The sequence below is a fragment of the Oreochromis aureus genome, linkage group 6 (genome assembly GCF_013358895.1).
Source record: "Oreochromis aureus strain Israel breed Guangdong linkage group 6, ZZ_aureus, whole genome shotgun sequence".
Taxonomy (NCBI): Eukaryota; Metazoa; Chordata; class Actinopteri; order Cichliformes; family Cichlidae; genus Oreochromis; species Oreochromis aureus.
The window spans coordinates 33,637,564-33,709,652 of record NC_052947.1 but is presented as its reverse complement, the minus strand read 5'-3'; the positions used below and the strand labels follow the sequence as shown (position 1 = coordinate 33,709,652).

The 72,089-nt window shown below is 39.2% G+C and overlaps 3 protein-coding genes across 4 annotated transcripts in view; 1 reads left to right on the top strand and 2 right to left on the bottom strand.

Moving 5' to 3' along the window:
• Window positions 1-15,130, top strand: part of nt5c2b (5'-nucleotidase, cytosolic IIb) — a 23,294-nt gene extending 8,164 nt beyond the window's left edge. Inside the window, exons 4-18 of the mRNA XM_031753661.2 lie at window positions 4,156-4,273; window positions 4,537-4,632; window positions 4,753-4,844; window positions 5,637-5,694; window positions 6,300-6,393; window positions 7,941-7,994; window positions 8,144-8,227; window positions 8,431-8,472; window positions 8,580-8,687; window positions 9,334-9,400; window positions 9,509-9,679; window positions 9,980-10,031; window positions 10,354-10,414; window positions 10,710-10,886; window positions 11,160-15,130. Of these exons, the coding sequence (XP_031609521.1) occupies window positions 4,156-4,273; window positions 4,537-4,632; window positions 4,753-4,844; window positions 5,637-5,694; window positions 6,300-6,393; window positions 7,941-7,994; window positions 8,144-8,227; window positions 8,431-8,472; window positions 8,580-8,687; window positions 9,334-9,400; window positions 9,509-9,679; window positions 9,980-10,031; window positions 10,354-10,414; window positions 10,710-10,886; window positions 11,160-11,393 (1,508 nt within the window). The 3' untranslated portion in view covers window positions 11,394-15,130. The remainder of the gene's footprint in view (window positions 1-4,155; window positions 4,274-4,536; window positions 4,633-4,752; window positions 4,845-5,636; window positions 5,695-6,299; window positions 6,394-7,940; window positions 7,995-8,143; window positions 8,228-8,430; window positions 8,473-8,579; window positions 8,688-9,333; window positions 9,401-9,508; window positions 9,680-9,979; window positions 10,032-10,353; window positions 10,415-10,709; window positions 10,887-11,159) is intronic.
• Window positions 15,131-19,611: 4,481 nt separating this feature from the next.
• cnnm2b (cyclin and CBS domain divalent metal cation transport mediator 2b) lies at window positions 19,612-64,181 on the bottom strand. 2 transcript variants are annotated; one of them, XM_039613015.1, is made up of 8 exons: window positions 62,526-64,181; window positions 36,536-36,679; window positions 33,867-34,004; window positions 31,011-31,180; window positions 28,684-28,777; window positions 26,903-26,965; window positions 24,206-24,384; window positions 19,612-22,761 (listed from the first exon to the last, which is right to left on the bottom strand). In XM_039613015.1, exons 1-8 carry the CDS (start codon window positions 64,009-64,011, stop codon window positions 22,480-22,482), a joined length of 2,556 nt encoding a protein of 851 aa, XP_039468949.1. In that variant the 5' UTR covers window positions 64,012-64,181; the 3' UTR covers window positions 19,612-22,479. The 2 variants fall into 2 exon arrangements, with proteins under 2 accessions (XP_039468949.1, XP_039468950.1); XM_039613016.1 differs by lacking the exon at window positions 26,903-26,965.
• A 712-nt stretch (window positions 64,182-64,893) lies between these two features.
• On the bottom strand, window positions 64,894-71,594 carry as3mt (arsenite methyltransferase). Its single transcript, XM_031753648.2, has 11 exons — window positions 71,442-71,594; window positions 71,064-71,112; window positions 69,247-69,374; window positions 69,017-69,167; window positions 68,622-68,758; window positions 68,462-68,531; window positions 68,268-68,349; window positions 68,059-68,190; window positions 67,252-67,391; window positions 67,043-67,165; window positions 64,894-66,193 (listed from the first exon to the last, which is right to left on the bottom strand). Exons 1-11 carry the CDS (start codon window positions 71,456-71,458, stop codon window positions 66,086-66,088), a joined length of 1,137 nt encoding a protein of 378 aa, XP_031609508.1. The 5' UTR covers window positions 71,459-71,594; the 3' UTR covers window positions 64,894-66,085.
• Between the last annotated feature and the right edge of the window lie 495 nt (window positions 71,595-72,089).

The window sequence follows — 72,089 nt, the reverse complement described above, 5'->3', positions numbered from 1 at the left end:
ACTTTGTTCTGTGACTCAGCTCCAGTTTTCGGTCTCTACACATCTAAAAATAAATCTTCCCTGACTTTGATAAACAGGTCACGTTTGTTTGTTGAGTTCAGCAATGACGGCTCCCCCGAGAACAAGAGTCACTTGTAGTTCTTCTGTGACTCTGGACCCCTATCACCATTCGTGGTATAAGAGATTTTACAGATGCTCAGCTGTTGACATGACTCTCTATGGGAGCTCATAACCAAGTGTTAATGTTTGCTGGAAGCGTGGCTATCGTGTATCTTTGGATAGTGTTCAGATTTTGATCACAGAAGTGCCTCCTCAGATTGGCTGTTGCTTAATCACATGTAACGCTATGTGATTCAGATGGTTCAGATGTGCGGCACGCCTTAAATATGTACATTTCAAATATTACTTGTTTTTTACAAGCAATGTTTATGAAAAAAAGACAAGGAAGAAAGATTATAAAAATAGAGATTTAAAGCAGAAACATCATTTATTTTTTTAAATCACTATGTAAAAACTCAGCAATTGAATTGAATGTATGCAAAACCTAATTTAATGATTTTGCTTATCTTCAGAGATTGTGTGAGGCTTTGGGTGAATTTTAAACACAGTCCCTGTCAACTGTAATCCGTTATCTCATTGTAGTTTAGCATATATCACACTGTGCCAAGACTACTATTGTGTGTATTCAGTATATATTGCAGTTCTGCATAGTGAATTTAAGCTGGAGATAACTGTCATGTTATAAAAAAGTTTTACAAAGTTACCTTTTTCTTTACTTTAGTAAGCGATTGTGACTGAAGCAGGAAATGCGCTCCATGTCCTGATTCATGAAGATAATTGTCTTTGTTTTTCTGGATTAATCCTTGTGCTTACAGTGACATACTAAGATAGCCTTAAAAAGCTCAAAATATCACATCTTATGTATCAAATAAAAAAGGTAAAGTTTGGAAAGGAAATATTGCTAGGAATGAGAAGGAAAAAAACTATTAACGTGCCTTTTAAAGTTCTTGTGACCTTTAAAGATAACCATTTTAGATAACTTTAAATAGTATTTAAAAAAGAAGCAACAATCTAATCCATTCATAAAGGCTGCTGTCTGATCAAATTTCACTGTGCCAGCAACAGGGGAATTCCAGTTTAATTCAGATATTGAGAAATTACGATTGGTTCTTAGAGACCTCACCATCAACTGTTGCCAGCTGTGCTCCTGTCTGTGCTCAGACTATAAATGAAATGCAGTGTAAAAGAACTAATTAACCAACAATTAAAGTATTTTGTGTTCATATGACTGTCTATAGCTCTTGGAGTAAAGATGGTCAAAGAAAATGGGATTTTAGGGCTTGTTTTTAATATCAGCATAAGTATTTCAGATTGTTATAGACAATCTCATGATGCATTGTCGTCATGCATCAGTGTAATGACGCACAGCGACTTCTCAACAAGCCAAAATGAGATATTTTGTGCCATTTTGCTCAACACGAGGATAAGCAGAGGTGAAAAGTTTGTTCTATTCTAAAGCTTTAGTGCAAACAAATTGCAAATGTCATACATTTTGTAAGACTTTGTGAACTGAATTAGCATTGGTTGAGACAACATTGCTTCATCTGTTCTTCTGCTCCGAAAGGGAACACGTAACACCCTGCAGAAAGTTGCTCAAACACAGTTTTAGGCCCAGATTGCAGTGAGATAAACGAGCAGGTTTGTCCTAGTTTTCTCACAGACTTTTGGCTGGAATGTGGGCCCCTGAGGCAATGTTTAAGCTCTCTAATTTTTCCCACAATATGCTTCATAGTGTTGTAAATTTGTCACAAAGGCCTACATTTCCACTTTATTCTCTGCACATATTAAGACACAAGTTAAATTATTGCTGTGCGACATGGTTCAGATAGAGTCTCCTTGTATGACACACTATATCTGATTTGGAGATAAGGGTCTATCAGCAGAAGGGCTTGCTGTTGGTTGTTTATCTTGTATGTAAGAGGTCTACGTTACATGTAGGCCTGTGGTGGCCTGGCCTATAAACTCTGGAGACATACGTTGCTGCTCAGCAATTGGAGCAGTGGGAGTATAATTATCTGGCATCAGTCCCATTGGGGATAAAAAGGGAAACAGATCTCTGAAGTTCCCACCACAGGGGGAGAGAGTCAAGGACACAGCAAACAACAATAACCCAACTTCCTGTTTACAAAAAATGCAGTAAACGTGAGCATCTCAGATGTCTCATTTACTAAAATATGCGGCTTTATGTTGCATTACGTAGTCTTGTGTGTGGCTTTCATGAAATACAGTTCTATGATACTCTATTACAACAGTTCACAGTTCGAAGATTTGATGTAAAGGGCTTTTAACATAAAATACCTAACCATGGTTCATTCCAAACTTAACTCTGGCTCGTGCACTTTTATTAAACAGTAACATTATGGAAAAAATTACATTTTAAGCCCATCTCTGGGGGAACTTTAGTGGCTTTTGACCTAATATTAATTTTGTGTAGTAGGGAGTTTTAGCTGTCCCATAGGTTTTAAAATTGTCTAGAATAATTATTATATATCAAAACATTTTACTGATTCTGTTTTCCAGCCTGACAAACTCTTTAAGAGATTTGATTTGTTCTGTTTTATGTGTGGGATGCACTAATTTCCAAAAGACAACATGTAAAGAGAGACTCCCAGTGACCTCAAGCGGAGAGGGTGACAGAGGGGAAACAGGTTTTAAAATAAGCTTCTTTGGAGCAACTCAGAGCTTCATGAGGAATATTACAAGTAAGCAAAGAGGAGGGGGAAAGGCAGTTATATTGGTGTATGCTGCTGCTCTGGGCAGAGGGCCCAAACCCTGTTTACTGGGAGAACACAGCAGGGGGTGAACTACAAGAGGTTACGTGATTATAATGCAGAAACTGCCTCATGCAGTTACATCATATGATTGTTGGGTTTTTTTTTGTTTTCTTTGTATTATTGTAGGGTCTTTACCTCACAATATAAAGCGCCTTGAGACAAGTATTGTCGTGATTTGGCACTGTATAAATAAAATTGAATTGAATTCATGCTTACAGAGTAAAGGTGTCAACAAAAGAATAGAGCTTTACTGAACCCAGGCTTTTCCTGTACTTCTCTGTATACTTATTATCTCTCTGTATAACCCAGGACTTGTGTATGCACACACTTTTTCCAGAGTAGGACACAGATGTTTTCCTGCTTGACCTACAGTGCTGTTCCCTCCAACTAACTCTTCTCTAAGTATCATCAGCCAATATTTCTTACCCTTGAGGGGCCTTCCACCACCCCACTGGGGGTATAGAAAGCAAGCAATAACACCAGTGCATTCTCTGTTTCATATTTATAACATCTGACATATTCTTTCCCCCTGTCAAAAAGCATTTTAATCCTCTGCCAGTCTTTTTTTAGCCTTGCATCACTGTATGTTTTAATTTCCAGAGCCCACTCCTGTCTCACTTTTCGTTTAGCCTGGGGTAAATATCTACCACTGGCAGTGACGGGTTAGGGGGTCGTCAGCCTCAATTGGCCTCATTAAAACCACTGCTGAACATCAAGTGATTTTTCATTCGCCCGCCTGATCCTCTTTCTTTGTAGATTTGCGTGCAGAACATCCTGGTCCATGTTGGTAGCCAGGACTGAGAAGGGCATTGGGTGTGAGGGGATGTTCCAGTAGAGTGAAAACATGTTGTTGACAAAATACAGAGACAAGATTATCTCAAATGGATAAGGTGGCCTTTGAAAACTCAAACTTATTTGTTGTGTAACTTGAGTGAGTGCAACAAAATGCATATCACCTCATTAACCATTGTTTGCTGTCGAATCACCCCACAGGCCAGGCTTCTGGGGTTTTTAAATACAACATTGTTTGTATAAATTTGAGTCAAGTTTTCAGATAGATACCATTTCGTTACAGGATCACTATCAATATTAAAGCAGTTATCCTACAAAAGGTAATAAATACAAATTCAAACAAACACGGGGGGAAAGTTTTTAAACATCTGATTTAAAATATGTTATATTGATAACCATGCATTGTATGCATTTATATAATATTAACTACTTTCATGTAACATTTCACAGTATTTAAAGTGTCTATAGGACACTTTTATGGGCAGCTGGCATTATTTACTAAACTATTGTGTATGTGTTTCCTTTGTAGTGTATAAGTCACCTGAATATGAATCATTAGGCTTCGAGCTGACAGTGGAACGGCTAGTGTCCATCGGTTATCCTCAAGAGCTCCTGAGCTTCGTCTATGACCCATCATTTCCCACCAGGTGAGACCAATCCCATCTCTCTGCACAGACATCATGATGCTGATCGTGGCCATCAGATTATCCACCAATTGCTGTTTATCTATCTGAGCCAAGTAATAGTATGAAAAACCCCATCACCTGTGCAAAGTTCAGTGTCACTGTATTTATTTTGTAGTAAAAAGATAACAAGTGATAGGAATTTAAGTGCCAAGTGATATGATTGTTAGAAAGGCTGTTTTACTCGTGTATTGCAAAATCATGCATTCTTTTGCTCCTTTTTTCAGAGGCCTTGTGTTTGATACCATGTATGGAAACTTGTTGAAGGTTGATGCTTATGGTAATATCCTGGTCTGTGTCCATGGATTCAATTTCCTGCGAGGGTAAGTATTTTCAACATTCCCCCTCAAAAATGCACAGATCTCTGCATACAAGCAAGCATCATAAATATAAACATTTGATAAAACATTTTATTCTCTTTTATGCTTTTTTGCTGTTTCCAGCCCAGAGATCCGTGAACGGTACCCCAACAAGTTTATCCAGAGAGATGATACAGAGCGTTTCTATATCCTCAACACCCTCTTCAATCTGCCAGGTGGGTTCAAGTTCAAGCTTATTGTGGCCATTTCAACAAAACAACTGAAAGGAATTGTCATGGTGTGCTCACATATACAACAAGACACATCCCACAACACACAGCACCGTACAACGTGATACAAAATACAAGTGCATGTAACAGATCAGCCCATAGTAGCTCAGTGTATCTACTTTTAAAGTGATTTTTAGTGCAACAGGATATAGTCCAGATTGCAGAAGGGAACAGTCCATAGTGCAAGTAGTACAGTTAATATTGCAAATGCATGATACATACATACACATTTCAGTGCCCAATGCATTCCGATTCTATGAGCACAACCTGATGTAGGTAAAGTGAATTAATAAGAGCTTCAATGCATCTTCAAGAACCTAATAGCTTGGAGTTAAGTATTATCCCTAAATATGTTCAGCTAGTAATGGTCCTGTATATTTTGCCCAATGGGAAAAGAATGGAAAGGTCGTATTAAGGGGGGACTGGTCAGGGATGATGGTTCTGGCCTTGCTGGTGATTCTGGAGGCTTAGTGAGAAGCTATATAAAATGGATCATACCTTACAGACTGACTCTCTATTTTCTTAGCTGCTAAATAAAGTCAAGTCTCTGGTGGGCTTTACAATAAGACCAGTGTTTAAGTCCTATGATAAAAATTGGAGTATTGTGGTGGTGGTGGGAAGAACTTTCCCATACAGAAGAATGGGATGAATGTGTACAACAGAATCTAAATCTGGAAGGCGGAGGCGGCAAATAATTTCACTGAGGTTCTTGACATTATCTTCCTGTTTTCTTCACAGAGACCTACCTTTTTGCTTGCCTTGTGGATTTCTTCACCAACTGTGATAGATATGACAGGTAAGAAAACTTTTCTCTGCTTTATCTGGCCTGCAACAAGTTTCTGGGCGCCGCATGATGAGACCATGACAGTTGCAAGCCACAAAGGGTCAAGAGCAAGCCCTAACGCATGGGAGGGTTCAGGTGTCTCAACTGCTAATCTCGTCTAATTCTATTGTTAATCCAGTGGGAGTTCAGTCAAATAACCCTTCGTTTCTATTACAATTACTATATCTATTAATCTGTTTTACCAATTGTGAAAAAGTATGGATTCTTATCAAATCCAGATAGGAATAAAAACAATTACTAACTATTTGCAGAGAATGAAATCCTGATATAACAACAAGATAATCCTCTGAATGTTAAAGTAAGGAGATTTAATGGCCTGTAATTTTTTTTTGAGAATGTAATCTGGAATGGTTGCATGTCCTTTGTCCTCTGAAACCTGGTTGTTGGTCTTTTAGGGGGAGAATGTTTTCCTGTTTGGCTGGGGACCCCTCCAACAAGGGAAGGCTATCCCATTTAAAAGCAAACAAAAAACAAATGTCATGTTTTTGAAAACCTTCTATAAAGCTATGGCCTGTCCGACGGCTGTGTATGTGTGTGTCTTTGCTCCCCTCCCCCAGCTGTGAAACTGGCTTCAAAGATGGCGACCTCTTCATGTCCTTTAAAAGCATGTTCCAGGATGTCCGGGATGCTGTTGACTGGGTCCATTTCAAGGTAAAACACATGCAACCACTAAGATTTAATCTGATTTGTTGGAGCTAAAACTAGATCATGTGATGGAGTAGAGTGCATAAATTATATCTTGAGGACAAGTTATTATTTGCAAAGAATAATTGAATTGAAATAAACATACTCAATAAGAGGCATGTTACATCATTCACATAACATCACAACCTCTCATACATTTGACGTCTCTGTGATACCCCCTTCTCTGTCTTGGTGGCAGTCCTACCTTACCTTCCTGACATGGAAGAGTTCTTCGTATACACAGATAACCTGGGCTTTTGAGTCCGTAATACCTGGCATGTGTTAGTGCTGTATCTCTTAATCGCAAGTCATAAAGTACTAATAAGTTTGCTGTGAATGTATGTAATTTGTGGGTTTCTTTTTGTCACTTAAGAAAGTGACTAGTAAGAACTTAAGCCTCATTTTGTTATGATCTCCCTAAAAGAAAAGACAAAGAATGAAACACACACACACACACACACACACACACACACACACACACACACACACACACACAAACAACCATTTAATTTTAATTTGTTCTGGCCAAATATAACATAATGTAACAACAGAAGGCAGCCTCCAACAAGCCAAGTAACATTTTCCTCATACGATGTATGAATCGAGTCTCTTGACAGAATCCAGATAAGTTTGTAATATTTTCTGGGATAATGTCTCCCAGTTTTTATTTGATATGTATTTGTGAAGACGACATATACTGGAAATTTTGAGACTGTCTTAATAATAATGCCATTCATCACATCATTCATATGCAGGCATATATTTTCTGTACACATATGTTTCAGTCTGCACTAACATACTAACACAAGCTCACAGTTAAAATTCTGTCAACTATGTCTTATATTCAGTTAAAAAGTACTTAAACCTGTTTCAAAAATAAAGTGCAGTTAGACTAGAATTCAGTCCATGCATATTCGTCCTAGACAGTAAACCAATTTTTAAACCTTTGCGAAAAGAGAAGTTGTTACAGAAGAATTAGAAATACTCTTGAAACACTACCACTGATTATGCCACAACTAAACAACGCAAGGTCCCAAAGGTTCTGCAGCAGTCGTCACCAATTACTGCTTCTAAACTGCTATTAACCGTACGGCTGTGCTTTAACATGTTACTTCACTAGAATGTCTGATCTTTATTGTGTATAGTGATCTTTTCTTTAGAGTTTGACACTAGAAAGCTGTTTTAATTTCTTGTGCTAAAGTTGAACATCACTCTGCGCGTCCTCTGAAAAGGGAGTGAGTTCAAGATGTGTAAGCACTTTTCGGTGAGCTCTTAAAGCTAATGATTAAACTTTTGAAATGTTGCATTATTGCATAATGATAATGGATAGAAAGATTATACCAATGTTAATGCAATTTTAAACAAAGGAGTTAATTTTTACATGTCATTTTAAGAATTTTTATCAGCGTTTTTGAAGCTTTTTAATGAAAAAAAACCCAGATGGAAATCCAACATTATTCACTGATATGTGTAGTTATTGATGATTTTGCTAACCCCTTTGTCTCACATTGCAGGGTACGCTGAAGGAGAAGACTGTGGAGAACTTGGAGAAGTATGTAGTGAAAGATGTAAGTAGTTTGTATTCACTGTGAGTGCACTGCTGCAGAGAAAACACACACAGTGTCTCACACTCTTGTAGTCTGTGAAGAGGCTGGTTTGTAAAGATGCTTAGAGCTTCATTCTTTCTCTTTCTTTTCTTCTTCTCTGTTCCCACCAGGGAAAGCTGCCTCTTCTTCTCAGCCGAATGAATGAAGTATCCAAGGTTTTCTTGGCAACCAACAGTGACTACAAATACACTGATGTAAGTGTGTGTGTGTGCAGTTATGGTGGAAACTTACTGATTAGGGAAAACAGTAATGCAATAACAGTGAAAGACTTAGATGCCAGTAAGTTAATGCCGAGATCCTTTTATTAGTTTTCTACCAGTTTGTCGGTAACACGTGTATTAGCTTATGAACAAAGTATGTGTCAAATCAGACTTAGAGACTTTGTGTTGTGTTACAGAAAATCATGACCTATTTGTTCGACTTCCCTCATGGCCCAAAGGTAAAACATATTTTTCTAGAGCAGAGTGTTTTCAATTATTGTCAAACATAAATGTACATCATGGTTTTGTCTTTGTACTCATGTTTGCGTGTTTCCATCCACCCCAGCCTGGCACCCCCCACCGGCCCTGGCAGTCCTACTTTGATCTGATCCTGGTGGATGCCAGGAAACCGCTGTTCTTCGCAGAGGGTACAGTGCTCAGACAAGTGGACACAGTAAGCAAAATCAGAACAGAGAGTTCTGGCCAGAGAAGATATTATAAGTGAACCCTAGCTGGCATGTGTTATGTTGTGGCTTACAGTCTGTCCCTTATTTGCTGTTCAGTCAGGGCTGTTCAGGATTTCTTAGAGCAGAGTGTTCGTTTTGTTTTCCAAAAACACACCAGTTGTTTCAAACTGAGGGGCAGCTTGCTGAAAACAGTATAGAGTGCATGAGTGAGTTTTTTGTTAGAAAGTCGTTCTAGCGTAGTTTGCATTTTGGTTTTAGTCACTGGCTCAACCTGGGATCCATTCTAGGGTCAAATTAGATGAAATCTGTATGTAATTTTTTTGTTACATATATATTAATGGGCAACCAAAGATTACTCATTGAGTTTTTTGAGTTTAAAAAGCATAAAATGATGTAAATTTAAGCATAAATTTATGCCAGAAAAAGCAGAGGCAAAGGCCCTCGAAACATGTCATCAGTGCATAGATTATTGTTTTCAGGAAGATGGAACAAATACAGAATGATTAAAAAATTGCTTGACATGTATAAATTGTAACTAATTTATACCCTTTGTCTTGTAAAATGCACTCACTCATTTCACTTATGTTATTCAGACCCACTTTTTTAGGGACTTATTGATTTTCTTCATTTCAGACAACAGGACGTCTAAAGATAGGAACCTACACAGGACCACTGCAACATGGGATAGTCTACTCTGGAGGTAAGGTTTTATTTGTCCTACATCATTTATTCTTTAAGATAGACTTTATTCACCTGTCATTCTTGGACTTCAGGAATGCATACATAGTAACATGCTACTGTCGTTCAGGCTCTTCAGACATTGTGTGTGACTTGCTGGGAGCCAAGGGAAAGGACATAGTATACATCGGGGACCATATTTTTGGAGATATCCTCAAATCCAAGAAACGTCAAGGCTGGAGAACATTCCTGGTTATACCTGAGCTGGCCCAGGAGCTTCACGTGTGGACCGACAAGAGCTGTAAGTCTAGAAAGAACTTGACTTATAATAACACATAGTCTGCAGACATGTGGGAGGGCTAGTTTGGCTGCATGTTTTTTCAGTCTCAGAAGGGACTTGATCTTTAACAGCAATCTGGAATGTAAAATGTTGTGTAAAAGCTACATCTATAAGTGCAAAACAAAAACCTGTTACTAAATGATCTCACTCTCAAAGGATACATTCTCAAAATATCAAACATTTGTACAGAGATACAGCAACTGTACATGTACTCTAATGTGCTGAAGAGACAGAGATTCACGCTCTCCCTCTGTTTTCCAGCATTATTCGAGGAACTCCAGGGCCTGGATGTTTTCTTGGCAGAACTCTACAAGTAAGAACTGTGACCTTTAGCTTCGTTTCCCCCCCCACCCCACCCCCAGATTCCCATTCTGCTGCTCTTTGCTCTCGGCTGTAACAGTGTCTGTTTGCATACATGTGTGGATACTGCATATTTAAAAGAAACCCACAGGGCCAATAGGGTAAAGTCTAAAGTGTCAAAGTGTGCACCTGATAACCAGGTTCACTGACGTTATTTATAGCCTGGCGCAATTCCCTGTTACGCCACCTCTTTGACTCATCACCTTTCAGGAGGCTGATATCAGTATCCACACCCCCACCCAGTCCTCATCGTTTTTCTCCTCCTTCCTTCTCAGGCATCTGGATAGCAGCAGTAATGAAAGGCCGGATATCAGCACTATCCAGAGGAGAATCAAGGTACACCCTTAATGACCTCTGCTGCTATGACAACAGATGTGCTGCTTACATGGTTTTAATGCTGTTTGTTTCACAGAGACTAATCATTAAACCGCCTCATCAAAGAGCCCTTTCAGTCGGTGTTTATCTCTCATGGGCTGTTGGAAAAAGATGCAGATTCAGCTGTTTCACTGAACAAATACGACATCCCAAATAATTTATTAACCATACTTTCCAGGGTTAATGAATCAGTGTCCCTCTTTTTTGATGTGATTTTGAAGGCTTACCAGTTTTTCTTTTTCTTCTTGTTTTGTAGAAAGTGACACATGACATGGACATGTGCTATGGCATGATGGGTAGCCTGTTCCGCAGTGGCTCCAGACAGACTCTGTTTGCCTCACAAGTGATGCGTTACGCCGATCTGTATGCAGCCTCCTTCATTAACCTGCTGTATTACCCCTTCAGCTACCTCTTCAGAGCGTCACACATACTAGTGAGTATCTGAATGTAAAGTGGGGGAATTGAATGAAACCACACACCCTTGAGATTCAGACACATTGCCACACTTCACTGATGCACATACTAAAATATTGTCTCTTAAAAGTTACTGATTTGTCATTGTTCGTAAAACAATTTAAAGGTTAACTGTGTTCTTGTTGTGTGAAAAATTAGTATACAGCTTGGTGAATTAGTCAAGAGTTTTTTAAAAGCAAATGACCAGTCATAGTCTGTCGCTTATCAATTTTTCTTATTTCTCCTCTTCCAGATGCCCCATGAGTCAACAGTTGAACACACCCACGTGGACATCGACACAGAGTCCCCGTTGGCTACCCGCAACCGCACCCACTGCAGTGACTGCAAAGAGCTAGAGTGCAAGCGCAACCAGCTGACCCGCTCATTCAGCGAGATCAAGCCACCCAACCTGTTCCCTCAGACTCCCCAGGAGATCACTCACTGTCACGATGAGGATGATGATGAGGAGGAGGAAGAAGAAGAGTAATATAATAGGACCTTTAGAGGGGAGCCATGTTCCCGTTCCTGCCTTCTTATCTTTCCTAGTAGAGTAAAGTAGTGATTGCTTTCAAAGGGAGGCAGAGAGGGGAAAACATCTCCAGTGTGCATATGTGTGATCACACACGCTCACACACGTACACATTCTTGAAATTTCTGAGGATAAGTGTAAAGGACCAGTAGCAAAAGCGATCATATGACTGTCAGAAGACTGTGCATGCTCGGTCCTCTAAACAAAACCTGTATGAGCTTAGTTAAAGAAGAAAACACACACAAACTTCTTGATTTGTAAATTCATTTGATTTCTGTATAATTCTCCCAGCAGACAGACAGAGAGCGCACACACTCAAACAGACATCACACACCACGTTTCTTTATCTTTTTATAAGCTGAGTTTCAAGTCCTGCTGGTGGATCACTTAGTTTTGGTCATGTTTACGGTTTAATCCACCAGGTTTGGACTTTCTACTGTAGTTTGAAGTGTAACACAGACTGACAGAATATGCACATTGCTGTCACGGGCAAAACACTTTTCAGCATAAGTGCCGAAAAATCAGTGCAGACATTAAACATTTTTATATGCAACATGGGAACAACATTCAAATTTTTTTATCCATTTTGTTTTATTTGCTTGTCTTTATAGAGCTGTAACTTGTATGTAAGGGTATTTCTGTGTGTGTTTCTGTCACGGTAGACTCACTCAGACTTTAGCATCCTGAGTGACGGTAAGCAAAGAAGGTGTTGGACAAAACTGAAGCACAAGCTGGTGTCAAACCACTCGATACCCAGATAAATATCTTCTTTGACTTGTTTGGAGTTTGGTTAGGCCGTACACAAGTGAGACTATTGAATTGATGCTTTGTTACCAAGCAACAAAGAGGGCAGAGTATCTATATTTTATCCTTAGTCTCTATGACTACCCCGAAACACAGAACTGTTTCTATAAATACCTTTAAGGTGAATGAGATGAGCTAATCGTTCAACACCATGAGCGGCTGTTATGCAGTATTTGTCAGCTTGATTGTTTCGGAAGTATAACTTGAGTATTTCATTTATCAGATTTTTTTTAATTTTTTAATTTATTTTTTTGGTAAGGGGGGCGTACAGTACAAGGTCTTCAAGTTTGTTATTTTGCGAAGTGTGTAAAAAAGGAAAGAGCATGAAAGTGGATTCGGCATGTAATGAAAGTAGTGTTTTCGACAAAAAACGTAATTAAAAAGGTCTAACGAGTTTTAGCTGACTTTTATCCACAGGTCCAGTATTATCATGCCATTCATGGGAGGATGAAATATGAACTGTGTTTACAGTATTTTGCTAGCGGGCTTCTTAACACTACGATGTGTTGTAGATTGTGTTCACAGGTCAGAAATGAGTGAAGTGCTCCAACATTAAATGCTTGATTTTGCATTTGCTCTGATCGTTGCAACAAAATACAAGCTTGTTAAACTTAAAGCTCCTGAAAACTTATTCTAAAACACCTTACACGCTTCGTCTTATACAACATGTGTTCTATTACGCTACAGTCGGAGTAGGAAAAGCAACATAAAATGATGTGGCATGACCAAAATGATTGTGACTGTGTGCAGTTAACTTCCAAATTGTTGCCTTTGAAATGATTTCTTCAAAAATGGGAATTATGTCTGCGACCAGTCACAGTCAGTTGCCCTCTTCAAAGTGTGTTTTGTGTGTGTTTGCGATAAAATAGCAAAAGGAGTGAGTCTGCTATCAGTTTACAACAGCAGAATGGGGTCCGTCTGTTTGTGATGTTATGGTGATTTGCAAAATCACAAATCTGTTGCAAATTTGTTTTCTGTTTGCATACACAGAAATTCATATTAACTACTTGCATCCAGCGTCCAGTCAGAGCCTCATAGAAATTCAGAAATTCTTCCACAAATGGTGGCATAGTTGCTGCAGGATAGCGATTGAAATGCAAAATGACATAAGCACTCTGCAACCTTGCTTGTTATATGGGAATATAAACAGAATACAACCAGCTGGTAACCAGCTGAGTCGCGTCTTGGATGCGCTCAGATTGATTGCAACATGTTGACTCTAGTTATTTGAAAACCTTCAGTCCACGTTGGACCACAAACGTTTGGAGACAGGTTGCATTTACGCAGTCACTGTGTGATTGCTATGAAGCCGTTAAAGACTTCATAGCTTGAATAACTGAAACAACTTGTGTTATGTGGACTTTTCTGCTTAGGTTTATTTTTCTTTAAAAAAAATCCTAAATGGAAAAACAGAATTTTTGAATCGATATCAAAAGTTTTATTTTATTTAATTTTTTAAAACTTGGTTAAGGTGGTTTAGTAGAGGTTATGATAAAATGCATTTAAAATGCACACGCAAACTTAACTAATGACCAAACTACCCACCAGCTGCCATTGGAATTTATTATAAATGCATGTTTGTCTAAACTAATTGGTTTAAAAAGTTAATGACGCCCCTGCTAGTTAAATGTCTCGTTTTTAAAAAGAATTTTGAAAGAAAAAAATCTTGCGTTAAATTATTAAAACTGTTCAGATTTTGTTCATACTGGGCTCTGCTGATCATCGAGAAAAGGTGATGGAAAAGTTTTCAGGATCATTAATGCAGATGTCAGTGGCATCAGTGTTCGTACACACAAGGTAGAGTGCTACCTCATATTATTTTTTTCAAACACAGCAACTTTTTTTTCCCCTTTTCCCACCATCCACTAAAAGCAACGTTAAACTGCCTCACATTTTTAAAGTCTCGACCTCTTCTGTTGGTCTTCAGTGTGTTGGATCGGCCTGTTGATTTAGGCCGCAAAAAGGGAAGGAACATGCCGTTTAGTTTTTGGAATGTTCTTTGGTTTGGCTTGATGTGGAGTGAGTAGTGGTGAATGTGCTTAATGCGTTGGATAAAACCATGTTGAACATATATGAACATATTACAGCTGTTTAGGCTTTGGTTTTTTTGGGGGGTTTTTTTTACAAGTGAAATATTTATATTTTATGTTCTGATGTTTGTTTCTTGAACATAGAATAACTGGATATGCTACATGATGCAGCTGCATTGCCAACGGGGAAGAGGTGACTGTCTTTGCATCATTTCATGTGAAAATAACAACAATATCCACTCTGCTGTGGCCGTTACGGTAGCATCAGTTTGACTTCTATGTGAGGCTGCTGTCGGTGTAGTTTATACAGAGAGGATAGAAAAAAAAAAAAAACTGTAAGCCTGCAAAAAAAAAAAAAAAAAAAAAAAATCTTAAAATGAAGGGAAATGTGACTAGCATGTTAAGTATGATAACTAATTTGTTACTTGTCATCAGCATCATGGGATTTTTACTTTTCTAAGCTAGTGTTTTCCAATGGTCTCTATTTACAGAACTGTAAATAGACCTTGCCATTTCCTTTTCATATGATTTTCTTTTAAAAATATAACTTTTTTTTTTTTTCATTTTTATACAGTATCTCATAAACCTGTCACTACGACTTGGAACTAACTAAAGACTGGTGAATAGGTTACAGTGCTTTAGAAGATTTTTATCTTGTGTTGTGATGCCCAGAATGCATCTGTATTAACAGGTGCAAGAACGCCACTGTTCATTTTCTAACCTTTAGTAAACTTTTGTTTTTATGCATATCAATTTATGTTCTTCTGAACAGTGTTTTGTGTGTTTCCACAAATTATCCTTTAGACTGTACATTGAAGTAAATTACATAAAAATGTAGAATAAAGATAGTTTGTAATATTTTGCTGTTGCTTCTTGGGTTTTCTTCTCTCGATATTGTGTTAAGGGACCTGAAAGCAGGTGATACATGTATTGTTGTATCTGTAGTCCAGAGCTAAAACTGAAATTAAAGATATTTAATATACTCCTAATATATTAAATGTTATTATTCACATAAGGTTTCACTTTTCTAACACTTAAGTGGCAAAAATACATCTGATCAGTGACTAAGGGAAATTCAAGGCTCAGTTCAAAGGTTTTGCACATCAGGATATAATAAAAAAATAATTTTATCCATAGCAGGTTTAAAAATATAACAACATTGTTATCCATTTAACAAGAATATAGCTAAAATGGAGAAGCTGTGTATGACAAATTGAACCCTTATTTGTTTAGTTTTGCAAAGCTTCTGGAACAATTTCCTTTGGACAAACGACCAAAGTGGAGATGTTTGGCTGTAATGCACCACATCACATTTAGTGAAGGCGTATCAGCACAACCTCATACCAACACACGGTAGTGGAGAGGTGATGATTTGGGCTTGCTTAGCAGGCACAGGACCTGATTACCCTGCATTTGTGTGTATGCCAAAGAGTCAAATGTTAAACTCCAACAGCTAAAGTAGAGCTGGAATTGGGTCATGAAACAGGACAATCAGACCAAGCACATCAGTTAATACAATACAAACGAATGGCTGAAAAAGAAAAGAGTCAGGGTGACAGTTCAGAGGCTCAGACCTCCAACAACGCTGTAAAGAAGAGTGGCTACACGATGATCGAGAGATCAATAAAGTCATAAAGCATTCAAGTAATGCTGGCCAAGCTGTTTCTACAAACTACTGGATCAAGGTGTGTACTCTTCACACCCTTGTGTGTAATTTTTCACACCCCATTCCTCCTGCTGGAACAGGACATAATCCTGACTCAGCATTAAAGTCCTGAGTTTTAATCATTTAAGGTGCAATATTATTCTTTTAATGTCTTCCAGCCTCCCCATAGTATAAAGCAAAGCATGGATAGCAATGGATGCTAAATCCTAACATGGGAAAGTTTGCAAGTGAATATAGTTAGATAAGATGTGATCCATGGAGATCAGCTGATGTCATTGTCAGCCCACATCAGGTGATGGCTCAGCTGAAAACTTGCTATATCCAGTTGGATATTTTTTATAGTGTGCTTCATTTAAGTTGTTTTAACCAGCCTACAGCGCCATGTCCGCAAGCCGCTTTGCAACACACCTTTGTTTTCCTGTGTCTTGCCATTGATACGCAGCCTCTCCTGTGCTGTGGGTCTTGCATTCCTTAAATACGTGAAGAAGATCGGGAAGGTCAGAAATCAGAGCCACTGCAGATAGAAACATATTTCTTTTCATTATAGTTGTTCTGAATGAATTAAAAAAAAAAAATCTGGATCTCTGAGACTGATTCAAATGCTTAACAGCTGGTAAATGGTAATCAAAGCTGTTGCTCATTAAGTAATGGCTTTGTTAATGACCAACAGCTTAAGAACAATTAGCATCTGAGTGTTTTAAATGAAGTGTTTTCTACTGATATTAGCCCGACCCATGTTTAAAGTGGTTGTTAGATGAAGATTGTCCTATTTTTAATTGCTGCTCTGGTGTATCAGTAAAAAGTGTGTCAAGTAGAGGAAGTCCTGACTCAAAAGCAAACATTTGATGCAGCTTCATATGTAGCACACAGAGTCACCAGCTGCCTTGTCTGTTAATCATTCACTTTTTTATTAAACCACTGGCTGGAGAAGGCAACGAGAGTGTCACGTTCAGGCAGAAGAAGAATTATGGACAGCACATGGTTTGAACAGCAGCATAGAGGTGGACAGAAGTCCAGTTTGACACAGGCCTGGAAGACATTCACATGATCGAGGAATGATGACCTCTGTTCAGCCAAGGTTGGAGCGTGCAAGAGAAAAAAAATGACTGTATGTTTGTTCTGTGTCACAGAATATTAAAATAACCACCCCCATTACAGCTGATCCCCCCACGCCCCCAGTGTTTCCTGCAGACTTTTTTTTTAAAAATTAATTCTCATGCTTCTTCCATCAGGCTCTGAGATGCACAGGCAGAATTTGAACATCACAACCTTTCAGTGTGAATCTCTGGAGTGATTGTCCCTGCAGACTGCAGTGGGCCTGCTGCATAGGAGCACTTTCAAGTAAACGATAAACAACAGCGAGCACAGCTGCAAACAATGCAGATGTTCTCTGTGTCTGAGCAGATGGAAGGGCTCTTTGTCCATGTGTGCAGCTTGCAGAGACCATTAGGGCACTCATACATATACGTACCTTGAAATATATTAGGAAACAGCTACCACCAGTGGCTATAGTCTGCAACTGAATGTTTAAAAGATGACTGCAAACATTAGATATGATGTTAAAGATCAGGCCTGGAAGCAGCCTTAAAATAATTGTACAGTTTACAATCTACACTCCTGCAGGTATGAAGTAAACAGATTAATGCAGCTTTAGGGACAATTTCCAGTTTTTATGAAGAAAGAGAAAAAGGGACACTATTAAGGGGGAAAAAGATGCAACTTTAAGGGGAAAACAAAAAATGCCTTTTCTGTTTTTTGTAGGACGGTTAGATGAAAACATGTTCCACTGTCATGTCTGATTTTAGAAGCTAAAGTCATGAAACTTTAGCTCAGTTATCACAAAAAACTAACTTGACTTGTCTTTTGTGTGGTTTAAAAAATATAAAGGATGAAAAATGTGTTTAAAAAAATTAGTAAAAAATATGAAAATGTAAAAAGTCATTTTATAGACAGCCATAGTTTTCACTGCCTCAACCTGTACTAGAAAATACTATCAACAGCCTAAAAAAGGTTTGTCTTTCTTTTAAAGAATAGTTGATCATAAAAAAGGTCTGAATTTTAAGGAAACAAATCTGTCAAAAACCTTTATAATACAAAGATGGATATAAATTGTAGTGGTAGATTTTATGTGCTACCGAAGTAGTTTTTCTCATTTTCGAGAAGTGCCTTTAAATATTAAGACAGATATTACCTAAAAACCTTCCCAGTTGGTTTATGAGTTTGGTCAGTGGTTCTCTATATAACATGGTTGCTGAAAATGCATTTTTAAAAAGAGAATTGGTAATTATTTTATCAAATATACACAAATTTGCAAAAATGTCTTCTAGAAAAAATATCTTAATTTATGCTTTGGGCAAATTCTTTTCACTTTTCTAATAGAAGATATGATATGTGTAAAAAAAAAAAAGAAGAAGAAGAAGAAGAAATGTGCACATTGACCATTGCATTAAAAAACAAAAACAACACAAACTTTACGGTACTGTGCAAGTCTTAAGTCACTCCAAATTTCTTTATATTTTTAGTAAAGAAGGCTTTCTAGCATTTATCTTTACCACAGTTTGACAGACATATTGCACACCCACATAGTGATTCCCAAAGATCTTCTAGCTGAAAATGTTTGCATATCTCTGCATGGTGAATCTGAGGAAACTGGACAAGCGAAAGACAAAAAAATGGCAGCAATGAACAGGGTGTGAAAGTCAAGTCTTTAAGAAATAGGAAAAAACCTGGTTTATACAGGAGAGGTGCACCTGAGCATTTACTGTTCCCTGAAGCCTCATCAGAAATGGTCAGTGCAAAGGTGCCTGTCGAGAAACTTAAGGAAGGGGAAACAGGGAGAAGGCTGAGGTATGCCAATTCACACAAGAACTGGACTGAAACTCAGGTCTGATGCAGTGGTGAATCCAAAATTTGACATTTTTGGTTGAAATTGTGGTAAATATGTAGAGAGGCGTTTAAGAGAGAGGTACAACAGTGACTGTCTACAGCCATCTGTGAAACACAGTGGAGGCTCTGTCATGGTTTGGGGCTGCATTTCAGACAGTGGGAATCTTTTCAAAGTTGATGGAATTATAAATGCAGACATAAGTGTCTGACTGACAACAGCTTAATTTTTCCAGCAACAGCAAAGATTACAAACACACTGTGAATGCAGTACAAGCATATCTGGATAGACTGATAAGTTTCCTTGAAGACGTTTCACCTCTCATCCAAGAAGCGGATGAGCTTCTTCAGAACTGAAGAAGCTTTTAGGATGAGAGGTGAAATGTCTTCAAGGAAACTTGAAACTTAGACTACGATGACCTGGATGACTGAGAACCTTCACAGACATAGACTGATAAGAAGACTATAAATCATAGATTGGCCTTCCCAGAGTCTGGACCTCAACATTACTGAAGCAGTGTGGGAACAAAAGGCAGCCAACATCCCAAGAAGAGCTTTGAATGTCCTTCAAAAACCTGGAGAACCACTTTTGAGGATCACTTAAAGAAAGGAGGAGAAAGCTGCCTAAGACAGTTCAAACTGTATTGGCAAAAAAAGGTGGTCGTACTACATATTGACTTTCAAGCTTGTTAGAATTGCACAAACTCCATTTTTGCTTCATGTATTTCCATGTATGTTTGCACATTTCAATAAATCACATTTTCCAAGCAAAATACAAAGAAATGAGGGGTGGTTCAAGACTTTTGCACAGAAATATATTTCGCCTGTCTTGTTTTTTATGAGCATTTTTACACAATAGTGACAAAAGAAAACATGAGAGTGAGCTAACTACATTTAGGCTGCAAAATATCGAGTTTTCTCTAAACTGGGAAATAAACAGATATGGCTATAGTTTAATTATAGTTTAGTCTAAATTCTATTAAAAACTGCATTTTTACTTTTAGATTCAGACCTGCATTAAGTAAAATACTATTTCTCTTCATTATACGGGAAGCCCAGTAAAATAAAGGTGCGTTTCTCCCTCTTATATTTGCTCTCTTACATTCTGGCTAAAGAAACAGACTAAGCTCAACAGACATGCAATGAACACGCGTTCAGAAAAGAAAACCAACATAAAAAGTGGGAGAACATAGCTGTGTATCATTCATGGACACGTTTAATGTTGAGGTTGCTTTTTGTGACGTTGATGATGCTCAACATGTTAGATGAGGTCATTAATACTGTGCAATTATCAAGTCTGATTATGCGTAAAATTGACAACAACAGAAGAAAGACACATAACCCCCACATGCATAGATGCTGGACTTTCACACAACTCCGCTACCTGCGAACCCCTCCCCCCACCCCGGAAACTACACTGTGGTGACAAATCTTGGCGCCATAACTTCCAAATAAACTAGCAGTCGTGTCTGAGGTCAACGGATGCAAAAACATGAAGCAAACAAAGGGTAAAGAGAGACTGACTAGGACAAAAACAAATATACATACAGTACATACATACAAATATAATCTGTAAATCTATAGTACAGTGAATTTTTTTTATTCATAATCATCTCTTAAATAAACTGCGGTTCATTGCACTTTGTTAAAATAATTAATTATATGATTTCTCTTAAAGGCAATAGTGTGATTTTTTTTAAAAGGTGAAAAATATATTGTACCATAAGCCTGATTTAGGATAATAGTAAAAATAACAAGATCTGTAATATACATAGGTTTCTGTAAAATACCCTCACCTCCTCATATACAGTGCATTCGGAAAGTTTTCAGACCCTCGCAAGATTTCCATGTTTTGACTCCTTAAAAGGTTTTAGGAGCGTCTTTTTTATCCGGACTAACAAACACTAAAACATTTAGATGATTCATTTTTCTGTTGGAAGCTCACACTTGATCTCTGGTGCTTCCTTCCTTTATCAACAGTCAACAATCAAACGCAAGGTGCAACTTTTACACCCAAGGGACACGTTCTCCATATCTAGTTAGCATTGCGCTTTTCAATTTTAGTACTCCTCAGTGAGAAGCTTGTGAATGCTTGCAAACAAGTTACCGTCTTCCATACAAACTTCTTATGAACTCAACAACCAGCTAGCGGCCAAAGCGTTTGCAAGGTTTTTGATGCAGCACCTCTTTGAGACCAATTTCACGCTGTTTGCGGTGCACATTGCTGTCAGTGTAGCACTTCAACAACCAAACATTCATGGTGGAGTAGCCAAATGTAAGTCAATCCTTAATAAAAAGGCACATGATCGACTTCTGGAAAACTGAAAGGCAACTGACAAGATCTCAGACGACAAGACACAATTATTGTGTCTGAGCAACAATCGTTAATGCTATTCCTGCAGTCAAACACGTGCTCTGGGGAAGCTTTTTTCTGTGACACGGATTGGGAGGCTAGTAAAGATATGGGCAAAGATGGATGCAGAATTATATCCAGTTCAGTCCTGAGTGAAAACCTTTTAAAGAGAGCTCAGAATCTCAGTAACATATAGTAGTGGATTTGTTGAGTGGCCCAACTAAAGTCAGGACCTGATCCCAATACAGCACCTCTGCAGAGACCTGATAGTTGGTGCACACCAAAGCTCTGCAATGTTCTAAGGAAAGTACTAGGTAAGGTTATCTGAATACTGATATCCTGGAATATTTGAGTGTTATTTGCAATAAATTTACATAGCACCTCAGTAACCTGTTCTTGATTTTTCTTCACGGTATATTGTTATGTGTAGACTGTCAGACAAAAAAATCTAAATCCACTTTAAAAATCTTTAAAATAACAAAACTTTAAAGGCTGTGAAATCTTTCTGAATGCACTATACAAGAATGGATGTTCATCCCCATATATGTAGCATATTCTATTTCTGCAGCACACTAATGCATGCTCATATGCCAGTTTTTTAATATATATATCATATCTTCACGCAAACATATATACATACAATATTATAAAATAAATAAATACAGGAAAACATTCTTGGTTCGTGGTTTAACGGTTTCTTTCAAAGTGGTTTTTGGTGCAGTCTTTGACTAACCTCTCTGCATGTTTGGGTTTGAGCCCTTGCTGATGGGATCAACAGTTGACTGAGCCTCCCTGAAAGATGCACCGGTGGGGGAGTTGCACTTCCTTCTGTGCATGATTGTGAATGTGTTTGAGAGTGTATGTGTGCATTGACAGTGTACGAAAGGGGGGGGACCAAAGTCTTTGGCCTGAGGAGCAAGTACAGCAAGTGCTGTGTTATGTGTGTGTGTGTGCGTGTGTGCACTCTGTCCAAGATACCGCTATGACAGTGTCAGATTGTCCCAACAAAACGAAGCTCAGTAACACGGTACTGTCCGAGTGCACCCTCCAGAAAAGGGTGTAGTACAGCAGGGATTCTGACAGCGTTCAGGTGGGGGTGTTCAGGGTGACACAGCACCCATCTTCCCCATAGCCCCTTCATGAAAGGGTCTCACTGCCTGACTGACTGGGGGCTACTGATTGGAGCAGAACCCTCACTCCACCTGCCTCCGCTTCCCCACGTTCCCTCATCTTCATCTACATCACTGTGTGTGTGTGTGTCCACAAGACAGGGTGGAGGGTCTGGGTCTCCACCGGGCTCGGCGGGGGCTAGATGGGTCCCTCATTGTGGGAGGAGTGGTTGCTCCTGCTAAGACCCACACAGTTCTGCTGCTGGTTGAGCAGGTGGGACGTTTCATTGGCCACGGCGAAGGCCACAGCGGGGGTGGTGATAGTGGTGGTAGCCGTGGCGGTGACCACGGCTGGGTTCTCCACTCCATCGTGGAGCTCTGTTAGCGTGAGTTCGATCTTAGTGAACTCACTGTCCGTCGACTGCGGAGTCTTGTCCATCCGCGACGCCATCACAGCGTTCTGGTACTGTTGTCGCGTCACCTACAAAACAGTGAAGGTCAGGTCAAGTGTCACAACAAGAGGTTGCTGTGTTGTTATTCGTGGCACAGAGCTGGTAGCTCTGTAAACAAGGATTTGACACTAAATAATGATGTGGAAAAGCCTACAAGTAATATTGCTTTTAAAATATTCTGTAACAAATGTAATGATTAATTTACGATGATAGCCTTTCATTATCTGCTTAGTGTCCAGTGCGAGGACAAGAATATTACTACAAGCCAGAAAATGACTCATCTTCATTTGTTTCTATAGCTGGAATCAAACCAGCAACCTTTTGCTTGTGTAATGTGTAAACCGCTACACTCTGGAGCTATCTGTGACTCATCAAATGTAAATGTTTTAAATTGTCATGAAGTAATTATCTTACTGTCAGTTTCTATCAGTTAGGTAATTGCTTTTTGATCTTTTCTATTGATTTGGTACCCGGGACCCTAAAAAGAAGTAATAAAACATCTTAGAAAGTAGTACATCAGTTAGTACATCAGTTACGTCAGAGCTCTATTTGTGTCTCACGGCTGATAAGCAGAATAAACAAAAACAGCCTCATGAAGCAGCAGGATTCATCAATGAACATTTCCAAAGCAAGAGATTTGCCACATTTACACATCTGGCACAACATCAGTGACTTTATTCGTTACTTAGAAGAAACAGAATCAGAATCAGAAAGACTTTATTAATCCCAGAGGGGAAATTGAGTTGTCATAGCAGCAAATATACAACAAATGTCAAGCACTCATGTAAAATGAAGTGTCTCACTGCCTGACTGAGAGTGTATGCGTGCATAGACAGTGTACAGAGATATTGATAGATAAATGTTAAGATAAATATAGGGATATGGGTATAAATAGAAATATTAATATAAAAGGACACAAATATGTCATGTATGTCAAATATATGTCATCAGCAGCAACATGATATATTTTTTTCACTTTTAGACAGGTAAGACTTCAACATAAGTCAAACTTTAGAAATTATTTTTCATAAAGCAGCCATCCTCAGATATTTAATGTATTTCTAGGTATTTTTTATTTCAGAGGAGAAAATTTGGGGAGGAGAATATTGAAATGAATAGTGCAAATCTGATTTCTGAGATCCAAATTACAGCAGTACATTTGACAATGACAAAAAGCAAGTTTTATTTGTGCCTGATATGGTTGTGATAGCTGCTGCTAGGAGTGTTCATTTATTTAGAATGAGAGGGGAAGATGCTATCAGAGCGAGTTCCTAATTGGCACAGATGGATGGCTCAAAGCTGCGAGCGCACTGCAACTTTGAATGTTGAGAACTCAGCGGGAAAAAGAAAATGGAAAGTTCTCTTAAAGACGTCAAAAATCAGCAGCTGCATGTGACATCACTACGTCACCTACCTACAATGTGCATATAATCCTCATTGCAGGCTAATTTCTGATCCCCTGTGTTTACTCACCTTTATATACTGCAGGTCTGAGCGTGCTCTGACAGAATAATCAGGCACATATATATGCAGGAAGGAGTTGAGCTGGTTGTTGCTGTTGCCCAGCGTCGGGGTGATGGCATCTATACGATCACTCCTGTTCAGAGAATCGGAGTGATTCAGTCCAAATGGCCGTGGAGGAGATTTATTCTCTGTAGGAGAAAAAAAATTAAAGCATACTGGAATGCAACAGTAATGCATGGCACTGCAAAAGTACTTCTGAAAATAAGCAACATTAATGGGCCCTAATCCCTAAAGGCTGATTCAGTTCATCTGGACGTAGCGTTTTGTGGGAGAAACGTTTCGTCACTCATCCAAGTGACTTCTTCAGTCTCAGCTGACTGCAGGTTTCCCCAACCTTATAAACAGCACATTTGCACAATAACTGAAACTAGCACCACTGAAGGAACAATGGACTGGGAGGTCAGTTGCTTGATCATTAATATGCAAATTGTCATGGACATTGATCAACACCACTGATCAAAGACCACTGATCAATCTCCATGAGTACCATTCACAGAGAGTTGGGGAATGGCTGCAATCACAGCATTGTAAGATGGCGAATGATGTACCCTTAGGCCCCCTCCTTGAATACCTCCTTCGCTAGAGGTTGTTTGGCTTCCCTGATGTATAAATCCTGGTACTCCTCCTGGCACTTAACAGCATACACTACATTACTCTGTTTGTGTTGGGGGACCCGATCCTTGGGGTGGATCAATTTTTGGCACAGTGTGTTTTGGCATTTAAAAGTTGTCACCCTTCCAACTGATTTATCCATGGGGCCAAAATATCGACATTATTAGCTATTTACTGATATATCAGTACTGATGATTATAACAGCTGACAAATGAAAATGAAAAAAAGTAGAGACAGGAGAGGCACTCTTAAAACGTGTTTTCAATGTGGGCATTGTGTAGTTTGTCTATCAGAGGGCACTTTGCAGCTTTCCTGGTGGCAACGTGTTTGGAACAACACAAATGAAAAAACAACTATTGCACAGTCGGGCAGAGCAAACGAGTAATCCACGAATTGTTCGGACAATAAAATAAGATTACTTTTCAACTGTGTTGTCATATTAGCTTTTTTAAGTACTCGTAAATTCACATAACAAATTTAAAGGAAATCTGTTTATTTTTTGAGTGTCTGACAGAAAAGAACACCGGAATTGGTTTTTAGTCAGTTTTCAAACTCCTGCATCAGTTGGGCTCTATTGTCTATTTCTGCTAATCTGATCTAATATTACTGTTCCTTAAAGTTCATATGGCACTAAATATTGATTTTCATTGTCTGTTAGATGATCTCTTTGGGCCTGTGCAATAATAACAGAAAAAATTTAAGTTAGAAACTTTACATGATTAGAAATTTTGTCTTAATTGTTTTGAGGACATTAAGATACTTAAAATTTCCTCTGAAACTAGCCGAGTTGTACAGCACTACTTAAGATCCTTTGTATCTGTGACTTTTTTCCAGGTCGAGTCTTAGGTACAAGCTGTGATGTATGGAAATCTAATTTATGTGTAAGTCTTCTAGTTTCATATAGCAGTCTCCAGTGATGCTGCGTTCTTCTATGTGCTACCACGTAGAAGACTTGTTCTTTTCTTTTCATTTTTTTGGTTATTTTTAATTAAAGCCAGATTATGTTTTCCACTTCTTAAAGAAGCCTTGTGAAAATCACACACAACAAAGTGGAAACAGCTTGGCCAACGCTAATGCTACTACGCTGACTGGAATGTATGTAATCCCATGTTGGAATATGTGTGTATGAATGTGTATGAGTGAGGAAGTGAGAGGCAAAAAACAGTGTGTGTGCGTGTGTGTGTGTGTGTGTGTGTGTAGAGGGAGCACAGTAGGCCAAAGACCTGGCATGTGGACTCTTGTGGATTAGTACTCTACTTTTTAGGGGCCAGGTCGACACAAAAAAATGTCAGTGTGCTGTGTCAAGAAAACACACATACTAGATTTCGAAACACACACACACTCAAATGCCACTGCACCAACGTGAGCACTGTAGGCCTCTACTATAGACACAATGAAAGTGTATTTATTCCACAGCATTTCCTGTGGGTGCGTTCTCTTTTAATTCACTTTCAAAGCAGCCCTTCTATGTGTGTAGTATTGTGGTTTTTGTTCATGGGCTTGTGAATGTGAACATATGTATATGTGCATGTCTTTGTATGCGTGCTCAGTGGTGTCCAGCAGGGGGCTGTAGCTGTAGGTCTTGTTTATGTAGTCGGGGGGTTAAAGGTTAGGGGCGAGCGGGGCGGAGCCGGGTTCCACTCTGGGGCCTCCAGTCTCCAACACCATTCAGCCACTTGACTAATGGCTCAGGAGACGAGGATGTTAAGCCTCAGTCTGGATCCGTTTTCCTCTCTGCCTCTTTCTCTTTTAGTGTCACACACATTTACAGTTCATGTTGCATTCAGGGACAAACAGTGAACACCTTCTTTGAAAGTCACACAAAACAAGACAGTTCTCAAGCAGACTATGAAAACCAAAATGCTAAACACACTCAGGTATATTTAGGTAAAGCATGCAGGTAGGTGAAACTGTGATTGTACAACTTTATGCACCTATATAATATCAACAACACATTCTCTTTCATATAATGAAATTTCATCACTATTCACTAAAGGTTATAGAGTGAAAGGTGATACTGAAAATCCACTGTACCTGGAGATCCTGCTAATGACTCAGCCCTACTGACTGCAAATGTACGAGACAGTGACAGAGGCACTTTGGGGAGAGAGGGATGAAACAAGAGAGAGACAAAAGAAGCAAGAAGAAAGAAAGATGAGATTGTTAAAGTCGAGAAAATGGGTAATTTAATCAATTACACATGATAACATCTGATTAAAGAAAAGAAGTGTTAAATTGTTGTTCCTTTACTGATCAGCTAAAGATGAAATCTGGCACAAACCATAAAGCATTTGATTTGATTTCTTAGAGTGCGCACATCCACCACAGGAGAGTTATTCTACTGTTTCACCAGTAGGTGTCTCTCAAATCACACCACCCAAATGAATCAGTCCAATAGCTGAGGACAGTGCTGTAGTTTATGAATGAACAGAGAAGAATGAGTGGATCACTAGATGATGCATTTTCATGACATCTCTTGATTTATTATGTTATCATATTAGGACTTATTAGTTATTATTATATTATTATTTACACACAAAAGTGGCCCCTTTCACATTTTTCTCGTGTAACATGATGAGTACTTTATCCATACATAATTTTTAAAATTATGTTGCATGAGAACAAGGTGAAAAATTACAATTTTATGAGTAAATCATAGTGCGCTGCAAGTCTTATAAGACCTCCAGTACCTATAAAGCATAAAGAACCAGTAAAACCTCTAATTCCTCATATGAGCAGTCTATAACATATTTTACTGGAAACAAGCTACTGTGGATCACACTGTAAATGGTCTATATCACAAACCCAGAGAGAAGAGCTACTCGTCCAACTGCATTTTAACATTTTACTTACTAATAATATCATTTTTCTGTCACAGGGTTTTCTTTCCATCCATCCATCTTCTGCCAGTTTTCTGGCTATGGGGTGGATGGCTCACTTGAGCAGTTAGAAGTTCAGTGGTTCAATCTCTAGCTACATGTTGAAGCCTTTGGATACTGGAAAATGCAACTACTGGAGTGTGTGTGCAGTATGAATGTTAGACAAAGTGCTTAGGTCTAAAAACAAAGTGTGTGATTGAGACTAATAGTAAAAAGCACTTTGAGTGCTCAATTAGAGTAGAAAGCAACCCTTTATTTGGGTCCAGATTGCAGTAGTTTAGGCACAGATGCCCAGACCTCCCCATCCCAAGATATTTCCATGTCTGAGAGATATAACCTCTCAAGTGTGTCCTGAGTCTATCTTGGACAGGCCTCCTGGTAGGATATGTCCAAAACACCTAACCTAGGAGGTGCTCAGGAGGCATCCTGGCCACCTCACATCTACTCCAAGCCCCTCCCAAATCAGACACCCTTTGGAGGAAGCTAATTTCTGCCGTTTGCAGCTGTAACCTCACTGTTTCAGTCAGGCTAGGAACCTACATCAACTGGTGACTCAACATCTTCAATTTTAAGATCAGCTCTCTCTTCCCCGCAGCAGATTAGTACAGTATCCTCATCTCCTGCTCTACTCTGCCCAGAATCAGTGACAAACAACACTTAAAGCGAGCTTGACATCAGCGCCCTTGATGCAAACCAAACTTCCACTAGTTCACAGAACAGATGTAGTCTGGTGTGGCAAAGTCCCACCCACCTCCAAGTATTCCACAATGAGTGAAAAAAAAAAACTGCAATTTTGCTCCTGATTGTGAGGTTCAACTAACAGGCGGACTCTTCTGTCCAGACCCTGTCAAAGGAGGCTGACGAGTGAGATTCCCTAGAAGTTGGGATTCACTTTCACGGGGATAAAAATTTAAGACCAAGACCAGGAAATCTTACCTGGTGAGGCTGTCAGAGCCATTATCCCATAGAAGGAGAATGGTCCCGCTTCAAACTTCATCCCCTCTTTTCCTGCTTCCACCTCCACCTTCCCCTGTGACAGCCAAGGAAAAGAATCACGAATCATCTTAAGAGAATATAAGTGCTCAACACATTATATATCAAATTATCATCTTAATTAAACCAAAAATTACTTATTTGTGCTGGTTTTACAATATTTCCTTTAACTTTATGCTTTATTTTTTACTTTATTTATCCTGTCTGTGAGATTATAATAAATCCACCCTGCTTTCCTTGTTTCCTTTCCTTTTTACTACTTGTAGAAAATCCTCACTCTGTTTAATAGCTCCCAATCTGCTCCTAAGCTGGGTCTCAAGGGCAATGACCCCACACTTGCTCAAGCAGAACCTCATTTAATCCAAGGCTAATACACATGTTGACTTAGTGACCTGATAGGGGAAATATAAAAAATCTGCGAACCTTTGCAATATAGACTTTGAACTCACTTTAGGAACAGTTATTTGGGACTTTCCTTTAAGGCGTATGAAAGACTTAATACCCTCCCTGAATAAGACAATAGTGTTGGCTCCAGCGGCATATCAGAAACAGTGCAGAAATTCAAGGCTGCTTTCAGACTGGAGACTAAAGCTACATGAAGTGCAGAAGTCCTTGATCTGATACACTATTGAATACACTATTACAACTAACTATTATATATTATAATATATAACTATTATGCAAATGTGTGTTTCCAAGATTTGCAGGTTGAAAGATTGTCATTAAGGCTGGTGTCATAGCTTGGATTCAAGTTCAGTTTGGTTCCTATTTAAAGTTTTTTTCTGAATGATGCTTAACTTTGTAAGAAGACTTTCTTAGACTTTCTAAGAAGTTTCCTGTCACGCTCTAGGATAGTTCAAATAATAAAATTTAAATGTGAACACTGTGTAACAATCAGAAAACTTTATTTGAGGATAATGCAGGAATCCCACAGGGTTCTGTTTTTGGCCTGCTTGTTTTCAGCTTTGATGTGTTTATGCACATAAGATGCTTAGATGATGTATGCATCGTCCAAAACTATGAGCAATTGGTTCCACATTAATAGTAAAGCAGGCACAAGAAGATCAAGAAGAATTCTCTAACTCCTTGTTCAGATGAACTTGACAAATTCAGCCTGACTGTGACGCGTTAACCAAAACCCCAAAAACACCTGTAAAGTGTGTTTACCCCAAACCTTTATTTCTTTATTGCTTATTGCATTATTTAGGCTCATAGATGATACTGAACTCTCTTGTTTCTATTTATTGTAGATAAACAGAACAATTTCAAGTCCATTACTTATCAAGACAACTGTGTCTAATTTTTTAAAACATTGGACGTTATTTGTCAAATAAATTAATCTGCAAGATTAATGAACAATACATTGAATACATTTCAGAAGTAAGTAATTAATTAAATATGTAAACAATTAGCTTGTGAAGTATTTTATTGGTTATAAGCAGGACTCGTATTGGTCATACTGTATGACAAATAAAGTCTGGTAAGAAACCACATGCCTGCAATATTCTCAAGAAGGTAAATATTTCATGGTTTGATTTCACTGAATTTCATCAGTGTTAGACTCATCTGGGACATACTGATGCCACACATTCTCACGCTTACCACACAGAACTCAAACAACTTTAAACTCAAACTGAAACAATTTTTGGATTAGTCATGGATCATCTGGTTTATGTTTCATTTTATGGTACTATTTTAAAGACCCGTCTAGGGACTGGCACAGTAAATTTGCTCATGCTATAAATGCTATGGTATGTGGCATGGGTCTTTTGAAATGTTGTATCTCTTAGGTCAGACATTATTATAACTAATTAGCTTCTTATCTATAGTATTATTGCTTGTTTTAGTTTAAACTGCCCTGCAGTACAGTCATACCGTGCATACCTTAGGGATGCATGGCTTCTGTGGGAACAAACTCTTGCAGTACAACTCAATGACTATACTGTGAAAAACTGTAAGCCAGAGGAAAACGAAAGCTTGCTGTGCTACAAGCAGCATTTTTAAACTGATCACATAGTATATACTGCTTATTCATCTGTAGTGATGACAGAAGGAAATCATGGAACTAAATGATGCAGGTAAAACAAACTTATGCTGCATGAACAGAGTTAGAATACTTGCATTATTTCTTTAATGTTAAACCTAAAATACATATCAATATTTACATTTTTCCCAAGCTGGTTATGTAGTTGGTTTTTTGTAGTAAAAAAAAAAAAAAATCAAGACTACTGATGCATCCTTCCCCTTTGAAACTCGTTGTGCCCACACACCTGCAGGATGAGGATGAAATAATCCACAGGTTTGTTCCTGTGGAAGAGGTAGTGCTCTGGTGCCCGCTTGTTCTTATCATCGTATTTTAGCTCCTGGATGACGTTTGGATGCTTCAACAAGCGCAGCAGAATCTTTTCTGACATCTGCACCGGTGCAAATGGCTCAACCTCTGAAGAGACAAGGAGAGAAAAAGACTGTGGTAAGACAAAACAGTTCATTTGTTATGAAAAGTTGAATAATTATATCAATTTTATAAAATTATTCTTATATATCTCCCTTATTGCCATGAAAATCCCAAAACATAAAATAAATTAGTCCTAAAAAAGTAGTACTGTTCATAGACTATTTATTATAAAAACGCCACCGTGATGTCACCTGATGGTTTGAAAATTTTGTTTGTCAATCATCCGCCATTAGCCACTGAGCACACACTAGTTTGGGGGTGGGCAATTAGTTTTCCAAGGGGGCCACATGGTGCTGTTACCTGCACAGACAAAGGTTTGATGTGTTTAAATGTGGCAGTTTTCCTTACATTTATCCAAAGAAAGGCATGTATATGAGCTGGCCTATTTTTTTTAAACCAAAGACCTGGCATAATTTATATGTGTATTCTTAATATTTTATTTTTTACATTCTGTTTTAAACAGATTTTAGACAAAGATTATACTGAAAGTAACATCAGCAAAAGCAGCAGAAACAGACTTAGTAGAAATTCTTGGTTTAAAAAAGAGGAAAAGTGAAAGATGAAACTGTAAAACTGTGGATTTCAATAATGACAGAGGCATAGTTTTTGAGTTATCCACATAAACCTAACATAAATATATCAAATGCAAAGTTATGTCAGTTCTGGGATATTTCTGCAAAGATTCCTTTACAAAGGTTTGTTCCTTTACTTGTCGCAGTAAGGAATTTCAGAGATTAAAATCTCATACTAGAGGGCAATTTTAAGATTAAAAAAATCAAATCATGTGTATTTTCAAGTCTGTGTAGGGTTTTAAATGTGTCAAATGTATAATTGTTGTTTGCATTATTTATCACTGACCTAGTGGATTATTTAATAGAAAATGGATCACAGGTGATTAACTTTGATGGCATGGTAATAAATATATTGAGCTTAGGGTAATGATATATGTAGATTATTTTGAATTATTTTTCCAACATCACAACAGGGGATATAGAAATAGATCACTTGTGTAATCTATTAGGGATAATCACTTAAATTCTGAGCTTCAATTCCGTATGTTCTAAAAGTCAAAATTAAAGCATATATTGTCCATGGATAGCAGGGAAGATCGGACCCACTCGGTATCATAGTCATAAAGACAATGGGAGGATTACATAAGGGAAACTAAACTCAGTGAACTAGCATTCAACTATCTGCTCAGCCAGGATAAAATGGGAAATATTTGTCACCATGGGTCTCGCATGTTGAACAGATATTGGATAATTGTAGCTTATCTTATCTCTGGTTTACACAAAAGTTTAAAAAACATTAACTAGGTGAAACATGCTCTTAAACAGTGGATGAAAGTGGCAAAGTGGTCATATGATAATTATGTAAAGTATAAATGAGAGCTATAGCTGGAAAAATCATCTGCTGCAGTAAAACAAATAGTACAAATAGCAGTGCCTGACAAATTACTCGCTAAGGCGAAAGATGAATCACAGGCATGCGATCAGTGCCGTTTATCTGTCGGCTACAAAGCTCCAAATGAATGACCAAGCCAAATTTCATTAAAGTTAATAGGATGACAGAATATTGCTGAAGTAAGCATTTCCCCCTCAAATCAATTCATTAAATAGAGACAATTAATGTAAGAACCACATCCTAACAATAAAGTTAACATTTTATTGGTTTGGTTTTTACATGATAACAAAAATACAAAATATTAGCAACATTGTGCTGCTGCAGAAACTTGCAAAGTCAAAAAGACTTTATTTATCCCCAAGGGGCAATTAAGATAGAGAGACAGAGATAGAGATAAGATAAACCATTACTGCATTTTTGTGAGGTGAGAGCCATACATAAGGGGCCAAAAATTAAAATAAATGTTAATACAGACACCCCCCTTCCCCCTCATTGTGTCTGGTCCTCTTCAACCACCTATTGGGCCAATCAGCTCCTTCAACTCATCAGCGGTGATATGTGTCAGCTGGCTGCTGGCTCCACCACCAGGAACTAAACTCCCTAATAGCCTTTAGAGGAACTTAATCAACGCTTAGCTGCCAGGTCAAAGTTCTAAAGCAAATCCAACTGCAATGAGGCATAGTGAACCGCTGCTGCTGGTGTAGTAGTACTTGTTGCCTGCTCTGAAATCCATTTCCCGAGGGAAAGCGGGTGAAATATTTCACATTTTACGCTAGTAAGTAACCAAGTATGTCGACTTGTGTGAGAACTGCGATTATAGGCCAAAAATCCTGGACGTGATGTCACTGAGGAACGAGTGTAAGCAAACAGGGTGGTGTTTTTAAAGCTGTGAGCAAAGATCTCAACATGTAACCTTCTGTGCATGACACGCAAGCAAATAAACGCCTGCATTTTTTTGGACCTGTGTGCATTCTGCAGACATCCTGTGTCGGGCTTATAGAGAGGCCTTCCACCTCTTTACACACACATTAACACATACATACCAGCACACTTGTTGTGAGTCCCCGCACAATTCATTCCCTCACACATAGACGCACACAACGGATACTCATTCTACACAAATACTCACTCCTCCTCCTCCCTACACCCACTTGCCCAAAACTCAAAGCCCGTATGGGCACACAAACACACTCACACACACACTTTCCCCACAGTGAGGGGCTGAGGGCACACTGGGGGAAGTCAAGCAGCAACGCAGCCCACTTGCCTGTTGCTAGGAAACGCAGGGTAGCCAGCAGAAGCTGAGGTGATATTTTAACCTTCATTTCATTGTCGGTAGGCTTGAAGGCCGAGAAATCCTGCTTTCTTTCCCGATGCGTGATTTTCTTCTTTGTCTTGTTGTCAGCTGAGGAGGGAAAAATGAAAAGTCAGGTGTAAGAGTCAACCTGCAACAGGTTGGCTGCAACAGGAAAAGATCAGTCCACGACACTCCTCAGACGCTGAGCTAGTCATTTCGGGTCAAAAGGTGACTAAACTTGAGTTACCCTGCACTGATTACTGTTTTCCATAAAAGTAGCAGTGCTGACTTTCTGAGAACTACAGCAGAGCTATAGGACGGCTACACTGTTACCACATTCTTGGCATTACAGAAGGCCATATGTACTGGCACGTACTCCATGTACACAGATACCATCATCTTTTACAAAGTCAAAGGTAAAATATTTATTATGATTATGGTTGTCCATGATTATGAATGTATTTTGACTCCTATAATTATTTGATACCCTGCTGAATTTGTAGGTTTTGCTCACTTCCAAAGAAATGAACAATCTCTACTTTTTATTGCAGTCTCATTTTAATAGAGAAAAACAGAATACCAACCAAAAATCCAGAACAAAACACATTTCAAAAACGTTATAAATCGATTTAGAAATTGATTTGCATGTCATTGATTAAGTATTTGACCTGTGTGCCATATGGCCACACAGATCATGAGTTGCCATGTGGGCAACCCGTTATGCGTATAAACCAAACCTGTCCACAGAATCATTTTTTTCCATTCCAACCTCTCCACCACTATGGGCAAAACCAAAGAATTGTCAAAGGACAACAGGAAGAAGATCACAGACCTGCACAAAGCTGGAACAGGCTACAAGACCAGCAAGTAGCTTGGTGAGAAGGTGACAACTACTGCGGTAATTATTCAGAAATTGAAGAATGAGAAATGAGAAAGGTGGTGGATCAACCCAAAAAGGCAGTTGGGAACAGAGTCACCAAGAACAGCACCTCCCACCCACCCAAATCCATAAGATGGCACATGTAGACACCTGTCTTTAGTTTTACAGGGAATATCTGAATGATTCGGAGAAGGTTTGGAAGAAAGTGGTGTGGTCAGATGAAATAAAGTTCAAGCTCTTTGGTATCAACTCAACCCACCATATTTGGAGGAAGAGAAATGCTGAGAATGAACCAAAGAACACCATCCCCCAAGTCAAGCAAGGACATGGAAAGATTATGCTTTGGAGCTGTTTTTCTAAGGGTACAGGATGACTTGGACTAATTGAGGGGCCAATGGAATGGGCCATGTATCATAAAATCTTGGAGGAGAACCACTTTCCCTTAGCCAGAACACTGAGGTCGTTGATATGTCTTCTGGCATGACAACCCACAACATACCACCAGGATAACAAAGGAGTGGTTCAAGAAGAAGAACGTTAAAGTCATGGAATGGACTAGCCAGCTTCCAGACCTCAGTCTATAGAAAATCCATGGAGGGAGCTGAAGCTTGCCAAACGCAAGAGATGTGTGTAAACCTGGTGACTACAAGAAACACAGTCATAGTTTGCCCGGTAATCTTATTTCACGCCAATAAAATTTAAACTGCAATAGAAATTAGAGACTTTTTATTTCTTTTTAAATTAAATAAACTTACAAATTCAGCAGGAGATCAGATAGATAGATAGATAGATAGATCGATAGATAGATGGATAGATGGATAGATGGATAGATGGATAGATGGATAGATAGATCGATCGATCCATACACCTAATGTTTAAACCTCATGTTTGCAAGAGGCAGCCAATCAGAGGAGCTAACACAGATTGTTTCAGACGCTGAATAAACTTAGCAGATGCTTTAGAGCGTCAAATATAAATAATAAATAAAAGTCATGTTAAGAAACTCTTTATATATATCTTTTGAAAATAATCTCTGCTTGTGGAAAAAAAATCAGATGTTTTAAAAGAAGCTTGTTGGGTGCATAACACAAACAAGACAATCTTCTCAGTAAAAAAACATAAAGTAGATCTTTATGACTTGGTGTAAATTAAGAGTAAATAAAATGCTCACCAAGAGTATCATTTTCAAAACAACTCAATTTCCAACAAACTCCAATTAGCACATCATCTCACAAATGTATTCTTGAACAGGAGTTTTAAGCTACCATTATCTGCATATAATGAGAAAGTTGTCATTCATAGGCAAGAACCCATAGAACATTATCACTGCAGCTCTGCAGAGATGTTTTTAGCCCAATATTTAGAATTTCTGGCAGCCAGCTTTACTGCTTTGATTCAGTCCCGCTGCACTCATTAGTGTGAACCAAAAACTGCACAAACCGGCTCTACCCCACAGTACCCACAAGGCACCAAACAGCAGATATACATAGTTAGAAACTTGAACATTTAGCTTGTAAACTGCACATTTTCTCCAGAGTTTGTGGACACCAAGTCAGAGTGACAAAGAGCAATGACAACAGCTGCCTGTTGCATCTTGAAATATTGCTTTTGATTAGAGATTAAAATGATTGGGTGAAAGATGCAAAAATGCTGTTAAGTGACATGGAGCGTGGTAATTCTCAGGGATTTTATCATCTGTTTTATTTTTCGTGAACTTATTGTATCTGTTGTAAAGTTGAGTTTAAAGAGGGGAACCTACTGTATAGGTCAGTCTCGTCGAGGATCTCTGACTTGATGATTTCTTCAATAACGTCCTCCAGGGTGACAATACCCAGAACTTCGTAGAAAGGGTCTCCCTCACCTTCATTGTTCACCCTCTGAACTATGGCCAGGTGGGATTTTCCTAGCAAATCATACACACACATGCACATACACAGGTCATAAAGTTGGAGTCATATGTTATAGACGGTTAAACGTGGTTCACACAGTGAGCTTGGTTATACAAGAGAAGAAACAGGCGGGAGTAAACATGTCTAATGTACCAATCTGAGGTGTATCATAGATAAATGTTTTATATAGTCTAAGTTTTTCTGTATAGCAAAGAGGAATTATAAGTTAGGTAGCAGGGTAGCGGGGATTATGGGGATTCAAAATCACACAAAGAGCAGGTGATGCAAAGTGATTTGAAGGCATGACTGTTGTACCCAGGGATACAGTGCTTGCTAATGTAAGGGTTAAACTGTTATCAGTGCCAGGAAAAAGTAATTCAGACCAAGACAGACAATCAAACAATCCTAAATTTCATCATATGAACCCCTTTTGCCCTCCTTCCTTCCACATCTGTGTTCCCAGGACCCTCCTGTGTGCTGTACCATCTGAAAAAAAAAAGAATAAACTGCCGTGTATGCAGAGACGACTGTCAGGCAAAACACTAAACAAATTCTTTGACTTTTCTCAGCTTGTGATCATTTAAAAGGAATTTTCCAGAGGCCTAGGCTAATATTAGCCCCTGCAAAATGAAGTTTCCATTCCGCCCTGGCGATATTCTCACCAAGCAAAGGAACAGACCGGGCGAACCTCCGCTGTGTGATCAGATTGTCTCGGAATGGGCCGTTTGCATGCAGATACACCTGGGTATAAAAACATGGAGGACGTCAGAGTGCTTCTGCGTACGTGTGCATGCACGTGTGTCAAGAGCGTCTGTGTGCACAAAGGAGTATGTTTATTTTGAGAGAACACAGGTACATCACAGGGTCTGGTCTCAGTTGCTGTTTCAGCTCATTTTTACTGCTTCGATGCAGGCGAGCAAAGACTGAAAGGATGTCTGAGCTGATGACCAACAGAGTTATACTGCACAGCATCTCACTGCTTCCTCACAACACTATGACAGCACAACAATGTTCAGTAGCCAGAAGCTGAAAGTGAGAATGTTGTGAGTGCTAGATGGAGAATTGATGCTTTCAAGAAAGATACTCAGGTTACACCTAACAAGCTGGCAGCGTAAGATCCCTTAAGAGAGGTATTAATAATGTAAGGACATAAATCCACTAACACAAAGAGCTTGAAAGTAGAAGGCCTTAGAAAATCTTAGTTACCAGAGTGTCAAAAAACATACAAATGATATCTTCAGCATAGTGCTTTTTTACTGAGACAAACACAAATGGCACCTCATGGGTTAAAGCAATCAGACCTCTGTAGTCCTTGAGCATGCAATTACTCTAAACTGCCCAGGGAGGGAAAGAGAAATGGAGTGGCTAGCACAGCACAGCACTGCAGAGTGAAACTGATCAATGCTCGCTTTTTTCTCACTAATGGCATCCACTTCACTCATGTTAATGAACACAAGTTATGGAGTCTAGGTTTGTACTGTAATACAACAGCTGTTCTGTCTTTACACCATAGAGTTTAAAATGAAATTAACTAACCATAACCATTGTCAGTGAAAACAGTTTGCTGCTGCATTTAAAACTGAAAATTAAAAAAAACAATTACATATCTGAAAAGTCAATAAGATTTCTGTTTTTCCAAGAGAAGAAACATCCAGCTTGTTATCAGAGCACAGTTTGAAACCACCTTCTGCTCATAGGTTTTACATTTGCAGTTACCCATGCCATTACTGCATATGGCATGGGTAACTGCAAATGGACCATTCATGTTTATAAAACAAATACTGGATTTGGAGAAAGAAATGCTGCAATTCAGACTTTTCAGATTTTCTTTGGGGAAAAGTTTTCTTACTTCCACAATGTATGTATGTATTTCAGCTGCACGAGTAACGTAGTAACTGGGTAAATACTGTAAAATGTTATTTATTAACATTAATCATTATCATTACTTATGTTGTATGGGGATGCAGTTTGCCATTTAATATACTGTTTGTGTTATCTTGTTAACCTTTTATCGTGTTTATGGGAAGAACTGGCTTAACCTGAGGATGAACATGAGTAGGAAGACTTTTTATGTCAAAATAATTCCCAAATTGCAAAATAAAATCATGTTCATCCACACATACATAACCAAAGAGGGGGAAATTACAAATTACTACTACCAGACCTCATAAATAGTCACAGAGGTTACCTTAACATCTTTGCACATCTGTAATTTCAGCCATTGGTATCCCAAAAGCACCAAAGGACTTGATGACTCTGTTGTAAGGGTTTCAGCAGAGGCAGTAAGCGTCATTAGTTAATAATGACACAAGGATGAAACTCAGTGGGAAGCTGCGATTACAGCGAGAAGCATGTTTATGCAAAGTTTATAGTCTGTCCCATGGACTGCGATATAAAGTGACTCTAAATTTTGTGTTATATATAACAGAGGTCATAAGAAAATGATACACCCAATAGTTTTCTCTTGTTACTATACTGGATGTTTTATGTGTCATTAGGCCAATTATAAATAAAGGATATGCACTGACAGAATATGTTGCAGCTCTAAAACCATGGGTCCACTTTATTTCACCTTTTTCTGAATATCTTCAGCTCATGAAATGGCTGTTATGAGTTTTCATCACTAGTGGATGATCTTCCAGTACTTGATGGATTGGTTCACTTTGATGATCTACTGACTTTTTCCCCACAGTCTGCGTGAAATTTCTCAACAACTACCAGATAGATGGCCATGGATAAGTGACAAGATTGCCTATCAAAATCTGTGACCAATTAGCCTCAGCATTACTCTTTGTTTGTGACAAATGTGCTGGTGGCACACAGAAAAAATGACAACCATGGTGTTAGTTATAACTACATGACTTAGCATCATCATTGATGTTAACGTTTAGCTTGTGTAGCTGGTCTAAGGTTCCTCACAGAGCTACACTTTTTAATTTAAATATTCATGGCCAATCACAATTAGGAAATACGGAATGAATGAATACTCTTCTAAACTTTAAAAAAAACAAACTGTATTTAAGAGCTGAGTCAATTAAACACTGGAAAATTTCCATGGGATTTGAGGGTGGGTGCGTGACCTCAGTATGGCCCTGTGGAGCAGACCTTTTGATGTACATCCTTCTCCTTATGCTGCCAGTGTATTAAACAACAGCTAAACTGTCTACTCAAGAGGATTAAGCACTTCCTGGTAGTGCACCTCTACTGCTTTGTTGTTAAGGAAAACAAAATAATCCGCTGTGTGCTTTTTACTTCAGTTCACCCAATTACAAATATAAACCGAAACTGTAATTTACAGGGCTACTGACATTTCTCAGAAATGTTCAAAGATAGCACTGAATAACTGTAATAATTGTGTTGTAGTTCTCAACAGGCTTCCTTAATAGATGAAACTGAAAGTGAATTGACCCTTGACCCTGTTGTGTGCAGTGTGCCTGTGCGCTGGACTACCCAGCATGCATTCAGCCTCAGCCCAGCTAGATAGCCCCAGATGTCAGGCAGCAGTGGTGGGTTATAGGACCCTAGACGACTGGCCTTAACAAGGACACACTCTCCCTGAGGCTCGCTGCCAAGTTCCAGGCTCCAGAAGGTCCAGAGTGTTAGCTTCTACTCTCTACCTCCACTCCCTCTTTTTTAAAAAAACAAAAAAACCCCACTGCTTCTACGGCAGCGAAGCAGCTATAAATAAACAGGCTGTCATTGTCTCGTAATATATTTATGGAAGACAGAAGCTGCATTTTTTTCCTCTTGTTTGTGTGTTATTTTGTCTTTGTGGGAAACTGGAAAGTATGCACTCATCTGTGGGACAGTGAGACAAAATAACTGGGATGGCACTACTGTGCAAACACGTATGTGTGTGTGTGCATTTGTGTGTGTACTGAGAGAAGCGGAAAGTGACTTTAGTTAGTTAGAGATAGGGTATATGGTTCCATTAATGGTAACACTGCAACTTTTTATTCACATGTAAACAGAATTTATAGCCTTCAACTGATTATAACCTGTTATAAAAAAAGTTGTAGTGCTTGTATTTGTCACCTAACCAAACTGATTTTTGAATAAGAGTATTTTGTGCATTAAGTTGTTTAATCAAATTATTCTAAGTGATATCAGACCAAAGCTTCAGCCAGAACAATGTGATGTGATGTAATTAAAGGTGGAAAAAATGGAGGCACTAAAGGGAAAGTCATTGGGTCCCCAAAGTCAGTCAACCAGTCACCAAAATGCCAGTCACCATAATAAAAGAACCTCTGAAAAATCTAAATTGGGGTTGCAATAATTCAGGAAGTAATATTCTTAATAGGCCCATTTTCATATGTAGTTTGACAAAGATCCAAATTAAAAGCGCTCCAACTCTTGATAACTCTACCAAGCCAAACCAATAAACCATCCATCTATCTATCCATCCATACCCCAAAGCCAAGCCTGAGAACCTCCATTTAGGCCTTCAGAGACTAAGCCATGTGCTCTTTTCCACCATTCCCAGCTTATTTATGGAATGCAGCTTTGTCATATTTTTCCATAGCGCAATATGCCCCTATAAATAGGCACGTAAGGCTCAGAGACTTGGGGTGGGAGTATGAGGGGTCAGTATCTGTTGTGGACACTCATCACTGCCCCCCTCCCTGTCTTGCTCTCCCCCTGTTTTTCCAAATATTTGAGCCCTGACAAATATAGTGCAACGTTAGGGTGATGGGAACTCGTTGGATGGTCTTTCTTCTAAATCTACCTCCCGTGAAAAAAAGGAGCAGAGTTTCAGGCTATTCTCACCCATTTTTCCATTGACATGGATAAAAACTTTACCCTGGTAACATGTCAGCTATTTACAGCTTCTTTATTTACACAAACATTCAGACTGAATACACACTGAATAAAATAGTGTCACCTTGTGGCCTGTATTATCTGGAGACAGAAATGGAATTTACAGATAAAACAGATACATGAAATGCCTGCTGAGGAATTCATGAGATTAATATAAATAAGGAAACAAATGATCCTTAATTGGTTACTTAAAGGGGCAGAGCAGCTGCTGCTCTAGGCTCCGTCAACTTCACTTTAATAAATCACACAGGGGGCATTTGCACCTTTATTGATCCTGTGCAAACTTTATAATGTGCATGCAGTTTGCTAAAGGGTATTTACAAAAATGATACAGAGATTAGGTCAAACAAGAGCGCTTACTTTATTTCGACTGTTCCCTTAATTAACTAAATATCTATGGCTACGTTCACACTGCAGGTCTTAATGCTCAATTCCGATTTTTTGATCAAATCCGACTTTTTTGTCTGGTTGTTCACACTACATATAAAATGTGACAGCAAGCACGCTCTAGCGTGAACCGTTCACGGCCCTCAAAGTAGCCCGCATGGGCAAAAGAAGACGTCACACACAACGCGCTCTGTTTAGACCCAGACCAAACAGTATTGTTTGACTGATGGCCCTTAATATAAAGACTTGTTTCGGACTTTACATTTCCCAATTTTGCTTTAAGTTATAAAGTTATTTTGTTATTTAAATATGGCCTAATAATTATCCTTATTGCTGTTTTAGAGAGGAGCGGTGCTTCAAGTTGCAGATTTCTGTCAGAATCTGCAGATTATACAGTACAAATAAAATGTTCACGTTTCTCCAACGTTGTCTTCCCAACAGTTTCACTAAAATCTACACTGGATGGCCAGGAAGCGTTCGCGATGTCTTCTCGGGCGCTTCTCCAGGGGCTGATAATTGACGTCTGTCTTGTGTCAGTGATGTAAAAGACGGATTTAATGTGACATGACCGTTCAAACAGCAGTCGCTTTCTAAAACATCAGATATGTATCGGATACAGTACCACATATGAAGGACAGAGGGAGGTTAGCCAACTATCGGAGCTTTAGAAAGGTGCGATGAAGAAGGTGCCTAAGAAGTACAGCAAACTGTACTGTTCCCACTGCTCTTCTGCATAGGCTTGAACCCCCTCAGTGAGATCACTGACAAGACTGGCTACTGATACTGACTATGGAATGGAGCAATCATCAACCACCTCCTCTACATGGATGACATCAAGCCGTATGCCAAGAGTGAACAAGACATCGATTCACTGATCCATACCACTAGGATATACAGCGATGACATGGGAATGTCATTCGGACTGGAGAAGTGTAGTCGGATGATAATGAAGAGAGGGTAGTCAGAACTGAGGGGATTGAAAATCAAAATGGGAGACGCCCCCTAGGATGGTGGAGAATGGCAGAGCTAAGATCCTATGGGACTTCCAGATACAGACGGACAAAATGGTGGTGGCTAACCAACTGGACATAGTGGTGGCAGACAAACAGAAGAAGACAGCCGTAGTGATCGGCGTAGCAGTTCTGAATGACAGCAACATCAGGAAGACGGAACATGAGACGCTTGAAAAGTACCAAGGGCTCAGAGAAGAGCTTGAGAAGATGTGGAGGGTGAAGGTAACAGTGGTTCCAGTGGTAATCGGAGCACTAAGTGCAGTGACTCCCAAGCTAGGCGATCCCAGGAGCAACATCCGAGATCTCTGTCCAGAAGAGCGCAGTCCTAGGAACAGCTAAGATGCTCCGCAAGCTCCCAGGCCTCTGGTAGAGGACCCAAGTTTGAAGGACAGACCGCCCACAGGGGCAGGAATTTTTCTTTCTTTCTTTCTTTCTTCCTTTCTGTCTGTCTGTCTGTCTGTCTGTCTGTCTGTCTGTCTGTCTGTCTGTCTGTCTGTCTGTCTGTCTGTCTGTCTGTCTGTCTGTCTGTCTGTCTCTCTCTCTCTCTCTCTCTCTCTCTCTCTCTCTCTCTCTCTCTCTCTATATATATATATATATATATATATATATATATATATATATATATGGAGATTATGTATCTGAATTTCAGGAGCGGGACCACGCCTCTAAACACGCTCCTTCCGGTTGCCATCTATATAGTTTCCCCCTAGTTCTGCAACTGTTCATTCTCGTTTATGTGTCCCACCTCCTCCCTCCCTCCTTGTTGTCAATTCTTTAACTTCTTCACTTCTATTTAGTACATGGGGATCTGCCCGGCCCGGGAGCCGCCGCCAGTCCCCTTCGAGGCCTTCCCCAAACCGCAGCTCAATTCATGTCCAAGCATTCACCTTTACCTACTAAAACGCTGTCAATATTAAAGTGAGGACGTAGGCCCAGCTGATTGATTGATAGATAGATAGATAGATAGATAGATAGATAGATAGATAGATAGATAGATAGATAGATAGATAGATAGATAGATAGATAGATAGATAGATAGATAGATAGATAGATAGATAGATAGATAGATAGATAGATAGATAGATAGATAGATAGATAGATAGATAGATAGATAGATAGATAGATAGGAAAACAGATGTTTGTATTATGAGACATCATCCTCCCCACATTCCATTTTGCTGCTTTACAACATCTAAAAGATAGCTCAAGGATCTTTTTGAGCTTCTAAGACATATAGACTCTATGGGCTTCAGTCCTGGCAACATAACAAAAAGTGAACTTGGATTCTCATTCATAAATATTGGTTTAACCAGTAATTAGATTTTTTTTGGGGGGGGGGTTTCCAAGTAAGCTAATCTCTTACTTGTCCGATTACACACATAGATTGCTACAATGATTCATCTTGTAAGTCCCTCTCCACCAAATAGCATTATATACATATACTGTATCCCTCAATGAAATATCACAAAGCTATGAAAAAGCACCATTTTTTAAATTTTACAAAGATAATATTCAGATATCACCTCTGAATTTCTCTCCTGACAGGAAATTAAAGCAACAAATCAGCTTGTGTGATATCACAAAGTTCCTGCATCCTTTGGTTGCTACACTGGTGAGCTGTCTTTAGCCCTGTCTCCATATACATTGGTATTTTGGTAAACATAGCTTTTCTTTTATGCGTTTTAGCCTTTTGTCCACACAAAAATGCTGTTTTAGATAACTGAAAACAAAGCTTTTGAAAAACTCCTTCAAAGGTGAAGATTTTCAGTTTCTGTATATATCGCCATCTGTTGCTCTGGCATGCACTTGACAGCGCTTGAGGTGTTTTCTTTTTTTTTCATTTTTATGTTAACAGAGATATTTTTCAAAACAAACACGTAAAAATCCTCATTTTAGATATACTGATGTAGTAGTTTCTGTCTCTGTGTTTTGTGTTGCAGATGCCAAGTAGGTGGTCAGTTCACCAGTTATTGGGAACATCTGGGCCTTGTGTTCACAGTACAAAACCACATTCTGCTTTCTTCTTCAGGGGTGAGAAGGACAACTCTGCTCCGAAGCTCCATGCTAACCATTTTTGTGGTTTCCTCTTTACTAGACAAGACCTTGCTCACTATACCAACCCTCTTAACTTACAACTAACCCTATATTTCTTTTAATTAATAACAATAACCTTCATAGATACTCATCAGCACATGTGATATTTGGGAACTGTATCACTGGATGACGCATGCTTTGCTTTCTCACTAACAAAACAAACTGCTTTGACTTCGATCACTGATCAACTTCCAAATGGGTGATGTTGTAAGAAACTGTGGGGGAAATGAGGGGAAACACAGCTCAGATTTTAAAAACAATTATCATTTCCCAAACAATCATAATGTCGAGTACGCACATTCAGGTTCATAGCTGACACAAATATAAACAATCAGGGTCACTTGGACAGAGATGAACACTGGCCTGAACAATTGACTCACTGACTGACTCACTTACCCTGTAATTTACCAGTCAATCCACTAAACAGTTGAGAAACAGACCTAAGATTCATTTGCATGGACAAATATACAACTGCATGTGAACACACACTCAGACACACAAAACTGAAACTGACTACTGTGATTACTATTTTTACTGTTTAGCATTATTTTAACAACAAAACAAAACAGTTATTCTGTTGCGGACACCAAATATATGATCAAACTTGAGTGCAAAGACTGAAAGAGACGCCTTCCTATTTTTAATGTGGGTTATTTAAACTGCCTTTCACAAGATCTGAGATATTTCAGCCTAGAATTTAGAGATAATGTCCTGTTTACAACTAATAATCTTGATACACTCAGTGACATTGTGTACCAAGCTACTGAATTGAGACAGCACCTCAACCAAAGTGGAAATGCACCTTAAAACAGACTTATTTCTAGGTAAAAACAACTATTTCAGTGTTTTTTGTTCAGTCACTGATGCATTGGTAGGTCTTCTAACCAAGCAATAGCATGGACAAATCAATCAGTGGACAAAAGTTAAGTCCACTTCCAGCTCCAAAGCGTCACTAAGTGGCCTTGGTCACAAGATCATTCTGCTGCTACTAGCCAGTGGTGTTTGACTACACACACACACATACACAAATACAGGACAGCCACACACACACTGCTGGAATGACATTGTTGTTCATTCAGAGAAGCAGCTTGCTGTCATAGCTGGCTGCGTTTGTTGTTGAAAGGTCCCCTGGGTGGAGATTCCTCTGGGCCTCAGTCATAAGGAGAGGCATCAATGGGAAACCAGTGCGGATAAATGAATGAGCCTGCGGTCAGGTGCTGCTCTGTTATGTGAGTGTTGCAACTGCTGAATGGTTAGCACATCGCACAAGGATGACGAGGACTGAGGGCGTCTTAAAAAAGCACAAATGAAAGAAAAACTATTTTGTATTATTTTTGTGGTCATTTCTGAGCAAAAAATTGTCTTTACATAGAAAGTGCTTAATAGCATGCTAATACCAAGACCTGATCAGTAAATATCAGCATATTAGAGAATTAAATAGTCAAATGGTGGCTGTGTGATAAAGAATATTTGGTGTAGTGTTTTGTTTTTGAACTACATTTAATTTTCAATGTATTTCTTCTACAACTTTTATACTTTGTATGTAATGAAGTCTGACAATGCAATAATGCAATAAATCTCTAGCATGTTTAGAGCAATCACAGTGACTAGGAGACTACTTATCAAATGTCTGTTAAAATGGCTAAACTTTAGAAATTTATATCAAAATAATGAATCAATTTATTCCACTGCCACATCAGCAGTCGAATCATTAGATGCACTCTTCATTTTTAACACAGAAAGAGCAAGTTAGTCAAACGCATAAAAACACACATTTCTTGGCATGGAGTACTCAGAGCTTTAAAACTCATAATTAATGCCTCAATAAAAACAATTAGCCAGAGAGCAAAATCCTTAAAGCTACAATGAGCTAAGTACTGAATAAAAAAGCTCCTGTTCTTTCTGCAATAAGCTTTAAGAATGTGAAGGAAAACACAGAACCTGCGAAAACGTCCCAGTCCCTGTGTTTCTTATCTCCACAGAATCATCAGTGATGATTCTCAAACTTTGCTGCATAAATAAATACGTAAACATGAACTCCAGTCAAGTGATTTTAACATCTGAGTTTATCACTCCTGTTTAAATATCATAAGGTTTAAAAATCACTTATTTTATGGTGTATGGTGGGCTACCATACATCATGACAAAGAACACATAAATAGCTTTTATCATTTCTCCATAGTTTTTCCACATTTGAAGTGCTTTCATTTAAATGTTTGGGCCAAGAATATCCATTTATCTTCTTAACTGCTTTTCCAAGTTGGGGTCGGAGGAGGGCTGGAGCCTATCATAACTGTCATGTTGGAGAGGCAGCCTAGACAGATTGCCACAGAGAGGCAAGCATTCACCCTTATATTCTCTCCTACAGACAACTTAGAATCACCAATTAACCTAACAAGCTTGTTTTTGAAATATGGGAGGAAGCTGGAGCACCCGGAGAGAGCATGCAATCTCCATACAGAAAAGCTTCTGACAGCTGGCAGATTCAGACTGAAGACCTTCCTTTCTGTGAGGCTACAGTGCCAACAGTGATATGGTGGTGTAACACTTCACCGTACCTCCCAACCATATTGTGTTAATGGTACAAAAGAAAAAAAGGCCACAAGCTCAAAACATGGCAGAGCTCATCAGCAAAGCATAACAACAAAGTCCAAGAATGGACTATATGTTCAGGTTTTGCAGTCACATGACCACTAACTATATGATGCTAGACATTTGATCCTGTAGTGACCCTACTGAATAAGGCCCCCGCCACACAGGTCTATAAGACCAGTTACCAACAATCTGACAACCTAAGGATTGTGAGGGGAAAATGTGTACTCCCAGATCGTGGATGGTTTCTGGGTTGTAGTCGTAACCACCACCAGTGAAATCAATTCCTGGAGGCCAATTCACATGGGTCTCATACTCCAGTCCTCGAGGGCTGGTGTCCTGCAACTTTCTGTGTCCCTGCTGCAACACACCTGAATAAAATTAGTAGGTCATTAGCAAGACTCTATAGCACATGACTGCATGCTGAGATGGCAATTCAACCATTTGATTCATGTTACAGCAGCTTATGAGTGAATGAACATGGTGCAATAAAAGTACTTATAGAAGTACATTTTTCCAAACACTTACATTTACTTAAATTTACTTGAGTAGGGTTAGGGGTTGCCACTTCAGCATGCAGTCAAGTTCTAGAGTCTTGCTAATGACCTACTAATTTTATTCAGGTGTGTTGCAGCAGGCAGATATGGAAAAGTTGCAGGACACTGGCCCTCGAGGACTGGAGTTTGAGACCCCTCGTCTAGAACATGGTTAGACCACCAGCAACCACCAGTTACCAGGGGAAAAATCTTTTACTGGAGTGGTTGTTGGAGGCATACACTGCTGCACTAAAATCCTCTGGGCGAGTGTTGTGGCTGCTAGCAGATTCCTACGGTCGCCAATAGTTTGCATGGAAGACACAGACTTGTTTGCAAACACTAGTCAACTACTTCTTAAGAATGATAGTGTAACTGTGCTAAGTGCAACACAAACTGGAACCAGAGACTGTTTGCTTTCAAAGTAAAAGCTGCACCTTTTGAAACATCATTCTGCAACACTGAGTTACAACATTTACTCTGGAGGGGAAGATTTTTTTATTACAGTTTGCATTGCACTTTTACAAGTTTTACAACTGCTTGGTTGGCAGCCAGTGAACGTTTGCAGACAAGTCTATGTAAACTACAGCCAAAGGTGACAATTCGCTAGTGACCAAAGCAATCACAAAGAGGTTTTCTCAAGCAAATGTTACCTAATGACAGGTAGCAACCAACAGGAACCAGTTGCCAAATGGTCAAATAGTAACATTTTCCATTGTAACCACTGGTGCCCGGAAAAATCACTGACTGTTCTCTCGGCCTATCTGAGTGAGTGATAAAATGCTAAATATTAAATAATGAGAAGCACAAGTGAAAAAAATAAGGATGAAAAACCTCAGTAGGTTATATCCCTCAAGCATGACATCAGATGATATCACAGAAGAAACTTCTGTTTTTTCTGTGACAGAATACAAAGAGGTTGATTATCAAAACGCAGGTGAAAACAATCAGCAACAAGAGAAGACAATTGCTATAGAGCAGACAATCACAAATGAGGAAATAAAGAAATAAAACTAGAAGGACACGCAACAGAAAACTAACCTTCACAGTAAAACAACACTAGGACCAAAAAGAAATCAAACACGAATCCAAGGTACTATTCAAGAAAACCCAGGGCAATGAAAATAATGCATTTCCTAGAAATGATCTAAAATAACTCTTTTTAAATGATTATGGTCTTGACCCTGTAACACTTCAATGGTCATAAATAACTCTTTCACTCATCTTAAGGTCAATTGTCATTAATGATTAAAAGTCATAACGTCACACTTTGCACTAAACTTGTAGTATTGGTTTTCCGATGACTTTAGTCAGTAAAGTCAACAAACTCGGCTGTGTCCCTAAGGCAAGAAATTAGAACTTCAAGCTTTGATTAAACAGCCATCTGCAGTGGAAGCACACAGGACAGGAATAATAATTCAAGCTGGACAGTCAGCTGTGGATGGGGTTAAAGCTTAGAGGCTGAATCTGGGCCCGAAGGGTCAGCTGGAGCAGTGGCTGGGGCCTGCAACCCATAGTGGGGCTCTACTAGCAGTTCCCTCTCTTGCTGTTAGCTGGGAGACGCCAGAGAGGGAAAAGGTCCACCGCACGCATACCAAGAGTCCTGAATGACCTAAAAATGCATCTGCGTCTTTACAACAAAGTCAGATAGGCAGATATTTGATTTCTTCCTGCTTGGTTTCTTCATTTGGATGCAGAACTGAATGCAGTCTTGTATATAAAAAATTTATACTTAGAGCAAGAATAATATTAAGTAGAATCCTATTAAGTAAAATAAGACTAATTGCACCAATTTTCCCTGTTTGTGTAATCACACCTTGAAGGTCAATTTTGAGTCACAAAAGCTCTGATCGAGCATACGGTAAGCTGTAACTAGTTGACATAAGTAGATAAATATCAGCTGAACAGGTAAAATGCTGCGTAAAAGTTATACAATTATATCATTTGCCTTGTCTCTATCATTGTTTCTGGCAGCAGACAGCGCTATGAGCATTTCAAACAATGAACTCTGAGCCACTTTGCTGGAAAAACTACACCAGAAACTGTTTATAAAATATATATTTTTACATGCTAGGTAACATGCAACTACCAAAATAATCTTTAATAGATTAGTATTGGCTGAAACATTAGTTGGACTCTACTGGAAACCTACATCCAGTTCAGCTAACATGAGCCTCCACATTTAAGGTTATTGGTAATTATGAAAAGAGGAAAAAAAGGAAAACAATCATAATTGTCATGCAGGGTAAATGTTATTAAAATTTTGTTTTTTGGTTCCGTTTCGTAGTGGGTTTATTCTTTAATATAACTTTGGTAATGTGAGGGCACGAAATGGTCACATGCACTCATGGCCCATTAGCTTTTGCTAATAAATGCTAACGACTGGCTGGTGCTGATTTCTGAGAAACTGAAACAGCAGTGTGAGAATTTTCCAAATGTCCCCCAAAATGACATTGATTACTTTCCTACAGACTTTTACAAATCTATAAAGTTTAATTAATAATTAAATCAGAAGGTATCCTATAAGAGTAAGTGTGAGGTCCTGATGCTCGGTGCTTTTTGTCGTTTTATTCATTATCGATGTGTTTCACATTGCCAGCTGAAATAAAAACACTACCGCTCCTTAAGTCTCAGGAAAGCAGGCTCCATCAGCTGATTGTAAAAAGCGCTGGTGTCTTTCGGGCCTGTGAAGGGCCCGTCTTGGGCTTTTCCTCTTGCCAGTAAATGGAGAGACGGACAGTGTGCCCGGTGTTATCAATGAAGCCAGCCTCTTGGCTCTCCAAAAAGTGCAGCTTGGAAGGCATCCATAGCAGGGCATTAGGCCTGGAGGTTTGTGTCGTTTGTAATTTATAACACTGAGGGAAATGGGTAAGAGGACAATATGGAGAGAAGAGGGAGAGAGGGAATGTAGGAGGAGGGGGATGGGACTTTGCTACACAAGCAAGTGGCTCTGCTTCCTTTAGTGTGCTGCACAGAGCCTGGTTACTAGGCTGACCAAGCTGCAGAGTCTTCTGTCCCTCTCTGAGGCACAGCCTGAATGGGCCTTATTTTTCTTTTTACTCAAGTCAAAGTTAGAAACAAACCACAAAAAGATACAGTCTTCTATATAGACAAAAATGCAGTGCTGGAATGTAACTAAGTACTTTTACTCAACATTTTCTTGGCCAAGTTTCCCTGGAAGAGAAGATTTTAATCTCAAGGAACTTCCTGGTGATTAAAGATTAAATAAAAACACAAAAAAACAAAACATAAGTACATAACATCTTTTTTTAAAACTAAGTTTAATGCATTGCAATTATCTGACACCTTTAGCAGCCTTCATGATGTTTTGATTCCTTTGTTGGTTCATATTTGATCACTACTTCTCTAATAAATGTTTAGACTGGGCAATAGATTAATGCCAGAGGAGAGCAAACAAGCAAACAAAAAACCCACAAAATTTCCATGCCATGGCACTGATTTGTTAAGTAGATGAGAGCACATTTAAACAACAAACCCAGTAAAAACAGCTCTTGAGATTTTTTCTTATAGTTCTTATACAGCCTTATAGTCCAGAAGTCGTCTGGACTATAAGGCTTAAAACAAGCAATGTGAAGCAATAATTTGTTCATTCATTTCCATAAGAAGTATATTAAAAATACATTTTAAATCAAATAACTATGACACTAAAAAGCTGCTTGCACATTAATGCATCACTGAAAAAACCTAATTATATAAAGCATAATTGTATATTAGTCCCAGGCGCTATTCTATAGCCTCAAAGTATTAAAGACAAAAGAAGTTAAGTACATCAGCCCATTGTACATTTATACCCAGTATGTAGTAGCAGCCAGTCGCCACTTTTCTCCACATGAGAGAGTCAGTAGGATGCCGGTTAATCAGTGCTAATGGCTTTCATTAAGAGGAGTCTCACTATCTCCATGTTTCATTATGGAATGCCATCTCTAGAGCCTGCTAGAGTTTCCAGTGGGACAGACTGACATAGAGGCGGCTTTACAAATTTGTACATTTCAACCCCTGCTAATAAGACATAATGATTACCGCAATACAGTGATCATCATCATCACTCTTCTCCTCCTACTAATCACCATACGGCGACACTAATGGCAGCAATTTCCCTTCATTTCATAACAATGACATCATGCACAACACCCAAATTACCCTGATAATATCTTAAAGACATAACCACAGTCAGAGCAAACAGTTCCTCTCAGCAGAGACAAAATGAATGACACTTTGCATACGACTACCTAAAGGATTTTTTTTTAATATATATTAAATATGTAATGGTGACATTTCAAATATCAGCTTAAGGGTGATTTTTGCTCTTTTTGCCATCAAATGCAAAAAAAGAGCATCTTTTAAGTGTCTTTCCAACAAGATAAGTGGTTTCTTGCTTTAGAATAGAATTTCTTCTAAAAATCTTGGAATATAATGACAGCAAAACTGTAGGCTTATAACAATAAATCGGTTAAACTTGGTGCCTTTTTGTGTCTGTGTGTCTGGATGCATGTGTTTTATATTCTGGGCGACAGAAACAGAAAGTCTTTCTGGTGTATCATCATCATCAGTCTTTGAACGTTTAGCAGCAAAAAATAATGCGAAAAAAGATGGAAGTCAACAAGGCAAAAATTGGAAAATGTCGATATTCAGATAAAAGATTGATTAACGCCTACAGTTCATTTCTCTACTCCCACTAAAGTCTTAGATTATACAATCCCAAAACAGAGGCTGTAAATCAGAGTATCTGCACTATGGAGATGATCATTTCACATTTGTTTAAAGAGGAGCAAAGGGGCTATCAAAATTAATAAATTTAAGTACAAATGCATGTAAGTGCAAATATCTGATCTTCCATTCAGGTAACTTACAGTTAAATCCAGGCCAACAGAGTAAATGAAAACATGAGGCTGTTCTGTTACATCATACACCTCTCAGCCTCGGTCTCCTGTTACAGTAATACCTGCATGGCCACATCAATTACAAAGTCTAAATAATCTGTTAACGAAATAACGGGCAGGTGCAGTGTGAGCTCTGTTTTGGGAAGCAGCTTATTAAAAGCAACGTGGGGGTGGCTGCATTCTGGATTGCATAATAACAAATTTTTTCATGGCTACAGATCCTAGGCAACATGCGCTGGAAGCAGATTCGGCTCCTTAACTACATGCAACACAAAATTACAAAAGCCATTCCTTCAGGAGCAGCCATCGTCAGAGACTACCAGAAGTTATAAGAGTCACTAATGAGTCTGCACTCAAGTTACTAGGTAGAAATGATGTGAAGTGACATGCACTGCAGTGTCGAGAAAAAAGAACTGCGGTTTTTAAAATGTGCTCAAGATAGATGTTTGCACCAACATCAGAGACAATACAATACAGTGTTTGGATTTCTGTGCAATGTGTTCTGACCATAAGAGACCTTACAGTAGTACAGTAATACCACTATACTTTCTACAATAAGTGCTTCAGGTTTATCCCACTCACTGCCTTGGTACAATATGGGACTTTTTCTCAAGTGACTACAGTGATAAAAACAATATTTGTGGATGTTCATAAAAAGCCCATTGTCACTCACACATAAGCTGCCCATTGAGTCACTGGGATTACAAACAAATAAATCTGCCATACAGAAGCAAGGACGTGAGATTACAGAGGTTTATATCAAAAGTCTTCCATGTCAGATCTCCACACTTGTTACTCTTCAAAGTAAGCCTTGATAAAATGTCAACTATAAAGCAACAGAGACCTTTTTGTGTGTTTTAACCCCTTTTGGATAGTAGTGCAGTCTAATTTCTACTATACCTTTGGATGACTGTACACAGGTTTGCCAAGTGGGTCAAATTTGGAGGCTAAAGCATTTGGTGCTACTTCCAAATATAGCAAGCTGAAACTGACATAGTTGTTTGTTTGCAGGAGTTGTAGGCCAGCAGTACTGCTTAATACCATAGCCTACGTGAATAGAGACTGGATTACACCTAAAATCTCAATTTTGACATCAGGATACATTACAGTCAACGGCAAATCTGCAAAACTGTGGACAAGCTGCACTGGTATTAGGTGGCAAATACACAGCTTGGGGTTCCAGGAAGAAAATAAATGTAAAGAAAAGTCATAATGCCAGATCAGACAGGCTTTGGTAATGCACTGCGGCTAGATTGACACTCCTTAACTGTTGTACTAATCGGGTCTTAACAGCCTACTCCATGTTGTACCAGAATCTGAAGAATGTGGGGCAATTCAAAAACTAGTCTTGTAACACAACAAACTCAAGAGTTTAACCCAGTCAATATCAAAATCAGCAAAGGTCAAGAGTGCATCCATTCAGTGTTGGGAAAAGGTTTGGGGTTTTTTTGTAATAAGTTACAGATTACTAGTTAACCTGATAACATGTGATAAGTGCTTTTATACTTCATCATCAATGAAGCTTATTGCAGTTATTGCAATTACAATGCAGTTACTTTTTGATTACTTGTCTAATAAATTAAATTGGGCAATAAAGCAGAAATGTCCTTAACAGGCTTCAGCAATGTCAACAATTTTTTTACAGCTTGCAAACAGGGTTTAGACTTGTTTACCAGCAGCAGATTAATGGCAAAGATTTAAAAAAAGAAAAATCACTTCATTTCTGTACCCTGGCATTGTTGGCGGGTCATAGCATGGCCATTTTTTACATAAATGTGCACAAAGTTGACTGGTGAATGAGAACAAATTCAAACAACAGACACAAAAAACAATGCTAAACGCCTTGAGGCGACTGTTGATTTGGCGCTATATACATAAAATTGAACTGAACTGAACATTTGAGCACAAATTGCTAATACATCAGCTTTTTGGAACGATCAGTATTAACTACATTTACATTTACTGCACAGTCTCACACCAACTTTCATTCTGAATTGACAGAAATTCGATATTCATGCATTCGTGGATGTCAAAAGTAACTAACCAACTTGACTTCACTGCTTGGGAATTACAATAAGTAAGATTTCAGCTACAGCTGGTTTTCATCCATTGAATGAGTTTATGAAAATGAACTTACAAAGTCTTTAAATTTCCATTACAAAATCTAGTAACCATTACATCATCTTCATTTTTTCTTTTTCACAATTGTGTTACCCTGGAGCTTAAACAGTTATGAAAAATCAAACTCACACAATGTGCAAGTGTAAGTAATGCTAATAGAAAATGTCAGTTTGTTTGGTTTTTAATCAAATGTTTTTCTTCAGCCAACAAATGTGATGTTTGCTATTAGAGAAGGCCAGGAGGAGCACTGTGTCTTTGTGGATCTAGAGAAAGCATATCACAGCGTGCCAATAGAGGAACTGTGGTACTGCATAAGGAAGTCAGGAGCGGCTGAGAAGTACGTGAGTGTGGAGCAGGACATGTATGAGGACAGCATGAGAGTGGTGAGGTGTGCAGTAGAAGTGACAGATGGGTTCAAGTGAAAGGTGGAGTAGCCTTACATCATAGATCGGCTCTAGGCCCCTACTTGTTTGCAATGGTGCTGAAGAGATTTATAGATGACGTCAGGAAAAAAGCTTTGTAGATTATGATGTTTGCAGACAACACTACGATCTATAGTTAGAGTAGAGAGCAGGCAGAAGAGAGCCTGGAAAGGTGGAGAGAAGAGGAATTAAAGTCAGAATACATGAGTCTGAATGAGAGGGAGACCGATATAATAGTGAGGATGCGAGTAGGAGAGGTAGTGACGGCGGATGAGTTTAAATAGGCATGGTGGAGCAGATGGAGACAAGTGTTGGGTTGATTTATCAGAGAAGGGTAGGGGAAGATGTAGTGAGACTTGCTTTGATAAATTATTTAGAGACAGGGGCACTGACAAAAACACAGGAAGGGGATCTATAATAATAATGATAATAATATATGGTACATGCCTCTCTGCCAGACAAATATAGTGTATTACAGAGTTTAAGTGGTGCAGAGGGTGGTCAGGATTATCCATGATGGATAACAGTGACCTCCTCGCTACACCAGCTCCACAAGTTCCAATTTGCAGCCAATCATAGAGCCGGCCTTACCAGCAAACCACAGCAAAGTCCACCGTGCTCACCACAATTAACTGATAAAAAAAAAAAAATCACCTTTGTTTTGATTGACAGATTGAAGGATCTCAGCTTCCTTAGGAACTAAAGTCTGCTCATTCCCTTTTAGTATATAGCCTCCGTGTTGGTCTTCCAGTTCAGCCCAGGTACTTGTACATCTCTACTACGTCAATATCCTGTCCCAGGATAGACACGGGTCATGTAGCCATCCTCTTCCTTCTGAAGTCAATAACCATCTTTCTGGTCTTATTCACATTAAGAAGCAGACAGTTCCTCCCAGACAGTTACACAAAATCATTAACTAGTTCTTTGTCCTCCTCCTTCTGCCACATAAACATCCAACAACTACAGAACTGTTACAGCATCTCTATATCTGGCATGAACTGCAGGTGTACAATGTGAACAGCAATGGAGACAGCACAGAGACCTTTCTGCACAGCTGCTTTAGTACACATCACCAAATCAGACAGAACACTGCTCAGTCTCACATACTATGACCTGTCTGCCAGGTGGCCAGTAATCCATGAGATGGTGGATGCATTTACTCACATGTAGCTTTTCTTCTCGTATCATCCAGTTCTGCATCTCTGCACTCCATTGTGCATATGGTACTTTCTAGTGAATGCTTTCTAGTTCTGTTCTTTCTACAGCATTTTCCTCCTCAGCTTTTTTTCAGTAAGGAGTCTTAATGCCATCGTTTACCATTTTTAAATTTTTTTTTTTCCCAGCACCTGAAAGCGTATGATCTGCACAAATTGCTGGTGAACACAATGTGGAATTAAGGGAGAAGATCTGTTCCACAATAGTTCAGAGTGTGTTATTGTAACACATTCAGGTCTGCTAGGGTCTGTTTGGATATGACCGACGAAAATTTCCTCACTGGACGGTCTGCGCAAGGATCTGTGCAGATGTCCGCATCCCTGTCTGTTTTTTTGCGTGCCTTATCTAAGCCATCAACTACGCATGCAGACCTTTAAGTAAGTATAATAGGATAAGTATTACAAGTATAATGGAAATAGCTACTCAGCCATGGTGTCTCCAGCTGTCCGTGTCTATGTCCACAACTTGGTATAATCAAGGCTTTAAGCAGTACAGTATACTAGCTCATATGACCACAGATTAGCCACAGATAGACATTTTTATTTACATCAACTCTTTATTCAGGTTTACTAGATAGAATTTAGTTCTTTCATCAGCCAGAAAATACAAAGTCTGGCATCATTTTGAGACCATAAATGATATCCCTGAAAAGATGATGTGAGTACTTTTGCAGTTTATTCATTAACCTCAAAGACAGCTTATCATGTAAAACATGTAAGTATATACATGTAAGTGTTCAGTGGGCCTGGTCAGTCCCACTCACATTAGATAATCATGCTGCATCCTGGTTACCTCAGCACATGCAGATTACCAATGCTTTTTCAGGTGTTGTCGGCACGTGGCCTTTAAAGGGTAGTTATTAAATAATTCTCCGTAATGTAGTACTGTGCTTACTATATATAAACTCTACTTTCTCAAAAACTCAAACAATTTTCTGGTATTCCCAAATGATTAAGTTAATAAATGACTTGTCTGGTTCAATCAGCAACAATAAGTGAACTAAGCGCATGAATTAACGGCAACTAGTGAACTAGAAAAATCCTTTGTCAGGTGCTGTCTTAATAAAAAGAAAAGCAATAAAAATTTCATCGTGACGGATTACCCAATGTGCTTTCAATAGGCTTCTCCAAAACTACGTCCAGAGCTGGAAAATCTGGCGGCAGTGAGTTATTCATCGCTTTTAGTAAACGGGCTATAACACGCATTAACAACTTGTGTGGGCCTTTAAACTGAGTCACAGACAAGAAGTTACCAAACAACAGGTTACTACAACAGAGGTTTTCTGGCTTCTTTCTCAAAGACGTCCTAAAAGGGTTGCAGAAACAGAGGAATATGTTTACAACAAGTGAATAATTTTTGTTCTTATAAACCATGCAGACAGGTGCCTGAACAAATAAGCAGAAATCACAAGTGATATGATTATAAAAAGATCAGTGTTTAAATAATAAACAAATTTGTATATAAATTAACACACTATGTTACGCGGGAGGTAACACGTACTTGCAACACTCAAATGCAGAGTGTTTTTTTAATGATATTACATTCCACTCGAGAGAAAATCTGCAGCCAATGCCGTCTTCTGTAATACCAAGTATAGTGAAATGCAGACAACCTTTGATTCGAGGTAATTACTTCTGATAAAGTGAGCGGCTGGCAGAAGAAGTCACGCTGAGTTCAAAGGGGTGTCCCTCATCAGGAAACATTAAGTGTTCTTACCAACATGATGTCATTTAATCCCAACACTTGATGCAGCGTTAAAAACCAAGGGTTACCAGGCAAACAATCCATCACGCTTTTTAGACATTTGCTATGATATGCTCCACACAAACCCCCAGAAAGAATAAAAACATTAAAAAACGCAACACACACAAACTGCTGTCAGTATTTCAACAAGGCCCGAAAGAGAAAAAATGAGTTTCACTTTAAGACAAAGTCCTGAGCAAAGAGCCTGCGAAGGCTGCTGAATCTGAATTAAGCATAGATTGGCCTATATTGCAGCAATTAGGGAACTAGTTCAAGTCGTGCCAGTTCTCATGTAGGTTCTTTTACACTGGGGACTTTTACTCTAAAACAGTGAAGAATACAGTGTAGTCTGGGCTAGGAAACAGTGGTTGAATTGAAAAGACCACGGTGGAATGAACTTTTAGTCATTTAACAGCAGAAAAGGTTTGCAGATGAGTGCTGTGCTGTGAAAGCAGAATGTGCCAGGGAATCATTTCTGCATAATAACTTGTAGGCATGACTAAACAGTAAGCACGTGAAATAATATATTTATCACCAGCACGCAGAAGAATAACCACATCAATCACACACGCAATTTGAAAATAGAAGATAAGACAAAGTGACTCTAAGTGCCCGTGCATCTGATGCTGTACGAGTGGCCCGGCTTCCCCAGAATCAGAAAGCAGAGTGGTGTAGAGGAACATGTGTGCATAACCTGATTTGAGCTCTCATGCCTACGGTAAATCCATTCCTCCTCTCAAAAAGCTTGGAACACTGCATGTGAAGGAGTGACTAACTTGCACTTTCAGGAATATCGCACATAACTGGAAGCCAGAAGGGCAGCTAAATTCTTGTTTTTGCCCCAGCTACTTGGTTTTGTCCCAAAAGGCACTCACTGACCCACTCATTAACGGGTAAACCTGCAGCTTGACAAGAAACCCCCAGATGACAGTAATTGTTGCAGTCGCAGATGGAGAGCAATTAATGAAGGGGTCAGAAGTTTCCAGAAGTGTGTCTGCCTGCATTAAACACCTCCTGTATGAATCTCACTGTAACCCTTGACCTAGGACAATGATGGAGCTGGGTAAAACATAAGCAGGGTCACACACATTGATTATGGTGGCTTTCAAGTAAAATGAACACTTCTGAGAATGTTTTTAAATCATAACGAAGAGTAGAATCAGCATCACAGTGAATTATGTAATGCTGCACAGTCTGAAATCCTCTCTTACAAATCCACAACTGTGAAGAGGAACCAACTTATGAAAAAAGTTCTGATCCAATGCAAAGCAGCACCATCTGCTCTAACACAGTCTCTACCGTGAGCAGCATGTTTTGGGACTGTTTCTTTTTTTTTTTTTGTAACCGACTCCAAACGACTATGCAGCTCCGCAAGCGGCATCAAATTAATTAACAATGACTTACAATACAAAGCACTTTGAACTGAGTGTGTGCTGTGAACAGAGCCAGATTGACGGGAAACTTTGACCCCGCAGCCCTCCCTACAGTAGTTGCTTATGACTTGCCTCCCTTGAATTCCCCTCTGGTGCACTGCCAGCAGCACAGACGCTATACCCTCCAGAGCTGAGTGTTTATGATTAAGTATGCAGGTGTAATGATGCGAAAACTTAATGTATTCGTCTTTTAGTGGGAGTATGTGAACAGAATTCACAAATTGCCACTAACTACTGCAAACAGATACACCCGGTTACCCATTTACAAACATATCTTAGATGAATGGAGCTGAATTATTTAAAGCATCATTATGCAACAAGACACTCTCTCTGCTAACAGGCAAAATACTTCTACAGAGAAAAACTTCACATTATTTTATTAATTGTCTCTCGTTTTTTGAGTATTTCAAACCAAAGTATGTCACGGCTGCTTAGGCAGCAGCTTTTATTTAAACATAAACTCAGTATTAGGTATATAAAAAGTATTTGGATGCTGTGGACAGAAAATGAACCGATGCTCCGGGATATTTAATGAGGTGCATGTAGATGTTTTAAACTCCGACCAGATCTACAGCTTGTCCACAAATTGAGGAATGACTCCAAAGCAAACTAAGCATGAGTGGAAAAGTGGCACAGTGGTTATGACTATTGCCTCACAGCAAGAGGGTCCTGAATTTGAGACTGTCAACTGCCTGGCATCTTTTTTGTTTGGTATGTGGATGTTGTCCCTGCGCCTGTGTGGTATCGCTCCATTCACATTAGGCTAATTAGTGATTCTAAATTGCCTGGAAGCATAAGCGGCTGTCCTTTTCTCTCTGTGATAGATGGGTGACCAGTCAAGGTTGTACCCCACCTCTTATCCCATGACAGCTGGGATAAGCTCCAGCCCTGCATGCCCCTGAACTGGATAAGGAGTTAAGAAAGTGGATAGATAGAAAAATATCCATCTAATTAAAAAGAGCAAAAAACTGTTTGTTTCAGTTTATTGTTTTTTGTCAAAACAAATTGTGCAGGAGTGTAATTATTAATCACTAAATCTCCATCAGAGCATGGAACATTTTCCTTCCTTAAGAAGAAAATGTCACTACCTTACAAAAATAAACACTTCACACAAGTTTGAAATATGGTGACTAGTGAATCAACAACCCAATTATTTTCTTCAAAACAGTTTCCAGTTAATGTTCTGCAATATTACTTATCAGTGAAGTGACTTGTGGATTCAGCGCCATTGTGTAGCACACACATGCACAGGAACACAGGTAAACACAAACATAAAAACATTCACTAAATGGTTGTAAAACACAAAATCTTAGTCATCAGATGTCTACTACAATCACAACAGATATATGCAATAATAAAAAGAAATTGCAAATATTTGCTGATCTTAGTATTCTGATAATATAACAGGATGGTGAACTTTCTCTGTTTACTCGGAAAACTGTCTGACTAGTCAGCTGTGATGAAAATAAATAAACAAACACCCCCCTCCCCAAATAGTATATTATGTAATGCTAATTTGGCAGAGGAACTACACCTAATTTCTGGTAATGGAGCTCGCTGATTTGTTCTGTTTTTCCTCCCAATTAATCCTCTTAAAATAAAGCAAATATTCTAATAAGCGCACAACAGTCATGTTTTTTTTCCCACAGTTTTAAGAGTTCGTAAATCAGCTGCTGACAGGTGTGTCTGTGTATGCATCAGTCCAGCACCAAATCTACAAACACTTTCCAGGAATAACTTAGTCAGAAGCAACAACAGTTAGGGGGTTGGCTATGCAAAACATCAGATAAACCGTGGGTGAGGTAAACATCTTTCTCAAACACCATGCGCATACAAATACACACAGCACATGGGGGGCTTGAGGGTGTTAGAGGCTGTTATTCATTATCCACACGACTGCATTCCAGGATTGGACAAAGAAAGAGTTATCGCCACCATCACTCTGAAGCAAGCGCATGAGAGGCAGACAGGGATTTAAGCAGGTTCTCAAACAAGATGCCCCCACCTGATAACCTCAGCACTGCCGTTGCACTATTCCCACATCTCCTAATGCATTTACAAATGAGAGAGAGGGAGAGATGAAAGGAAGGGGAAAGTGTGAAAAAGGTTGAATAGGAGGAGGGCAAGGCATGAGGAGGAAAAGCAGGAGGAGAGAGAGAGTGTGAACATTAACACTTAATGGAAGTGATGGAGAATGATAAGGACACCTGCTTCTCCGCTTTACAGGAAGTGACCTGTGAAGATCTGGCAACTACACCTGTGGCAGATTCAGTGTTGTCTGAGGGGAAAAGAACCTTTGCTGCTATCCTCCCCCATCTCTTTTCCCTCCAGTACAAGAAATTTATTGAGGAATTCCTTCTTTTTATTGCTCAATATCTGATTTTAGACATTTGACCTATAGATACACCACATGCACTCAGTGTTGAAAGGTCAAAACTGTGACTCCTTGCATCATAAACTATTACATAACTCATGTATCTACCTTGCCTTATCCAACAAAGAGGGTGGTCATGTGAAAGACCAGCCTAGAACAGACATCAACCTTTAACACATTCCAGGTGTCAAAGGTTGATGCAAAACTCTCTTACCTTTTTTAAACTCCTCCAGCATTGCGTCAAGCTTGGTGTCATTGAACACAAAATGCAACGGGTGGCTGTAAAACTTTGTGATGGTTTTGAGCGGAGTGCAATCATCCGGGTCCACGAAGGCCAGGTCCTTGACTAAGAGCAGATCCACTATATTGGACCTCTCGCCCTCGAAAACGGGGATGCGCGTGTAGCCGCTCTTCATGATCTCGGACATGGTATTGAAGTCCAGCGTTGCATCCCCAGGAATCATGAAGCAATCCCTCAGCGGCGTCATCACGTCCTCTACAGTCTTAGTCCTGAGCTCCAGCGCGCCCTGGATGATGTTCAGCTCCTCTTTCACCAGATCGTTGTAGGGGTCCGTAACGCGCAGCATCTCCAGAAGCTTCTCTCTGTTGTACACGGTTCCTATCTCCTGTCCGAGCAGGTAGTCCAGCAGCTTACTGACTGGGTAGGACGCAGGGAAGGTAAGCAGCATGAAGAACTTGGTGAGGAATATGGTGTTGGCTCCCACAGCGAGGCCGTGCCTGGAGCAGATGGCCTGTGGCACGATTTCCCCAAAAATGACTATACCGATGGTGGACATGACAACAGCAATCAAGCCCGAACCGGCGATATCATCCAGCAAGATGGTTAGCGTGGTGTTCACTAACACGTTCCCGAGCAGAAGAGAGCACAACAAATAATTCCCTTGGCTCCTGACCGGCTCTATTTTTTTGGCGTAATTCTTCTCCCTTTCCGTGCCGCAGTTCTGGACTATCTGGAGCTCCATGGGGTCCAGAGCCATGAGCCCCAGGTTCAGCCCGCTGAACATACCGGACAGGCAAAGCAACATGGAGATGAAGATGACCTGGAGCCAGAAAGGCAGCAGAAACTTTTTCTCCTCCACCACTATCACTTTGGTGTCATCCCCATCGTGGTAGATCCAGGTGTTCTCCGTCCGCGGGTCGTGCATCCCGGCCACGGCTGGTGTCGAGGTGGCGATGCAAAGGTAATACGTTTTACTCCTCTCCGTCTTTCGCAGAGGTTTGACCTCAATTTCAACTATACCGGATGTCTTTCGATTCAGGATGATGTAGGGCAATATCATTATATCCGAAGTCCTAAAACCACAGGGATGCAAGCCGGACGAGTCCTCCTGGCTCTGGTTATCCCCCGAGGAGCTGTCAATGCTCCCAACCGCCCGGCTCCGCTCATGTTCCGTGAAAGCAATTTTGGACCAGGTCTCGTTGTTGATGTTCTGCCCGTACACTCTTAATTTTACCCGAGAGCGCTCACTCACCCGCAGGTAGCCCTTATCCATGAAGGAAATGTCGTCCGTGTCCTCCAGTCGGAGCCCTATGATGACGGTCTCCTCGGACCCTTCCTTAGCACTTGTCGGGGTGACACAGCAGCCAGTGACAGTTAAGAAAATCATCGCCAAAGCTCGGACCCGGTTAAGTGACGCCATTTTTGCAGCGGTGGGTGCTTGGGATAACGGTTCTGCCATATTGATAACAACTGGAAACCAACCTCCTGAATGAAAAAGGCTTTTAAAAATCAGAGCCAGTCGGAGTCCGCCTTCATCTCCGCCCAGGGTTGCCGTGACTTGTGCATCAGGACCTGCTCGTTCCCACTACGTGTCCGACACTGATGACTCGCGAGCGCAGGCTTACGGGCCAACTCGTGCCTCCCCTGGTGTCCCCGATACAGGCGACGGCGACGACCAATCGGGAGGTTCCGCTGGCCGGGAGGCGGGGCGTCCGCAGCCTCCTTGGCGAATCAAATTCCAAAACAAGTGCACCTCATGTTAGGAGACAGATAGGACTTTACTCGTGACTTCTTAAAACATATCATGCTAGAAAAGACAACCACAATAAACAGTTTAAATGTCAAAAAAGGCATGTGCAAAGATTAAAGGTTAACTAAAATAAATACTACAACATGTTTTATCTATATAGAGACTATCATAGGTTGTGACAAGTTAATTTGTTTTTTTGCTATCGCATTGCATCATGCTGCATGCTGAAACTCCGAAGCACTATCTATATCATGTCTTATTTTAATGATAGGTATTACAGGGGACAGTAATATGTTCATAGACTGCCTAACTTAAAGAGGTTAAAGTTGTCAAAACCAGAAAACACACACATACATGTACGTCATTGAGATGTGTAATACAAAAAACAATTTCTTTAACACAATTACTTCTTATTAACCTATTTATCTTTTCCTCCTTTAAACTTAAAATGAAACTAAAATGAGAGATCCTGACCACCATGGCTTGAACTGGTGCCCTTAATCACAGCTTTTCCCCAAATACAAATGTGCATTTGTACCTTTGGAAATAATGCACTACATCATAGGAGCAAAGATGAAAATAGAAGAGTCATTTCGTTAATTATTATTTATTGTGTTTTATCAGAAATAACACATAACCATCACAATAACGGTAGATAATTTGTACACTTTTGTTGAAGCACATCTTAAAGCCAGTCTGCAAAATAATTAAGCACCGATTTACTAAAACACAGGTTTTAAGGTAAGTAAAAAGTATTGTGTGAATAAACAATGTCAGTTTTATGGGTAAGAAAATAATTAGACTAAGTAGGCATATGACAAAATGAGGCACAAATGAAGAAGGTGCTCTTCTTAATACTGCTCATGGTTGTTAAAAGGTTTTAAATTTGTTGCATTTTTATTTAACCTTACTATAAAGTTTTCCTTTTATCTATACCATATAATTATGTTAATGAATTGTTACCATATTGAATTCTTTCATAAAATATTAACTGGGAGCACTTGCAGAACCCTTAAATCCCTCAAAGTGATATTGTTATCTTGTTTGCGCAAGATAATTTATAGCCTAGGTACTCAACATGTGGCCTGTGGGCCAGTGTCAGACTTCAAAAATGTTATGTGGCTTCTAATCACCCTTGATTCAACAACAGCTCAGTCAAAACCATTGTATAGTACCAGTGAAAACTAGAAGCAGGGAGCATATCTCTCCAATTTTAACTCTTTTTTTGACATTATGGCAAAATAAACCACCCTAACCTTAATTTAAAAAAAAAAAAAAAAATAGTTGGTGCAATTTAACAATCACCTCACTAATGGTTAGCAGCAGATACCAACATGAACCACCACAATCTGATAAGACACAAAGTCAAACTAAAATTGTTTGATGTGAGATTTTTTTTTCCTATGGCCCTGAATCATATGCTGGCTCCTTAAATTGGCTCATATGCACTTTAAGCAACTTCAAATACAAACACTTTGATTACACAATAAAACATTTTAAAGTCATCAGCAGAACTCATGTCCTTCACATAGTCATGCAGTATGTGAAGCAAATGATGGCTTTGTGTAATTGCAATGCAGGGTGTTCCAAAGTGAAACTAAAACTGGATTAGCTGAGTTGTCTCCATTATACACTGGGTAGGTGAAGTTGTTTGAGCAACCAGTATCAACCAGTAACATGATTATGTTTAATTAAAATGAATTAATTAATGGAAGTTCACCAAACATGTAGGCATTATTGGTAGGCAGGAAGCTGAGCCTGTTTCTTTGTGCTCTTCCCACCATCACTTGCAGCAGCCAGCAGACTGTGTGCTGCAGCATCCCCCAGTGGCTGATGCAGGGCCTTGCACACCCAACATCAGGGCCAGCTCAAAAGGGTCCTCAATGCCAGCCTGTATGAATAATTGAGCCAAGCAGAAGCATTAAAAGAACAAGCACCCAGTTACATGTATGTATCAAGTAATATCTGTGTTTCATCCCAAATCACTGTAAGCAAGGTCAAAAAATTGACGAAGTGAATCCAGGTACTATTATGGTACATTATAACAGAACACCGGCTCTTCTATATGGAGTCTTTTTATGGCCCTGTGCTTCTTTTATCAGTCGCTGGTTGTTCATTAAGTCACAATTTCAAAGCAGCTGTTCTTTCCATGAAGAAGACCAAAGGCTTTTTTTATTACTATTATCAGCACACTGCTGTGGTGATTAGAGAAAACTCTTTCAGACAAGACTTCAATTCAGGGGGCAGTTCAAAATGTTAATAATGAGGTGGATTTTGATAAGCCTTTACCATTTTAATTTACTTCTATTTCCAATATCAGAAGAGAAAAAAATCTTTAATGAATGGTTAACAAGTTAGAGTACTCATTTTAAAAAAATGTAAAGCGGTGCTGTTAGAGGTGTATGTGCATAAAATGATTGTAAGCCCTGATAAAATGGTATTCTATTAGCTGAGTGTAGAACATTCCTTCTTGTTCAAGGTTCCCCAGCATGACTCCACAGTCTGGTTATGAGTCCAAGACAGCTGCTTGACCTTGCGCTTGTGCATGTGTGTATGTATGTTTGAGGGGTACGTGAACGTCCAAGAATGTACAGCATGCAGAAGCACATGCATGTGTGTTTGTGAGCGCAGTTTGACAGAGGCGCTCTGCCCTCTGGGCGTGTCACACAAATTGATACCAGAAACACACTGACCCCTAATGTGTAAAAGACACATCCAAGAATTTAAACACAACACTGACCTTAGGTTTGACTCCACAGGGCCCAGTGGGGCCCCCCAGTGGCTGAAAAGTGAAGTCCTCTGCAAATCTGGAATGTGTCAGTATGTTGGCCACCTCTCCATCCACCTCCACAACTTCATTGGCCTACAAAATACATCCAAATCTGAAATCATTTGCATAGTTTAAGTGAGCAGAAAGCATTATGTTCTTCTAATTCAGAATATACAGACCTTGAAGGTGTACTGACAGTCAAACTGGAAACTATCCTCTGCCCCTGTCATGCCCCCATTATATATGACTTGGCAGTTCTTGGTGTTCCCTTTGGGGACCTTAAACAAGCGGTATGTGGCAGAAACAAACTTGAAGTTGCCTGTATTAAACACACCAGGTTGAAATTAAAAAATAAATAAATAAATTTCAGGTCATACACGAAGGTTAGCAGCTCTCAAAATCTAAAATAACTTGGAATCATGTAATGTTACATTAGTTGTAACTATAGCTACATAAATATAGGTTAGGAGAAAACCAGCAGTGACATTATAGTGCAGGCTAACTTAGTACTCTTTATTTGCAGGGTTAATCTATAAAATGTTCTTCTTTAAGTAGTTGTGCAAAAGAATTCTCTGATAGCATCATTCATGTCGATTGTGCCTGTGTGTACAACTGACATGAATGTCACTGGATATTTACTCATTTCCAGAGCTCTGTAAACTCCAAAGATGGCTGTTTGGGAAAATCCCAGTAGATCAGCAATTTCTGAAATAATCATACCAGCTTATCTGGCACTAACAACCACGCCACATTCAAAGTTACCTAAATCACCTTTTTCCCCATTCTGATGCTTGGTTTGAACTTCAGCAGGTCATCATGACCATGTCGACATGCCTATGTGCACCGAGCTGTGTTCATGTGATTTGCTGACTAGATATTTGCATTAAAAAGCAGCTGAACAGATGTACCTAACAAAGTGGCTGTTGAGTGTAATTCTGTATCAAGCAAATAATGCAAAAGTCAAGCAAGTAAAAAAGCTGTCAAACCAAGAATGTCCTGCAGTTCCTTGTTGTCAACAGTGATGACACTGGCCGTAACCAGCCGTGGGGGGCTGAAGCCCACTTTTTCAGCCAATTGCAGGAGATCCTTCCACCAGAGTGCTCCAGCAAGGCACTCACCTGCAAAGATAAAACAGACTGTGATATTCTGGTGGGTGCTTGTCAATTTATGGCAGTAGAATATTAATTAGACGCACCCCATAACACTTTGTGATTTTTAATTTCCTCTGTTAGTCTTCCATTGCTGTAAATGTCACTGAAGTACAGCTCACCACCATCCTAATGAGGAAAAATGAGAAAGTGTATGTAAATGTGTAAATATTTTCTTTGCTCTCATAGCTTTATGATTGAAGATTTAATAACAATATTAAAAAAATGAGAAGCAGTGTACCTTAAGTACTTTGTAAGCTTCAGTCAGTACCATCCTCTTGTCTGGAGAAAGATTCACTACACAGTTGGAGCTAAGCAAAAGGAGATGATGTTCGAAACTGTTATTCTATGATTATATTAAGTTAGAACTGCACACAAATAAGGATTAGTAAGACACCTACATGATAACATCGAACGAGTCATTTTCCAGACCTGCCTCGGTCAAGGCTTCGATGTAGCCTTGGACAAAATTTATATTTGGCTTCTTGTAACCAAACTCTTTCATGTGATGGTCCACATAGGTCCTGGCCAACTCAAGCTGGAATTTTAAAAAAAAAGGCATTTATCAGAATTTATCACTATCACTCACTAGGTCCAAAAATCTTTGGTTGTATTTAAGCCATGCATGCATATAAAACAGTTTTGTCTTTACAAATTAAGAAGATGAAAAGTTTTCACTTATAAGATTTCACCAGCCTTCAATAAAGTTTTGGAGTTACATTCAATATCATTTAGCCATCAACTGGGATCCACTGATTAATCATAAGGCCAGTACAGCGATACGGATGTTCAATACCTGGCCGTCAGTCATGTCAATACCAGTGACATGGCCCTTCTCACCCACAAGCTGACTCAACATATAGCAGTCCCTCCCACTTCCACTGCCCAAGTCTAGTATCCTGCAGCCCTCTAAGCATTCTGGCACAACCAAACCACAGCCATAGTACCTGTGGAAGACAAAAACATATCAGGTTCACTGATTTTGAAGTGTGACTAGAAGAACAGAGAGGTCAGCAACCCACTAACCTAGCAGTGATTTCAGGGTGTACTTTCTTTAGTGCCTGGCGAATGAAGTCAGGGGTGGGCTGGACTGGAGCCACGCAGGCATTGGTCTTTAGGTCTGAGGTTTGCTTCAGCCTCTTGCCATAATAATCCTGTTTTGACAAAGAAACCTTGGTAACAGTAGCCCCTCATTATGAAGCAGGTTTGTATAATTCAGCAAAGGGGAGTTAAGAAAAGATAAAGGTCTAAAAATGTGAGACTAATACGAAAACCCTCAGTGTATTTACTAGTTACAAAACCTTTGCTTCAGACTATTTATTTATAAATAAACAGTTTGTTTGCTCCCGTTGTCTCAGGAACATTAATAAAATCCTTCAGGACCCATCTCACCATGATGATGCACTGTTTGAACATCTACCTTCAGGCAGATGTTTCAGAACCATAAAGATATGACCTAATAGACTAAGGAACTTAGTCTGTTAAGCTTTTATCCCTCAGCCATCAACATGCTGAACACTACTAAATTATGGACATCCAGATTCAATACAACTTACATAAACAATGTTTACATTGTTACAAGATGATCTCATGTTTACAATTGCAGTTACCCTTGGTATTTAAGTTAACACCAGCAAATTGGGAGAAGCACAATATGGAAACAATTGTGTTGTTGTTGTTGTTGTTTGTTTTATATATCCCTTGTGTTTTCCTTGGGTCATTTTTGTCCCCTGAGGACCACAGGTGTATGGAAATCGGGAGGACAATTTGTTTAGTATGTAAAAGATGGATGAAGGCACTGTGATGTCATCCAGTGGTCTTTGGACTGTTTGTTTTATGGAGATAAATGTTTAATCTCAGTTTGCTGAGATTAAACATTTATCTCCCTCATAATGTCCTCCCGATTTCCATACACCTGTGGTCCTCAGGGACAAAAATGACCCAAGGACAACACAAGGGACATATATATATATATATATATGGTAAATGGTAAATGGACTGATTCTTATATAGCGCTTTTCTACTCTCATGGAGTACTCAAAGCGCTCTATACAACATGCCTCATTCACCCAATCACACCCATTCTCACAAGCACTTTATCTACACTTAGTGCTTTCTAACAACATTCATACACATTCATACTCCGATGGATGCATCGGAGAGCAAGTTGGGGTTAGTATCTTGCCCAAGGATACTTGACATGCAGACTGGAGGAGCCAGGGATCGAACCACCGACCTTCCGATCAGTAGGTGACCTGCTCTACCTCCTGAGCTACAGCCACCCATACATACATACATACATACATACATACATACATACATACATACATACATACATACATACATACATACATACATACATACATACATACATACATACATACATACATACATACATACATACATACATACATATATATACACACACACATATATATATTCTAATTTTTATTCTCCTTTTGCACTGAGATAATTGCTATAATGGCAATACAGACTGTGATTCTGATGTACAGTATGTCAATGTCTGCATTTTTAAGGGTGCACAAAGGATAGGCTGAGAAAAACTGTTTGCATGACACACAAGGTTTTACTGTCTGACTTTGAGGCTGCACTGGAAACTGACCATACAAGTAATGGAACAAAACTGCTGGACAGACACGTTAATAAGCACAACTACGGCTAACATGGATTTATTTTTAAATGACAGATGATCTGTACAAACAGATCATTTACTCATCAGGGGGCAGATCCTGTTTAATTCTGTTTTAACAGATACATAAATACTGCAAAGAGGCTAACAACACTGTCAGGAGCAGTACCACTACCGACTGGTGTTATTTTACCTTCACGTCCACGTGAATGGTGCTATCAGAGAATGCCTTTGGACACGTACTTAAAAAAAGAAAAAAAGAAAATATGAGTTACACATTAGCCCTCCAAATACACGTTAGTAAGTTAGCCTACGCTAAGTCACTGCTAGTTCACTGGTGACTTAGAGTGATGTAGCTATAGTTACAACTAAGGTCACATTACAAGATTACAAGTATTTTAGTCTTTAACTTGACACCTTATGACTACCGTTTCTTTAAAAATAACCGTGTACGTATCATTGATCATAACAACATTAAAGGTGAAGATTCAACCTGCCACACGTCACTCGCTGAATTCAGAACAGCTACAGCTTGAAACTGGATAAAGCACAAGGATTAGGCTGTTTTTACCTCTTTCCAGGGTCCATGGTCACATTACGTGCGCTTTCCAAGTTCGCTTTAAAGAGGAAAATCTCAGTGTGCTGTCAAGTTTTCTTACTTTGGACCAATGACTGTAGCTTTGAACCAACACTGTGCGTTTCACTTCCTGTTTTACCAGCACGCCCCCTACCTGCCTCGCTGGTTAACGTCACAGCAGCAATGTGTTGCTGTATTAACTAAATGCATTTAATTTAATTTAATAGAAACAAGGCTATCAATTTCACGGGGATTTCCAAGAGGAAGCATGGGGCACTCCCACCAATCATTCAGCTGAATAATAATACATAAATTATTAAAACTCGGTGTTACAGAATATAATAATATAATATTAGATTTATAATATTGCTTTCTTGTTAAATGGTAAGGTGCCTTCCAAATGTGGTCAGTGATGGTTTATCAGTTCACAATAAAAACAGCTGTCCACCTGCAAGTACACTGTAAAATGTAATATTGTGTTTAATTAAAAATATTAAATAGGCTGAACTCAATTTTTATCAATTTGTTATTAGAACTCAATTTAAATAAGTTACCAGTACTTTTTATGCAAAAACGCTGATAAACTCCATTTATTTAAGCTGTCTTAAGTTAGAAAAACTAAGTAAGCTGGAAGTTTTGCTT

Bases quoted from the DNA above. Each gene is read 5' to 3' on its own strand.
- cnnm2b (XM_039613015.1), bottom strand. From the start codon at position 64,011: ATGGCAGAACCGTTATCCCAAGCACCCACCGCTGCAAAAATGGCGTCA. The intron at 36,680-62,525 runs GTAAGAGAGTTT...ATGATTTGCTAG, and splicing joins GCTGGAGGAGTTTAAAAAAG to GAAAATCCCACCTGGCCATA. The intron at 28,778-31,010 runs GTGTGTGGGCAC...TGGCTGTCACAG, and splicing joins ATTTCATCCTCATCCTGCAG to GGGAAGGTGGAGGTGGAAGC.
- as3mt (XM_031753648.2), bottom strand. The intron at 69,375-71,063 runs GTAAAATAACAC...TTGTCAAAACAG, and splicing joins CCATTCACGTGGACGTGAAG to GATTATTATGGCAAGAGGCT. The intron at 68,191-68,267 runs GTGCGTCTAATT...TTATCTTTGCAG, and splicing joins AAATCACAAAGTGTTATGGG to GTGAGTGCCTTGCTGGAGCA.